Source organism: Pseudophryne corroboree, chromosome 1 (genome assembly GCF_028390025.1).
Source record: "Pseudophryne corroboree isolate aPseCor3 chromosome 1, aPseCor3.hap2, whole genome shotgun sequence".
Taxonomy (NCBI): Eukaryota; Metazoa; Chordata; class Amphibia; order Anura; family Myobatrachidae; genus Pseudophryne; species Pseudophryne corroboree.
In genome coordinates this window covers 526,453,021-526,525,109 of record NC_086444.1, presented here as the reverse complement: position 1 = coordinate 526,525,109, position 72,089 = coordinate 526,453,021, and the positions used below count along the sequence as shown (strand labels likewise).

At 46.7% G+C, this 72,089-nt stretch overlaps 1 protein-coding gene across 1 annotated transcript; it reads right to left on the bottom strand.

Moving 5' to 3' along the window:
* Positions 1 to 26,329: 26,329 nt before the first annotated feature.
* On the bottom strand, positions 26,330 to 32,748 carry MLANA (melan-A). Its single transcript, XM_063913991.1, has 5 exons — positions 32,644 to 32,748; positions 31,935 to 32,042; positions 28,706 to 28,802; positions 28,506 to 28,610; positions 26,330 to 26,471 (listed from the first exon to the last, which is right to left on the bottom strand). Exons 1-5 carry the CDS (start codon positions 32,700 to 32,702, stop codon positions 26,403 to 26,405), a joined length of 438 nt encoding a protein of 145 aa, XP_063770061.1. The 5' UTR covers positions 32,703 to 32,748; the 3' UTR covers positions 26,330 to 26,402.
* Between the last annotated feature and the right edge of the window lie 39,341 nt (positions 32,749 to 72,089).

The following is a 72,089-nucleotide window of genomic DNA, read 5'->3' as shown; positions in this document are numbered from 1 at the left end:
TATATCTGTGCTGAGTGCACTGCTCACACTGCCTAATTGTGGGGACTGGGGAGCAGTTATAGCAGGAGTACAGTGCACAGTTTTGCTGACCGTGACCACCAGTCCAGTATACGTTTGTCTGCCTGAAAAACACTCCTGTGGTGGCTTTTTTTTTTCTTCATACTACTAGTTTAGCAGTCTGCTGACAGTGTCCACCAGGTCCGTTATTATTATACAGTATATTATATATATATATAGCAGTACGGTAGGCCACGGCTGTACCTACCTCTGTGTCGTCAGTGCACTCGTCGTCCATAAGTAATATAATACTATACTATCCATCCATCTACATTGTATACCTGTGGTGGCTTTTTTTTTCTTCATACTAGCTTAGCAGTCTGCTGACAGTGTCCACCAGGTCCGTTATTATTATACAGTATATTATATATATATATATATATATATATAGCAGTACGGTAGGCCACGGCTGTACCTACCTCTGTGTCGTCAGTGCACTCGTCGTCCATAAGTAATATAATACTATACTATCCACCCATCTACATTGTATACCTGTGGTGGCTTTTTTTTCCTTCATACTAGTTTAGCAGTCTGCTGACAGTGTCCACCAGGTCCGTTATTATTATACAGTATATTATATATATATATATATATATATATATATATATATATATATATATATATATATATAGCAGTACGGTAGGCCACGGCTGTACCTACCTCTGTGTCGTCAGTGCACTCGTCGTCCATAAGTAATATAATACTATACTATCCATCCATCTACATTGTATACCTGTGGTGGCTTTTTTTTTCTTCATACTGGTTTAGCAGTCTGCTGACAGTGTCCACCAGGTCCGTTATTATTATACAGTATAATATATATATATATATATATATATATATATATAGCAGTACGGTAGGCCACGGCTGTACCTACCTCTGTGTCGTCAGTGCACTCGTTGTCCATAAGTAATATAATACTATACTATCCATCCATCTACATTGTATACCTGTGGTGGCTTTTAGTTGTGCGCATTAAAATATGGAGAACAAAAATGTGGAGGTTAAAAAAATAGGGAAAGATCAAGATCCACTTCCACCTCGTGCTGAAGCTGCTGCCACTAGTCATGGCCGAGACGATGAAATGCCATCAACGTCGTCTGCCAAGGCCGATGCCCAATGTCATAGTACAGAGCATTTAAAATCCAAAACACAAAAGTTCAGTAAAATGACCCAAAAATCAAAATTAAAAGCGTCTGAGGAGAAGCGTAAACTTGCCAATATGCCATTTACGACACAGAGTGGCAAGGAACGACTGAGGCCCTGGCCTATGTTCATGGCTAGTGGTTCAGCTTCACATGAGGATGGAAGCACTCATCCTCTCGCTAGAAAAAAGAAAAGACTTAAGCTGGCAAAAGCACAGCAAAGAACTGTGCGTTCTTCGAAATCACAAATCCCCAAGGAGAGTCCAATTGTGTCGGTTGCGATGTCTGACCTTCCCAACACTGGACGGGGAGTGCTTGCGCCTTCCACCATTTGCACGCCCCCTGCAAGTGCTGGAAGGAGCACCCGCAGTCCAGTTCCTGATAGTCAAATTGAAGATGTCAGTGTTGAAGTACACCAGGATGAGGATATGGGTGTTGCTGGCGCTGGGGAGGAAATTGACAAGGAGGATTCTGATGGTGATGTGGTTTGTTTAAGTCAGGCACCCGGGGAGACACCTGTTGTCCGTGGGAGGAATATGGCCATTGACATGCCTGGTCAAAATACAAAACAAATCAGCTCTTCAGTGTGGAATTATTTCAACAGAAATGCGGACAACTGGTGTCAAGCCGTGTGTTGCCTTTGTCAAGCTGTAATAAGTAGGGGTAAGGACGTTAACCACCTCGGAACATCCTCCCTTATACGTCACCTGCAGCGCATTCATAATAAGTCAGTGACAAGTTCAAAAACTTTGGGCGACAGCGGAAGCAGTCCACTGACCAGTAAATCCCTTCCTCTTGTAACCAAGCTCCCGCAAACCACACCACCAACTCCCTCAGTGTCAATTTCCTCCTTACCCAGGAAAGCCAATAGTCCTGCAGGCCATGTCACTGGCAAGTCTGACGAGTCCTCTCCTGCCTGGGATTCCTCCGATGCATCCTTGAGTGTAACGCCTACTGCTGCTGGCGCTGCTGTTGTTGCTGCTGGGAGTCGATCGTCATCCCAGAGGGGAAGTCGGAAGACCACTTGTACTACTTCCAGTAAGCAATTGACTGTCCAACAGTCCTTTGCGAGGAAGATGAAATATCACAGCAGTCATCCTGTTGCAAAGCGGATAATTCAGGCCTTGACAACTATGTTGGTGTTAGACGTGCGTCCAGTATCCGCCGTTAGTTCACGGGGAACTAGAGAATTGCTTGAGGTAGTGTGCCCCCGTTACCAAATACCATCTAGGTTCCACTTCTCTAGGCAGGCGATACCGAGAATGTACACGGACGTCAGAAAAAGACTCACCAGTGTCCTAAAAAATGCAGTTGTACCCAATGTCCACTTAACCACGGACATGTGGACAAGTGGAGCAGGGCAGACTCAGGACTATATGACTGTGACAGCCCACTGGGTAGATGTATTGCTTCCCGCTGCAAGAACAGCAGCGGCGGCACCAGTAGCAGCATCTCGCAAACGCCAACTCGTTCCTAGGCAGGCTACGCTTTGTATCGCCGCTTTCCAGAATACGCACACAGCTGAAAACCTCTTACGGCAACTGAGGAAGATCATCGCAGAATGGCTTACCCCAATTGGACTCTCCTGGGGATTTGTGGCATCGGCCAACGCCAGCAATATTGTGCGTGCATTACATCTGGGCAAATTCCAGCACGTCCCATGTTTTGCACATACCTTGAATTTGGTGGTGCAGAATTATTTAAAAAACGACAGGGGCGTGCAAGAGATGCTGTCAGTGGCCAGAAGAATTGCGGGCCACTTTCGGCGTACAGGCACCGCGTACAGAAGACTGGAGCACCACCAAAAACACCTGAACCTGCCCTGCCATCATCTGAAGCAAGAGGTGGTAACAAGGTGGAATTCAACCCTCTATATGCTTCAGAGGATGGAGGAGCAGCAAAAGGCCATTCAAGCCTATACATCTGCCCACGATATAGGCAAAGGAGGTGGAATGCACCTGTCTCAAGCGCAGTGGAGAATGATTTTTTTTTTTTTACAATAGTTTTTATTGAAGTTTATGAATAGCAGTTACAAATTCAATAAAGAACATTTAGATATCAAACAGCGTATTAGCTATCGTTTCTATAAAGAAGTCAGGTAGACATGGATGTAGAGAAAAGACAAAAAAACAAATAGAGCTAAAAGGGAAAAAAAAGGGGGGGGGGGAGGGGAGAAGCCAACATGTCTATCTGTATGGTATACAATATAGTCAAGAATATTATCTTCATTGAGACACATGAACCTATAGGAAATTAGGAGATCTCCTGACCTGAGGTCTATGTGGTCAAATACATTTTTAGCTAAAATTTATGTGCATAAGGGGGGTGATATAAGATTGTCCATGGTAAGGTGTGGGATATCAACCCAGGGGGAGTTACTTCTTCTGATATAGTCATCCCATTTCAGCCAACCAGCAATAACACGGGAGCCAGACTGGGAATATTGTTTACCTGACGTTTCAAAGACATGATGATTATGAATTTTCTTTTTAATGGCTATAATGTCAGGTAATTTTGCTGATTTCCATAATTGGGCTATGGAGGCTTTCGAAGCTATAAGAATGTGTCCCAGTAAGTACGTATCTGAGACAACTACGTGCGGGTGGGGGTAGTGAAATAGGGCAATAAGGGGGTCCAAGGGGACAGTATATCCGAGCACATCTGAGATTAGGACAAAAACTTCATTCCACAAGGGTTGTAACATTGGGCAGGACCAAAACACATGCATAATGTTCCCAATTTGTCCACACCCTCTCCAGCAGTAGGGGGAGACATCCGGCCATATCTTATGCAGCCGATCTGGGGTGAGGTATGCTCTGTGGATTAATTTAAAAAACATTTCCGAATGACCTATACAGCGTGAAATTTTAAAGCATGAGTGATAAATTCTCAACCATATCTCTTCAGTGAATACATTGGGCAGGTCAGCTTCCCATCTACTTTGGGACCCAAACGTATGGGTCTTCATTTCTGAAATTAAGTAATTATACCACCTGGAGACATTGCCTCTACTTTGTTTGGTGCGAGCAAGAAGAGGGAGCATCTTGGGAAGATATTTAATAGCTGAGGGGTTGGGGCGATATCTGGAGAGCCAGTTTCGTATTTGGAGATACTTATAGAAGTCCTGTTTCTGAATGTGGAAATGCGTTTGCAAATGGGTGAATGGGACTAACATACCCTGTGAATGAATATCCTGGAGCGTCAGTAGGCCCCGGTCTGACCAGGAGCGTAGGGACAGGTTGGGGATCATTAGAGTTATTGTTTTTAATGAAAGCTGGGGGAAAGGGAGAGATTGCTTAGCTTCGGGTGAGAGGAGAGTATGCCAGGCAGTTAATGTGCATTGGATCGCTTTATTTTTATGAACTGACGTAGGGATAGCAGGCATTGGGAGCCACAACAGATCTGCCAGGCAGAATGGAGATACTGTTGTCTGTTCGACAAGTACCCATGGTTTCACTGTATCCACGTCGACCCAATCTCCGATTTGGCTCAAAATGCACGCTTTGTGGTAGTTTTCTATGTCAGGGTAGGCTGCTCCTCCCTTGACCTTAGGGGCTGTAAGGGTGGATCTAGCTATTTTAGGTTTTTTCCCCGCCCAGATGTAGTTGGAAAGGATCTTATTAAAATCGTTACAAGTTTTCTTCGGGAGAGGACGAGGGATAGTTCTAAAAAGGTACATTAGCTTCGGTAGGAGCACCATTTTTGCCGCCGCTACGCGCCCAAGCCAGGGGACATCCTGCAACATCCAGTCTTTGGTAAGTGTTCTAAATGCTGCTAGAAGTGGGTCAAAGTTACATGTCAGGAGATCTTCCTCCCTAGAGAGGTGAACTCCCAGGTATCGAAGAGATAGTGATTGCCAGGAATATTTATATTTTGTTTTCAAGGAGAGGACCTCGTCTGTATTTATGTTCAGTGGGAGGGCTTCGGTTTTAGCGGTATTAAGCTTGTAGTACGACATTTTAGCATATCGATCGAGGACAGCATGTAGGTGGGGTAAGGAGGATCTCGGTTGCAAGAGACAGAGCAAAATATCATCTGCAAAGAGACTTATCTTGTGCTGTTTCCCGCCTATATGGGGACTCAAGATTAGATTATCTCTTCTAATACATTCCGCTAATGGTTCAATCGCTAGAGCGAATATTAACGGGGACAGGGGGCATCCCTGTCGGGTACCATTAGTAATTTCAAATCTCGTAGAATGGCACCCATTCGTGAATACTCTAGCTGATGGGCAGGAATATAGGGCTAATATAGAGTTAAGAAAACGACCTCTAATGCCAAACCTGTGGAGCATATGCTGCATATAATTCCAATGGAGCCTGTCGAATGCCTTTTCGGCATCAAGTGAGAGGAGCAAGAGAGGTTGATCAGCCTGTCGGCAGTGTTCAATGATATTGATCACTCTCCTAGTGTTATCAGAAGCCTGTCTACCTACTACAAATCCAACTTGATCTGGGTCGATCAGGGCGGGTAAAAGGGGAGCAAGTCTATTTGCTATTAGTTTCGCAAAAAGTTTGACATCAACATTGAGCAAAGCTATGGGGCGATAGTTTTGGACGGAAGTGGGTGATTTGCCGGGTTTCGGGATTGTTATAATTTGGGATTCTAGCATTTCTTTCGGGAAATAGGAGCTGGTAGAGGCTTCATGAAACACATTTAATAAGGTAGGGGCAAGCAGTGTATTAAATTGCTTATAGAAGTTAGACGGGTACCCGTCTGGGCCAGGGGCCTTATTAAGAGGAAGGGAGGTAATAGCAGTGTGTATTTCCTCCAGAGTCCATGGGGAGTCAATGAGTTCAGTGTCTTGTTTCGACAAAGATGGGAGGGGGAGGGTCTGGAGGAACTCAGAAATTTCCAGAGGCTCAGGTTGAGGAGTATCAGGGTCATTTTTCAAATTATATAATTGGCAATAGTAGTCCGCGAACGCGTTGGCTATATCTGAGGGGTCCATAACTTTGGTGCCCTTGGAATTATATACTGCCTGTATCCGTTCCCGAGCTCTGCGTCCACGAAGTTTACGAGCAAGAAGTCTTCCCGCTCTATTGCCTAAGGAATAATATGTTTGGTTAAGCCGCTGAATGTTGCGGTGGACCTCAGCAAGCGCAAAGGAATTAACTTTGTCCCTGGCTGATAATAGCTTAGAGAAAATGGTTTTGTTTGAGGGGTCTTTTTTATGGGCCTTCTCTAGTGAGGTGACCTCCTGCTCCGCGGAGGCCAGCTGTTGGCGTGAGTCTCGTTTCAATTTAGCCGCGATTTGTATCGCTGAGCCTCGGACCACGGCTTTCAACGCACACCAGTGGGTGAACGTAGAAGTGTCTGAAGGTTGATTAGTACATAAGTACAATTCCAAAGCCGCCTGTACGGCCTGTAGGCCCTCAGGATTATTTAATAGATGGGAGCCTAATCTCCAGGGTCCCGGGGGAGCATTATATGAGAAGACATCCCAGCTCAGAAATAGAGGGGAATGGTCCGACCACGTCATTGGCAAGATGGTAATCTTGCGAATTGAGGCTAACGTTGGTCTATCTGTAATGGCCATGTCAATTCGGGAGTATGATCTATGTACATGTGAATAAAAGGTGTAATCTCGTGTCGTGGGATGTTTAACTCTCCAGGCATCATACCAGTCGTATTCAGCTAATAAAGTTTTAAAGGGCCCGGCTAACTTATGGGGTTTTAACGGATGAGGGAGTATAGGCGGGTTGGATCTATCTATGTTAGAGTCCGGGGCTATATTAAAATCGCCCAGAAGCAAAACAGCTCCCCTGGACTTCTCCTGGAGGGTTTGAAAGAGCTTTCTACAAAAAGGAATCTGCTTGGTGTTAGGCGCGTAGCAGCAGGCAATGGTTACCTCAACTTTTTCCAGATGGCCAACCAGTATTAGGTATCTGCCATCTGGGTCTGAGTATTGGGTCGAAAGCACAAACGGGCAGTTATGGGCTATAAGAATAGCTACCCCAGCCTTCTTAACAGGGCCATTAGCCATATAACATGGGGGGTATTTAGGGTTAGAGAAACGCGGGGGATTAGTACTTGGGAAGTGTGTCTCTTGCACGGCTGCAATATGTGCTTTTTGTTTTGTGAAATAAGTAAGGGCTAGTTTCCTCTTATGGGGGGAGTTCAGCCCCTTAGCATTAATTGAGATAACATTCACCATGGGTCAAGAAAAGGAACTGCGTAGCGTAAGCGACTCAAAGGATGTATATAAAACATACTTGACAATAGAGGTGACGTAGATTGGCTTACAAAACTGGGAGGTGGGAAAAAAAACAAAAATAAAAGGTGGGAAATAAAAAACAACAAAGAACATAACTAGTCTCCCTTGAGACCAGAACCAGACGCCTTGACCAGGCATCTGTGTAAAACTTTTGGGGGTTAGTGGCATGACAACCATCCACCACCCCAGCCCAGGGATATGTGTGAACCCCCGACTCAGCCCCCCCCCCCCCCCGAGCCCCCCCCCCCCCCCCCGCACCGCCCGGGACTTACCCACGGCGCCACGGAGGAGGGAGGGGGGGCCCCGGGGGGGAAGCCAAGCCAGGCGCCCAGTATCGTTAAATCAACATATTGCAATATACCGAAATAGGTAACAGTAACAAGAAGGAGGAGAGAAAAAATAACACTTTGAGTTGGCCGGTCTATCTTAAAGGTAGTTCTTGGCCACACACAACCTCCTCTTAAATTTAAACCTCTCAAAAAACATAAATATAATAGAACGTTGAAACAGCTGGAGAGAACATTAACTCGCTAGGTGAAAGGAGGGAATGCATGTATCAAAGCAATATATACTTTAAATGCGACATATGAAGAGTCAGCCATCACCTAGACTTGACTCCTACTTCACTGTGGACCAGTCCTGTTGAAGTCTACGCTGAGGAGAGGAATCTCCCCGGGTGAACTCGTTATATTCCAGGAGCTCAGGAGCTTCATTCCTTCATCGACATTATCAATCGCGATCGTGGAACCCTCACGTGCAATGAGAAGCTTGACAGGAAATCCCCAACGGTAAGAGATATTGTCTTTCCTTAGTGCCAATGTGATGGGTTGAAAGGAGCGGCGTCTGAGGAGAGTAGTTTGAGACAGGTCTCCAAATAGTTGCAGGTCCACAAGAGCCTTTGCGGTATCTGATGATGGTCTTGATGCTTTAAGAATTGCCTCTTTGATATGAAAATAATGCATTTTCATCAGAACATCTCTTGTAGCGTGGGCGGGGGCTGCTCTGGCTTTAGGTAGTCTGTGGATCCTGTCAATAAGGAGATCAGCCGATGAGGCCTGCGGTAAGAGTTTTCCGAATAGGTTAACAGCGAAATCATGAAGGCTGCTGTTAGATATCTCCTCAGGAACCCCGCGCAGTTTAATATTGCTCTGTCTAGATCTGTCCTCGAGATCTGCGATCATATGTCTAAGTTTGTGCACCTCATCCTCTAGGTTATTGTGGGAGTCCAATAGTTGGTTATGTGACCCCACCACCTCCTCCATTTTTGTTTCCAGATGGTTGGTACGGTCTCCTATCTCGTCGATGGATTGCTGACATGCTTGGAGAGTGGAGCGAAACTCCGCCGCGATTTCTGATTTAAATTGTGACATGAGCAATTTCATTGTACCCACTGTTAACGCATCAGAGTCGTTGACAGCCGCCATAGATGGGGAAGGCTGTCTCGGGGGAGATGTGTCAGAGGGAAGAGGTGAAGGCGGGGGGTCAGCCTTCTTCATCTGCGGTTTATCTCCCATTTTTTTAGGAGGTTGAGGGGAAGATTTAAAGAATGATATTTGTGATACAGATTTGGAGGCTTTCTGACGCTTGGGAGCCATAACAGAGGTCAGGATGATTTGGGGGAACTGTCAGAGTTGCAAGTGTTGAGAGCGAGGGTTCCACACGCTGGGTTACCAATTGGTGCACATCCCGGGCCGGGACGGTGGAGGGAAAAGAAGTAATCAAATCAAATCGCAGCCATCTTGTGTGAATGGAGCTCTCCCATCAGGGGGGGTGTAGTATATCAGAGTGGACACTAGATGGAGCTTCTGGGCCAGCAGCCAGCTATAATGTAGTAGGTAATGTGATATAGTATATTGTATATTGGGGGACAGGGGTACTTCGTAAGGGGGGCTGCGTTGGAAGAGTAAATATGAGAGGGGTCCAGCTTTATGAGCAGCCGTGCAGGAGAGTCAGCCCTAAGGCTGATCGATCAGGCCACTGTATATTCTGTGGGGCCTTACTCTCTTCCACCACTCAGGAGCAGGGGGGAGGGGGGGGGGGGGAACCCAGGGGAGATCCGGCTTCTTTTGGGTATGAGGCTTCTGTCTTACCTCCTCCCTCCGATTGGGCCCCCACCGCCGCTGCCAGGGTCCAGGGATTCAGCTGTGCCTCTGGTCCCGCTCTGGAGCTCCCTGTGTTGGGTGCCGCCGAGAAGCTGCCAGCCGAGCACTCGTTTCCCGCCTCCCGCCGCCGCCTCCGAGTCCCGAGCTCCCCGCTGTAGTCGCCGGGGAGAACACGTCCGTGCTGCCAGCGTCGGTCCACGGGGCCCCAGGGATCAGGTATGCAGCAATTAAGATGTGGAGAAGGGCAGGCGTCCTCTCCGTCGATCGCGGTCCCGCAGCTGGGGAGGTATATAAATCGAGGCCGGGGTCTCAGGAGCTCACGTAGGCCGCAACCCGCAGAGGCCCAGTAACGGGCCTCCCGGCTCCGCAGCTCACTCGTAGGGGTCCCCAGATAGTGCAGGCTGTGAAGGAGGGGGAAAATTTTCAGCCACCCCAAATATTTCTGTCTGGATGGGAGCTTATAAAGCAGGAGCTCCTCAGACACACGTCCTGCTGCAGCTCCAGCTAGGCCACGCCCCCAAATCCGTGGAGAATGATTTTAACGTTGTGCAAGGTTCTGCAACCTTTTGAACTTGCCACACGTGAAGTCCGTTCAGACACTGCCAGCCAGAGTCATTTCATTCCCCTCATCAGGCTTTTGCAGAAGAAGCTGGAGGCATTGAAGGAGGAGCTAAAACAGAGCGATTCCGCTAGGCATGTGGGACTTGTGGATGGAGCCCTTCATTCGCTTAACCAGGATTCACGGGTGGTCAATCTGTTGAAATCAGAGCACTACATTTTGGCCACCGTGCTCGATCCTAGATTTAAAACCTACGTTGGATCTCTCTTTCCAGCAGACACAAGTCTGCAGAGGTTCAAAGACCTGCTGGTGAGAAAATTGTCAAGTCAAGCGGAACGCGACCCGTCAACATCTACTCCTTCACATTCTCCCGCAACTGGGGGTGCGAGGAAAAGGCTACGAATTCCGAGCCCACCCGCTGGCGGTGATGCAGGGCAGTCTGGAGCGACTGCTGATGCTGACATCTGGTCCGGACTGAAGGACCTGCCAACGATTACTGACATGTCGTCTACTGTCACTGCATATGATTCTCTCACCATTGAAAGAATGGTGGAGGATTATATGAGTGACCGCATCCAAGTAGGCACGTCAGACAGTCCGTACGTATACTGGCAGGAAAAAGAGGCAATTTGGAGGCCCTTGCACAAACTGGCTTTATTCTACCTAAGTTGCCCTCCCTCCAGTGTGTACTCCGAAAGAGTGTTTAGTGCCGCCGCTCACCTTGTCAGCAATCAGCGTACGAGGTTACTTCCAGAAAATGTGGAGAAGATGATGTTCATTAAAATGAATTATAATCAATTCCTCCATGGAGACATTCACCAGCAGCAATTGCCTCCAGAAAGTACACGGAGACCTGAGATGGTGGATTCCAGTGGGGACGAATTAATAATCTGTGAGGAGGGGGATGTACACAGTGAAAGGGGTGAGGAATCGGACGATGAGGAGGAGGTGGACATCTTGCCTCTGTAGAGCCAGTTTGTGCAAGGAGAGATTGATTGCTTCTTTTTTGGTGGGGGCCCAAACCAACCAGTCATTTCAGTCACAGTCGTGTGGCAGACCCTGTCGCTGAAATGATGGGTTCGTTAAAGTGTGCATGTCCTGTTTATACAACATAAGGGTGGGTGGGAGGGCCCAAGGACAATTCCATCTTGCACCTCTTTTTTCTTTCATTTTTCTTTGCGTCATGTGCTGTTTGAGGAGTATTTTTTTGAAGGGCCATCCTGCGTGACACTGCAGTGCCACTCCTAGATGGGCCAGGTGTTTGTGTCGGCCACTTGTGTCGCTTAGCTTAGTCACACAGCGACCTTGGTGCGCCTCTTTTTTTCTTTGCGTCATGTGCTGTTTGGGAAATATTTTTTTCAAGTGCCATCCTGTCTGACACTGCAGTGCCACTCCTAGATGGGCCAGGTGTTTGTGTCGGCCACTTGGGTCGCTTAGCTTAGTCACACAGCTACCTCGGTGCAAATTTTAGGACTAAAAATAATATTGTGAGGTGTTCAGAATAGACTGAAAATGAGTGGAAATTATGGTTATTGAGGTTAATAATACTATGGGATCAAAATGACCCCCAAATTCTATGATTTAAGCTGTTTTTTTAGGGTTTTTTAAAAAAAACACCCGAATCCAAAACACACCCGAATCCGACAAAAAAAATTCGGTGAGGTTTTGCCAAAACGCGTTCGAACCCAAAACACGGCCGCGGAACCGAACCCAAAACCAAAACACAAAACCCGAAAAATTTCCGGTGCACATCACTAGAGTAGATATACAATAGTAATACTCATGTAAAGGTATCTGTTTAAATGATATGGGCAGCGTACCCCAACTCACAATCAAATGATCGATAGACGTATGTAAAAGGTATCTTTAACTTTTTAAGAGATGTGTACCCAACTCACAATTTCTTAGGCTGAAAGCCACATATAAAAGGTATCTTTGAGTGATTGAAAATGGCGTACCCAACTCACAATATCATGTGCTGAAATAATCATACAAAGGTTTCTTTATCTTCAATTCATGTGGAAGTGAGGAGACATCGAGTCCAAAATATGATAAGAGGGGTAGCAATTTATTGCAAAAAAACCAAAGCAGGGGTACAGTTAGCAAAACTTGCATAAAAACACATGAAAAATACAAATTAAGACCATACAAAATAATAAAAAACAAGCCGCATTATAAACAGGACAGCGTGGAGGAAAAAGACAAAGGGGGGGACAGTAAGGTCCAGACTCTTGAGATGCACTCCTCTGTAGCCCCCAAAAAGCTCCCTTGCTGTACTGCGAGTAATAAAAAGTAGTGGCTCCTCTCAGCAACTGACATGTTTGGATCCTGCTGGATCTTTGTCAAGGCACACAGAGAGGAGTGACTGAAGGGATATTTGTATGGTAGATGCTAGATCCAAGTGACCTAAAGGACCTATGACATCACAGGGAAGAGTCACATCACCAGAGGGAGGAGCTAGGCCAGCTGGATAGTTCCTCTACTATCCACGCCACCAACTACTACCTTTAGTAACCCGGTGGCGAGCGGAGTGGAGTGAGGGTACATTTTGGGTACCCTGTTCGGCCATGGCTCCTCCCCCTGGTGACGTGGCTCCACCCTTTGGCGACATCAGAGGTCCCTTACCCAACTTGGATTTAGAACCAACCATATTTGTACCCCCTGGAATGACGATTACAGGAAGTGAGGTCGTAATTGGAGTTTACCAAACTATGGTTTTAATGTGGATATAGGAGGCAATATTGCCACCCTATCTGTACCACTAATCTCTGTTTTAGGAGAAACTTGGATCAAAAAGAGTTAAAATGTGTTAGCTTAGCTAGAAATGCACATAATTACACACCCGGAAGTGGATGCCACACTAGAAGTGCGCGTGCGATCCAACTCCCGGGATGCGTTCCACAGCCTGGAAGTGTCTTAACACTGTGCACGGATGTTGGACCTGAGAATGAAACCTTGCACATATTGGCCCTCATTCCGAGTCGTTCGCTCGGTATTTTTCATCGCATCGCAGTGAAATTCCGCTTAGTGCGCATGCGCAATATTCGCACTGCGACTGCGCCAAGTATCTTTGCTATGAAGATAGTATTTTTACTCACGGCTTTTTCATCGCTCCGGCGATCGTAATGTGATTGACAGGAAATGGGTGTTACTGGGCGGAAACAGGCCGTTTTATGGGAGTGTGGCTGAAAACGCTACCGTTTCCGGAAAAAACGCAGGAGTGGCCGGAGAAACGGGGGAGTGGTTGGGCGAACGCTGGGTGTGTTTGTGACGTCAAACCAGGAACGACAAGCACTGAACTGATCGCACAGGCAGAGTAAGTCTGGAGCTACTCAGAAACTGCTAAGTAGTTTGTGAGCGCAATATTGCGAATACATCGGTCGCAATTTTAAGATGCTAAGATGCACTCCCAGTAGGCGGCGGCTTAGCGTGTGTAACTCTGCTAAATTCGCCTTGCGACCGATCAACTCGGAATGAGGGCCATTGTGCATGCATGTCAGTCTTACGGGTGCGTGTCAAGCACCGGAAATGCCAAATAGGAGAACACTAAGGGGGCTGTGAATGATATACCTCCAATATAGAAATAATAATAATGACATAAATCCAATACAGAAATAATATAAGAGGTTTGTAAATAAGGAAACAATATACAATAAAAAGTACATGTAACACAAAAGAAACAATGGTAGTTAGAGTCTTAACATCGTAATCAGTGGATTCGTCAGAAAAAGTCCAGTTCATTGATTCCTTCACAGATCCATATGGAGTCCAGACAGACATACCTTTTCTCTAACGTCCTAAGTGGATGCTGGGGACTCCGTAAGGACCATGGGGATTAGCGGCTCCGCAGGAGACTGGTCACAACTAAAGAAAGCTTTAGGACTACCTGGTGTGCACTGGCTCCTCCCACTAAGACCCTCCTCCAGACCTCAGTTAGATTCTTGTGCCCGGCTGAGCTGGATGCACACTAGGGGCTCTCCTGAGCTCCTAGAAAGAAAGTATATTTAGGTTTTTTATTTTACAGTGAGATCTGCTGGCAACAGACTTACTGCAGCGAGGGACTAAGGGGAGAAGAAGCGAACCTACCTAACAGGTGGTAGTTTGGGCTTCTTAGGCTACTGGACACCATTAGCTCCAGAGGGATCGACCGCAGGACCCGACCTTGGTGTTCGTTCCCGGAGCTGCGCCGCCGTCCCCCTTACAGAGCCAGAAGCAAGAAGAGGTCCGGAAAATCGGCGGCAGAAGACTTCGGTCTTCACCAAGGTAGCGCACAGCACTGCAGCTGTGCGCCATTGCTCCTCATGCACACCTCACACTCCGGTCACTGATGGGTGCAGGGCGCTGGAGGGGGAGGCGCCCTGAGGGCAATATATGACACCTTGGCTGGCAAATCTACATCATATATAGTCCTAGAGGCTATATAGATGTAAAATTACCCCTGCCAGTATTCCAGAAAAAGCGGGAGAAAGTCAGCCGAAAAAGGGGCGGGGCCATCTCCCTCAGCACACTGGCGCCATTTTTTCTTCACAGTGCAGCTGGAAGACAGCTCCCCAGGCTCTCCCCTGTGGTTTTCAGGCTCAAAGGGTTAAAAAGAGAGGGGGGGCACTAAATTTAGGCGCAATATATGTATACAAGCAGCTATTGGGGGAAAAATCACTCAGTTATAGTGTTAATCCCTGCATTTTATAGCGCTCTGGTGTGTGCTGGCATACTCTTTCTCTGTCCCCCCAAAGGACTTTGTGGGGTCCTGTCCTCAGTCAGAGCATTCCCTGTGTGTGTGCGGTGTGTCGGTACGGCTGTGTCGACATGTTGGATGAGGAAGGTTACGTGGAGGCGGAGCAGAGGCCGATAAATGGGATGTCGCCCCCTGTGGGGCCGACACCAGAGTGGATGGATAGGTGGAAGGTATTAACCGACAATGTCAACTCCTTACATAAAAGGCTGGATGACGTAGCAGCTGTGGGACAGCCGGCTTCTCAGCCCGCGCCTGCCCAGGCGTCTCAAAGGCCATCAGGGGCTCAAAAAACGCCCGTTACCTCAGATGGCAGACACAGATGTCGACACGGAGTCTGACTCCAGTGTCGACGAGGTTGAGACATATACACAATCCACTAGGAACATCCGTTACATGATGTCACAACTGAGGGCCTGAGCTGACGGGAGGCAGCCTCAGTTGTAGGGGCTGAGATGTACCGGAACCTGGGAGGTTGTATCAGACCCCTGGACATGTAAGTAACATGAATAATAACTGCCCGAAGGCGTGACCACGACAACTTGGATAAAAGTCAATGATGTTTATTATGACAACTCCGCAACACAGCAGCAGTAAAAGAAAACGTAAAAGTCAGCAAAGAATAAATACAGTTCCTGGGTACTACAGGATGGCAGGAGCCACAGGGCACTGGTAGTGTGAGATAGTTCTTATGATCTTCTAGATGGAAAGTCCTTACCAGGCCCGACTGTAGCAATGGAGATAACCCAGGATTGTGCCAGCTGGTGTTCCAGGAAAAGCTGGGTTGCTGAAGATAAAACAGCTGCTGTGGATACTGGCTGGAACCAGACTGTTGTTAGCACGGAGTGGATACTGGCTGGAACCAGTTAAATAATAAATGAACTTGGGAGCGATGAAATATGAACTGAAATGTAGAACTTGAGAGCGGAGAAATAATAATACCGGTGGAGAGTGGTAAAGTGTAGAAAGGACACCGGCCCTTTAAGGGAAGCTGTACTCTGCTGGAAGCTGAGCTGGAAGCAGGTAATGTTGTAGCTGGAAACAGATGAATCCACAATGGATTGGAGAGTCAGGCTACACCGCAGGTGGAATGCTGGTGCGGGTCTCTATGGTGGAAGTCTTGAGACAGGAGCTGGAACCTGGAAGACAATCACAGGAGAGAGACAAACAGGAACTAGGTTTGACAACCAAAGCACTGACGCCTTCCTTGCTCAGGCACAGTGTATTTATACCTGCAGCAAGGAAGGGATTGGCTAGGCAATTATGCAGATTATCAATACTGAGAACAGATTGGTGGAAATGATCAGCTGACAGAATCCAAGATGGCTGCGCCCATGCAGACACTTGGAGGGAAGTTTGGTTTGTAATCCATGTGGTAATGAAAACAGTAATGGCGGCGCCGGCCACCGGAGACAGGAGGCGCCAGGCTGACAGATGCACATCCAACCACGCGGACACAGCGGAGGCCGCGGCTGACGTAATCGCCACTCAGACACTCTGCATGCAGAAGTTCAGGGACGGCGGCGGAGGCCGCGGGAGACGCCATGCCAGGTGTAATATGGCGTTTACTGTGACAGCGTCCCAGAGTGACAGGAGAGGATACAGGAATGTACACATCAGGATAACAGATGGGATCCGGTCCTGGAGCGCTGAGCCAGCCTTAGGAGGCATCTGATGGGTAAGAAATGGCGTCCAGATACCCGGATCGTGACACATGATCTCGGCAATGAAAAATGTGTTACGCATTTCTGACATGAACCCAAGTACCACATAAAAGGGGTTTTATTTTTGGGGAGAAAAAGCAGCCAGTGTTTTGTTCCCCCATCAGATGAATGAATGAAGTGTGTAAAGAAGCGTGGGTTCCCCCGATAAGAAACTGGTAATTTCTAAACAGTTACTGATGGCGTACCCTTTCCCGCCAGAGGATAGGTCACGCTGGGAGATATCCCCTAGGGTGGATAAGGCGCTCACACGTTTGTCAAAAAAGGTGGCACTGCCGTCTTAGGATACGGCCACCTTGAAGGAGCCTGCTGATAAAAAGCAGGAGGCTATCCTGAAGTCTGTATATACACACACTCAGGTTCTATACTGAGACCTGCAATTGCCTCAGCAAAATAGTGCTGCTGCAGCGTGGTCTGATACCCTGTCAGATGATATTAATACCCTAGACAGGGATAATATTTTGTAGAGCATTTTAAAGACGTCGTCTTATATAGGAAGGATGCACAGAGGGATATTTACCGGCTGGCATCCAGAATTAATGCAATGTCCATTCTGCCAGGAGGGTATTAGAAACCCGGCAGTGGACAGGTGATGCTGCCTTTAAAAGGCACATGGAGATTCTGCCTTATAAGGGTGAGGAATTGTTTGGGGATGGTCTCTGGGACCTCGTATCCACAGCAACAGCTGGGAAGAAATTTTTTCACCTCAGGTTTCCTCACAAAAGCCTAAGAAAGCACCGTATTTTCAGGTACAGTCCTTTCGGCTTCAGAAAAGCAAGCGGGTCAAAGGCGCTTCCTTTCTGCACAGAGACAAGGGAAGAAGGAAAAAGCTGCTCCAGGCAGCCAGTTCCCAGGATCAAAATCTTTCCTCGCTTCCTCTGAGTCCACCGCATGATGCTGGGGCTCCACAGGTGGAGACAGGTGCGGTGGGGGCGCGTCTCGGGAACTTCAGGGACCAGTGGGCTTGCCCACAGGTGGATCCCTAGGTTCTGCAAGTAGTATCACAGGGATACAGGCTGGAGTTCGAGGCGACTCCCCCTCGCCGTTACCTCACATCAGCCTTGCCTGCTGCCCTCGGAGAAAGGTAGTACTGGCGGCAATTCAGAAGCTGTACTTCCAGCAGGTGAAATCAAGGTACCCCTCCTTCAACAAGGCCGGGGTTACTATTCCAAAATTTTGTGGTACCGAAACCAGACGGTTCGGTGAGACCCATTCTAAAATTTAAATCCTTGAACACTTATATACGAAGGTTCAAGTTCAAAATGGAATCGCTCAGGGCGATTATTGCAAGCCTGGAGAATTTCAGGGTATCACTGGACATCAAGGATGCTTACCTGCATGTCCCTATTTACCCTCTTCACCAGGTGTACCTCAAAATTGTAGTGCAGGATTGTCATTACCAATTCCAGACGTTGCCGTTGGTCTGTCCCCGGCACCGAGGGTATTTACCAAGGTAATGGCAGAAGTACTTATCCCGTACTTGGACGATCTCCTTATAAAGGCGAGGTCCAGGGAGCAGTTGTTCGTTGGAGTAGCACTATCTCGGGAAGTGCTACAACAGCACGGCTGGATTCTGAATATTCCAAAGTCGCAGCTGGTTCCTACGACGCGTCTACTGTTCCTGGGTATGGTTCTGGACACAGAACAGGATAAAAAGGGTTTCTCCCGGAGGAGAAGTCCAAGGAGTTGGCGTCTCTAGACGGAGACCTCCTAATACAAATACAGGTGTCGGTGCATCAATGCACGCGAGCCTTGGGAAAGATGGTAGCTTCTTACGAAGAAATTCCATTCGCCAGGTCCCATGCAAGGATCTTCCAGTGGGATCTGTTGGACAAGTGGTCCGGGTCGCATCTTCAGATGCATCGGCGGATAACCCTGTCTCCAAGGGCCAGGGTGTCGCTGTGGTGGTGACTGCAGAGTGCTCATCTTCTAGGGGGCCGCAGATTCGGCATACAGGACTGGGTCCTGGTGACCACGGATGCCAGCCTTCAAGGCTGGAGGGCAGTCACACAGGGAAGAAACTTCCAAGGCCTATGGAAAAGTCAGGAGACTTCCCTACACATAAATGTTCTGGAACTATGGGCCATTTACAATGCCCTAAGTCAGGCTAGACCCCTGCTTCAACACCGGCCGGTGCTGATCCAGTCAGACGTCATGGCGGTGGGTCAGGGAAACCGACAGGGCGGCACAAGAAGCAGGATGGCGATGGCAGAAGCCACAAGGATTCTCCGATGGGCGGAAAATCATGTGTTAGCACTGTCAGCAGTGTTCATTCCCGGAGTGGACAACTGAGAAGCAGACTTTCTCAGCAGACACGACCTCCACCCGGGAGAGTGGGGACTTCATCCAGAAGTCTTCCAAATGATTGTACACCGTTGGGAAAGGCCACAGGTGGACATGATGGCGTCCCGTCTCAACAAAAAGCTAAAAAGATATTGCGCCAGGTCAAGGGACCCTCAGGCGATAGCTGTGGACGCTCTGGTAACACCGTGGGTGTACCAGTCGGTGTATGTGTTCCCTTCTCTGCCTCTCATACCCAGGGTAATGAGAATAATAAGAAGGAGAGGAGTAAGAACTATACTCATTGTTCCGGGTTGGCCGAGAAGAGCTTGGTACCCAGAACTCCAAGAAATGATCTCAGAGGACCCATGGCCTCTGCCGCTCAGACAGGACCTGCTGCAGCAGGGGGCCTGTCTGTTCCAAGTCGTACCGCGGCTGTTTTTGACGGCATGGCGGTTGAACGCCGGATCCTGAAAGAAAAGGGCATTCCGGAGGAAGTTATCCCTACGCTATTTAAAGCTAGGAAAGAAGTGAACGCAAACCATTATCACCGCATATGGCGGAAATATGTTGCGTGCTGTGAGGCCAGTAAGGCCCCAAAAGGAGGAATTTCAGCTAGGTCGATTTCTGCACTTCCTACAAGTCAGAGGTGACTATGGGCCTAAAATTGGGTTCCATTAAGGTCCAGATTTCGGCTCTATCGATTTTCTTCCAAAATAGAACTGGCTTCACTGCCTGAAGTTCAGACTTTTGTTAAGGGAGTGCTGCATAGTCAGCCCCCGTTTGTGCCTCCAGTGGCACCGTGGGATCTCAACGTAGTGTTGGATTTCCTGAAGTTGCATTGAGTTGAGCCACTTAAATCCGTGGAGCTACAATACCTCACGTGGAAAGTGGTCATGCTGTGGGCCTTGGCGTCGGCCAGGCGTGTATCAGAATTGGCGGCTTTGTCATGCAAAAGCCCTTATCTGTATTTTATATGGATAAGGCGGAATTGAGGACTCGTTCCCAATTCCTTCCTAAGGTGGTATCAGTTTTTCATGTGAACCAACCTATTGTGGTGCCTGTGGCTACTTGGGACTTGGAGGATTCCAAGTTTCTGGACGTAGTCAGGGCCCTGAAAAATATGTTTCCAGGACGGCTGGAGTCAGAAAGACTGACTCGCTATTTATCCTGTATGCACCCAACAAGCTGGGTGCTCCTGCTTCTAAGCAGACTATTGCTCGCTGGATCTGTAGCACGATTCAACTTGCACATTCTGCGGCTGGACTGCCGCACCCTAAATCTGTAAAAGCCCATTCCACGAGGAAAGTGGGCTCTTCTTGGGCGGCTGCCCGAGGGGTCTCGGCTTTACAAATTTGCCGAGCTGTTACTTGGTCGGGGTCAAACACTCTTGCAAGAGTCTACAAGTTTGATACCCTGGCTGAGGAGGACCTAGAGTTTGCTCATTCGGTGCTGCAGAGTCATCCGCACTCTCCCGCCCGTTTGGGAGCTTTGGTATAATCCCCATGGTCCTTATGGAGTCCCCAGCATCCACTTAGGACGTTAGAGAAAATAAGATTTTACTCACCGGTAAATCTATTTCTCGTAGTCCGTAGTGGATGCTGGGCGCCCATCCCAAGTGCGGATTGTCTGCAATACTTGTATATAGTTATTGCCTAACTAAAGGGTTATTATTGAGCCATCTGTTGAGAGGCTCAGTTGTTATCATACTGTTAACTGGGTATAGTATCACGAGTTATACGGTGTGATTGGTGTGGCTGGTATGAGTCTTACCCGGGATTCAAAATCCTTCCTTATTGTGTCAGCTCTTCCGGGCACAGTATCCTAACTGAGGTCTGGAGGAGGGTCTTAGTGGGAGGAGCCAGTGCACACCAGGTAGTCCTAAAGCTTTCTTTAGTTGTGCCCAGTCTCCTGCGGAGCCGCTAATCCCCATGGTCCTTACGGAGTCCCCAGCATCCACTACGGACTACGAGAAATAGATTTACCAGTGAGTAAAATCTTATTTTCTCTCATAAGAGCACGAGTCCATATATAAAACGTCCTTGCATAAACATATAAGAGGTTCTGCATATAGGAACAGAAGGAGACATATACATAGAGGTTAATCGCATGTACTGTTACAGGAACCAGTTCATTTCAAAATCATTGTTCAAACCATTTGGTATTAATGTCTTATGAGTATATATCACTGTCATCTCTGCCTTGGCTAATCTGCTGGCCAGGTCTTTGTTTCTTATATCTGGTTTGATAATTTGCAAACCATAAAAAACAATTATATCAGATCCAGAACTTTGATGATTTTCTTTGGAGTGGAGTGAGGATGCATGTGTCTCAAACCCCTTTTTAATATTCCTGATATGTTCTTCTATCCTGATCTTTAACTGCCTCAATGTTCTTCCTATATAGAACTGCATGTGCATTGTATGGTGTACACTATGTTCTTGCTATTACATGTAATGAAATCTTTTCTTTTAACCTCTATCCCATTTAAGAAGATTTTTTAAGTTCTATTAGTGGTACCTTAATTATTATTTTCACAACCCTGGCACGTGCAGCATCTATAGAAACCTGTAGACTTGATGGTAGTTTTTTTTAGGTGCTGGTGGTAGCATGCTAGACCAGTGGTTCTCAACCTCGGTCCTCAAGTACCCCCAACAGTTCATGTTTTCCAGGTCTCCTCACAGGATTGCAAGTGAAACAATTTGCTGCACCTGTTGGTCTTTTATAACGTGTCAGCGAGTAATGATTACAACTGCTTGTGACCTTGAAAACATGAACCATTGGGGGTACTTGAGGACAGAGACTGAGAACCACTGTGCTAGACCACTAGTTTATTTTTAAGATTTGGTGTTTTCCGGTAAATGCACACTTTTTTTTTTTTTCTCGGGGGGGTATACAGTATGCCGGCTTTTGGGATCCCGGCACTCAGTATACCAGCACCTATTCTCCCTCTTGGGGATCCACAACCCCCCTGGAGGGAGAATAAATAGCTACACGTGCCACCGTGCACGCAAGGGGCTCATTTGCACTCGCCCCACTGCCAGCAGTCAGGATCCCGATCACCAGCCACTCATACTACACCCTTTTTTGTGTAGTAGGGAACCTATAACGGAATCTTTCAGTAAAAGTTTTCAGTGTCTTCATAAGATATTTTTTCCCATATTCCGATGCTGGTTATTAAAACCAGAGATGAAGGCCCAAGAGAAACGGTCATCTTTTTCTTTTCACTTTCAGAAGTTCTGATCTTTCTATGGTTCAAAGAGAGAACTACCTTGGTGAAAAACCTCCTAACTTAGGCTTCAAAGTCTTCAGTTTCTCCTATCCATATTCTCTTTTCTTTAAAGTAACTCCATTTCCCCCATCGACAAATTCCATATCTATGCTGGTTTCTTCTTGAAAACAAGTTCAGAGGAGCAATGATTGAAAGTGTAGATTTATGATTTTACCAGTTCATAAATACCCTTCCTGTTCCTGGCAGAAGTTTATGTATGGTGAACATAAATTACTTATTTGAGCAATGTATGAGGGAGACGAGACATAAGCTCACAGAAGATATATAGTGCATCCGGAAAGTATTCACAACGCTTCACTTTTTCCACATTTTGTTATGTTACAGCCTTATTCCAAAATGGAAAAAAAAAAAAATTATATATATATATATATATATATATAAATACACACACACACACACACACACACACACACACACACACACACACACACACACACCTCAAAAAAATAAAGGGAACACTAAAATAACATCCTAGATCTGAATGAATGAAATATTCTTATTAAATACTTTGTTCTTTACATAGTTGAATGTGCTGACAACAAAATCACACAAAAATTATCAATGGAAATCAAATTTATTAACCCATGGAGGTCTGGATTTGGAGTCACCCTCAAAATGAAAGTGGAAAAACACACTACAGGCTGATCCAACTTTGATGTAATGTCCTTAAAACAAGTCAAAATGAGGCTCAGCAGTGTGTGTGGCTTCCATGTGCCTGTATGACCTCCCAACAATGCCTGGGCATGCTCCTGATGAGGTGGCGGATGGTCTCCTGAGGGATCTCCTCCCAGACCTGGACTAAAGCATCCGCCAACTCCTGGACAGTCTGTGGTGCAACGTGGCATTGGTGGATGGAGCGAGACATGATGTCCCAGATGTGCTCAATTGGATTCAGGTCTGGGGAATGGGCGGGCCAGTCCAAAGCATCAATGCCTTCGTCTTGCAGGAACTGCTGACACACTCCAGCCACATGAGGTCTAGCATTGTCTTGCATTAGGAGGAACCCAGGGCCAACTGCACCAGCATATGGTCTCACAAGGGGTCTGAGGAGCTCATCTCGGTACCTAATGGCAGTCAGGCTACCTCTGGCGAGCACATGGAGGGCTGTGCGGCCCCCCAAAGAAATGCCACCCCACACCATTACTGACCCACTGCCAAACCACTCATGCTGGAGGATGTTGCAGACAGCAGAACGTTCTCCTTGGCGTCTCCAGACTCTGTCACGTCTGTCACATGTGCTCAGTGAGAACCTGCTTTCATCTGTGAAGAGCACAGGGCGCCAGTGGCGAATTTGCCAATCTTGGTGTTCTCTGGCAAATGCCAAACGTCCTGCACGGTGTTGGGCTGTAAGCACAACCCCCACCTGTGGGCGTCGGGCCCTCATACCACCCTCATGGAGTCTGTTTCTGATCGTTTGAGTAGACATGCACATTTGTAGCTTGCTGGAGGTCATTTTGCAGGGCTCTGGCAGTGCTCCTCCTGTTCCTCCTTGCACAAAGGCGAAGGTAGCGGTCCTGCTGCTGGGCTGTTGCCCTGGCCTCCTCCACATCTCCTGATGTACTGGCCTGTCTCCTGGTAGCGCCTCCATGCTCTGGACACTACGCTGACAGACACAGCAAACCTTCTTGCCAAAGCTCGCATTGATGTGCCATCCTGGATGAGGTGCACTACCTGAGCCACCTGTGTGGGTTGTAGGGAGGCCATACAGGCACGTGGAAGCCACACACACACTACTGAGCCTCATATTGACTTGTTTTAAGGACATTACATCAAAGTTGAATCAGCCTGTAGTGTGTTTTTCCACTTTAATTTTGAGGGCGACTCCAAATCCAGACCCTTGATTAAGTCCTGATGGACGAAACACGTTGGACATTCCATGACCTTTCTCAGACTGACCTCCTGTACCTAAGATAAGCACTTTATACACATATATCACAATTTGATGTGTACCTTGTACTTATTTTTTTAGTCTCAAATTTTTATGAATTTTAATGCTTTAGCATTTCTCTTTTTTAACAAAAGCGGATTATTATTTCTTATATTTTGCAAAATAAATATGCATCTTTTATAAAAAAAATATTTTATGTTCCTTCACAACCGACACCATTGGTCGCTTGTGCCCATATTCCTGTGTGTGTATATATTATATATACCCCTTAAAATTCTACACACAATATCCCATAATGACAGCGTGAAAAAAGTTTGAGATTTTTCCACATTTATTCAAAATTTAAAAGAATAGAAATCGAAATGTACTTAAGTATTCAGAGCCTTTGCTCAATATTTTATTGATGCACCTTTGGCAGCAATTACAGCCTCAAGTTGTTCTGAATATCATGCCACAAGCTTGGCACATTCATCTTTGGACAGTTTTGGCCATTCCTCTTTGCAGCACCTCTCAAGCTCCATCAGGTTGGATGGGAAGCGTCGACGCACAACCATTTTCAGATCTCTTCAGAAATATTAAAAATCGGATTCAAGTCTGGGCTCTGGCTGGGTCACTCAAGGACATTCACAGAGTTGTCCTGAAGCCATTCCTTTGATATCTTTGCTGTGTGCTTAGGGTCGATGTCCTGCTGAAAGATGAACAGTCGCCCCAGTCAGAGGTCAAGAGCAGGTTTTTATCCAGGATGTCTCTGTACAGTGCTGCATTCACCTTTCCCTCTATTCTGACTAGTCTCCCAGTTCATGCCGCTGAAAAACATCCCCACAGCATGATGCTGTCACCACCATGCTTTACTGTAGGGATGGTATTGGCCTGGCGATGAGCAGTGCCTGGTTTCCTCCAAAGATGACGCCTGGCATTCACGCCAAAGAGTTCAATCTTTGTCTCATCAGACCAGAGAATTTTGTTTCTCATGGTCTGAGAGTCCTTCAAGTGCATTTGGGCAAACTTCTGGTGGGCTGCCATATGCTTTTTACTAAGGCGTGGCTTCCATCTGGCCACTCTACTATACAGACCTGATTGGTGGATTGCTGCAGAGATTGTGGTCCTTCTGGAAGGTTCTCCTCTCTCTCTCTCTCTCCACAGAGGAATGCTGTAGCTCAGACAGAGTGACCATCGGGTTCTTGGTCACCTCCCTGACTAGGGCCCTTCTTCCCCGATCGCTCAGTTTAGACAGCCAACCAGCTCTAGGAAAAGTCCTGGTAGTTCAGAAATTCTTCCATTTATGGAAGACAGAGGCCACTGTGCTCATTGGGACCTTCAAAGCAGCAGATATTTTTCTGTATCCTTCCCCAGATTTGTACCTCAAGATACTCCTGTCTCGGAGGTCTACAGACAATTCCTTTGACTTCATGCTTGGTTTGTGCTCAAACATGCACTTTCAAGTGTGGGACCTTATAGACAGGGGTGTGCCTTTCCAAGCCATGTCCAATCAACTTTATTTACCACAGGTGGACTCTAATTAAGCTGTAGGAACATCAAGGATGAGTGGAAACAGGATGCACCTGAGCTCAATTTTGAGCTTCATGGCAAAGGCTGTGAATACTTCTGTACATGCGACTTCTTACTTTTTTTTTTTTTTAATAAATTGTCAAAAAATCTCAAAAAAATAAATTTCACATTGTCATTATGGGGTATTGGGTGTAGAAGTTTGAGGGAAAATATGAATTTATTCCATTTTGGAATTAGGCTGTAACATGAAATGTGGAAGAAGTGAAGCACTGTGAATACTTTCCAGATGCACTGTAATATTGAGCGTTCGTGACAATGATGGTGAAAGCCACCACAGTGGGTAGGGTACCACAAAGTAAAATGTTACAGTAAAATGTCTTCTGGTCGGAACCAGAGCAACTGCTGTAACTGGATGCAGTACTTACAATATTTTTTAATTAAATAAAGATGAGCCATCTCTATTTACAGGGCCACAAGTAAGGGGGGCACTATGGGTGCGCACTCCCCAGATCTGAGTGTAAGATTTAAAAAAATTTTTTTTTTTTTTAAATGCAGGAAACTTGTGGTGCATCAGTAGCATGCCATGGAGGGGGAAGAAGTACAGTAAACTCAAAAGATAACTCTCGTAATTTGAAATGCCACACTTGTATATCTGTGTAAAAAGTAGCATTTACAGTTTTCACATTAAATCTATATGCCTCAGCTTGACCAGTGTAATACTGCTACAGTGGTCCATTTCAGAAGCGCCCTCTGCAAACACCTGCACAGCATCAGGCAAAAGTACAAAATATCATGCCAGGCAAAAGTACAAAATAAGCAAGACACAATATTGTCAGATATCTTTATTAGTTCAGACCAAGCCAGTACCATTGAGAACAATCTTGATAGCTAGTGTTTAGCTTATGGTGTATAAGGTGGAGGCCGAGTCTCTGCAGAGATCTTCTCATATGCAGGAGGGGCACCAGGTATCTGCAAAAAGAAAGAAAAAAAAATTGAGATAAGCAGTTTTCATTTTTACCTTAGATTTGTTATCCCAATTATCTAATGCCAACTACAGCTGAAATGTTGGCACCAGAACACTGTCCTTGGGAGGTTGGGATATTGCATACAAAAGCTTGTGATAGCTGTCAAGGTATTTAGCCAAAAGAAAGGAAACTGAACACCGAGTTGTCAACTTAGGCTGTGATTAGTTATTGTATTGCAAATCGAACCATACTGCAGTCTTGGACCAGGATTTTCTGAATCCAAATTATTGAATATGTCTAACAGTAAAACCACAAGTAAATCTGGCCATACAAGCTGGATCAAACAGACTTAGGGGGAGATGTACTAAGTAGTTATAGAAGTGGAGAAGTGAGCCAGTGAGGAAGTTGCCCATGGCAACCAATCAGCATTGATGTAACATTCATAATTTGCATACTATAAAAGTATACAGAGCAGCTGTATACTGGCCATAGGACCCATCGGTAAGACTTCTAGTGAGACCAATTGTCAGCCAGGTGATTTACTTTCCCCCCCTCCTTTTACATTACAAAAAAAAAACCACACACCATGTATGGCAAAGGTTCTCAAACTCGGTCCTCGGGAGCCCACACAGTGCATGTTTTGCAGGTAACCCAGCAGGTGCACAGGTGTATTAATTACTCACTGACACATTTTAAAAGGTCCACAGGTGGAGCTAATTATTTCACTTGCGATTCTGTGAGGAGACCTGCAAAACATGCACCGTGTGGGCCCCCGAAGACAGAGTTTGAGAACCTCTGATGTATGGGAAAGCCCACGGTTATTTGGTGGCACCAAGATATTAAGGACAAAACTGAAGCTGCCCTGCCTCTACCCACTGTAGACAAGCAGTGGCTGAAATGGGGTTGCCCCCAGTAATGATGCATTTACTTGACAGGTAGCCCCCTGGCAACTGTCATAGCAAGCAGAGCAGCCGGGCCAGGAGCTCTTTCACTACCACCATTACCCATGACTCCCATGTATGCGAGACGTACTTGAGAGCTCAACGCTGGGCTAAATGGAGAGGCAAGTGTCAATGCTCACTCCTTGTGCTGTAAGTGGATATAAGCCGTCGGTATATGGCAGGTAGTTTGCGTAGTGCGAGAGCTCCTTTGGCATACCACTCACACACTCCTGTCCTCCTTACCAACTTTCAGAGTGATGCAGAGGGGCTTGCTGGGGACCTAAACCTGGTCTGCTTTATGCTACACTTTGTCCCTTTGGGGTTGACCCCCTTGTCTGTTAGTTTTAGATAGTTTGGGTTTTTTTTTTTTGTTTTTTTTTTTTTGTTTTTTAAATGTGGGAGTTGAAAATTGTCCATTAATGGTACTAAAGGATTTTCACCAGCCCGCAGGGGACCATAGGAACGTCTGGATAATATCACACAGGAGCAGCCATAGTTAGAGCAATTGTGCTTGTTTTCTCCTCTTCATCAATATAATCAGTGGGCTCTAGTGGACTTCACCGAGGACGCTCGGTGTCATTAGCCCAAGAGAGGTAATTATACACATCTTCACAATTGCTAATTTATTTGCTACCGGGACTTCCACGATCTGATAGCTTTTAAGTGTATGTTGCCTCTGCACTTATAAGAGAGCCTGCAGACTATTTAGTACTTACACAAAGATTAAAATCCTTGGAGTGATATAATTCTAGTGAGCAGTTACAATAACTATTTTTTTTAACAGTGTTACCAATTTCTATTGCACTGATTCAACAATTTTAGATACTATAATAACAAATTTATCTGTGGACACCGTCTTGTTTACTGAAAATATGCCTAGTTCTTTCAGAGTATATACAAATTTATAACTTTAAAAAAGTGTCATCTTAATAAAAAAATAAAAAAAATTATATCAATTTTGCTCGTCAGCTCTCCACAAATATGTTCCACCAATAACACCATAAGCGCAGCCTTTTTCTTTTCTTTTTATGTATGTATGTATGTATGTATGTATGTATGTATGTATGTATGTATTTATAAAATAAACCGCCATTTACCATATTGGTCAAGGTGCTGTAATCCTGTAATGGCACTTTACACTCCCCTGTCTCTCGTGATGTGCCAAACATCGACTGGATTGCAAATGGATTCAAGTAGCGACTCTAAAATAAAACAATCCAAATTTTTTAAAAAGCAATGTAAATGCAAGTACTTGTCAGAAGTTATGGGCAACATTTTATCGCAAGTCCTTTCTTACCCCAACTACTTTGTAGCCACTTCGCTTCTTAAAGTACCAGCAGCCAATTATTAGAATAAGGGCAGCTAATACAGCAAGAACAACAATGCCAGCAGTCCTAGAAAGAAACACAACTGTAGTAATATAACCAGAAGAAACAACAAAAAATTATATATACACTTACATATACATGCATGTGACTCAATAACAGGCATTATGGCTGTTTTATCTACAGCTCCAGTCACCATACCACTTAAAGATGTCCATGCAATAGTCCCAGCGCAGTAAATGCATGCACTGGGTCTTTGAACATCAGCGGACATAAGTATATCCTACTCACTAGAGCGGCGACTGTGTTTAACATAACATAGAGTACTGCTTGCAAGTAAGCAAAGCCCTTTATGATGTGGCCAAAAGTGAAATGATACTTTACACAGTGCTTGTCTGATGGAGTCCTACAAGCCCTTTTTGATCTCGTTACTTTTTTCACTCATGCCCCCATTTATCAAAAATTTTTAAGCTAATTAACGTTACCGCTCTCCGTGCTTTACTTGTATTCAGCAATGAAGCTGCCGCTGGTGAGTGGTAATATAAAAACACCTGTCAGTGCTGTTTTTCAAGCCCAACAGCGCTGACGAATGCTCTCTGTGGCATCCCTAACTACTGCGCATGCACCATTGTATGCACATTCCCAGCACATGCGCAGTAGTAATTTCCAGGCGCCGTGGTCATGTCAGGACTGCATGCCGAATGGGTGGAGCTGTGTCCATAGAAACCAGTCAGCCAGGGGATCACGCTGGATAAACACTGCCGCAGCAGAAAATTAGTTTGCAGCCGGGAAACTACCAGAGGCGTAACAAGGGTAGGGTGAGTGGGGCGCGTGCCCTGGGCACCTTGGCAGGCCCAGGAGCGGGGGGCGCCGCCGGCAGCCAGGGCATCATGCCCTGCTCGCCCCCGTCACGCCGAAATGCGAGGGGAGGAGAGCGCTGCGTCTCTCCCTCACCGCCGCTGCCAGCACTAGCAGCGCTGCGTGTGTCCGGTCTCCGGCGTTAACCATCAGAGCTTGCAGACTGGCTCCTGATTGGCTGCCGGTCCGCGAGCTCTGATTGGCTAGCGAACCGGCGCCACACAGCCACCGGAGACCTGGAGCGGTGAGGGGAAGGAGAGGCGCTGCGCTCTCCTCCCCTCACATATCAACAAGTCAAGCGGTGAGTGACCGGGGGGGTGGCACAGTGGGGCAATGTATCCGGCACCGAGTAGGGCAATGTATCCGGCACCGAGTGGGTCATTTTCAGTGGCCACACCCCTTCTGGTGTGTGCGACTGCGCCCATTTTTTCGACGCACGCCTTCGGCGCGCGCACATGCTTCTTTTGGTGTTTTTTTTTTGTTTTGTTTTTTTGGGGGGGGGGGGGGGGGGGGAGCCATTTTCCATCTTGCCCTGGATTCCGAAAATCCTAGCTACGCCTCTGGAAACTACGGTAGTTGATAAATGGGGAGCATACATTTTAAACAGTATAAAAGAGAATACTGCATGTGTGTTTAAGGGTGATAGACTTTAAAGCCATACTACACCCCTTAATAGGGAACTTAACCATGTTACACTTCAACGTGGCTGTGAAGCAGCAACGACTAGCAGGAGATTATGGTTATGTGCAAGGGCGTAGCTACCATAGATGCAGGCAGTGCAGCTGCTATAGGGCCCAGATTTGAGAGGGACCCACCTTCCCTGTCAACGTTACATGTGTTGTATACATTTTTCGCCATTGGATGGTACATGGGGGCCCTTTCAAACTTTTACCTTGGTATGCCCCTGGACCTGCTCATTGTTGTGTGGTATAAAATGAACTGGAGGGCATGTTATACAATATGAACCGGAGCACTAATGCCGCCAATATGAACGGGGAGCACTATATATAATAATGTGAATTGGGGGTACTGTGCGGCATAATGTGTACTGGCAGCTGTGAAATGTGACTTAGGGTGAACTTAATCACTACTACGATTCATAAATGAAACTAGGGCACAACATTAAATAAGGCTCTACTATGGTTCAGTAAATGAACTAGGGCACTATTATAGGGCATAACATTAACAACTGCTGCAGAGAAGTGTCTCTCTAGAGCACAGGTTCTCAAACGCTGTCCTCAGGACCCCACACACTGCATGTTTTGCAGGTCTCCTCAAAGAATTGCAAGTGAAATAATTAGCTCCACCTGTGGACCTTTTAAAATGTGTCAGTGGGTAATTAATACACCTGTGCACCTGCTGGGTTACCTGCAAAACATGCACTGTGTGGGGTTCTGAGGACTGAGTTTGAGAACCACTGCTCTAGAAGCATGGGGACAGGGGCCCCTTTCAAAACATTGCTATGGCGCCCACAAAGTTCTGGCTACGCCCCTGATTATGGAGAGACATGGTCAAAAGGTCACCACATGAAAGGCAGACATGAATTTTTAATGGGTTTTTTTTGGTGTGAAAATGTTGCTTGCAGCAGGTGGACCCCAGTTAATTAGTGCACCACTTCAGGCAAGGTGCCTTCCTCTGCTTGGCAAAGGTTACTATTCCCAAATTTAATTCACGTGGATGATAAAGTATGAAAAAGTCCTGAAAATGAAAAAAATATTCTCCCCCAAAAAACACAAATCATCATGTCGACCTTTTGACCATATGGTGTAAACTACCGACTTGTCGGCCCATCATCCAGATACTGAAGATTACTGCATGCATAGCAGTGTTGCAAACCGTATCACATTAAAAACTAGGGTGGTATTCATGTGACCAGCGGTCAGGAGACCGACCATCACATGACCTCCTCCAGCATCCCGACCCCTCACTATCCCAATGGTCGGCATGCCAACCAACAGCGACTATTTACACTCGTGGGTGTCCACGACACCCATAGAGTGGGAATAGAACCCGTGGCAACTGCAGGTCGCCACCGAGCCTGCAGCGTGGCAAACCCGCAAGGGGCTTGCTGCACTCGCCCCTCCCCGCTGGGATCCGGCATCTGTATGTTGACCGGCGGTCTGGTCAGCCATACTACACCCTAAAAACTCTGCATGCAGCAAATGATATCTAGCATACCAATAAAAGGTCTTTGCTGAGAGTTGTTCATGCAGATGGAGGAAATAAAAACTACTAAGTTGCATGCTTGTTGGAATGAGAAGAGATACACGGGCAGCGTTAGTAACATCTTACACCCACAATAAGGTTGCGGAGGACACGGTTTAGAACATGAAGGACACTTACCCCTCGGAGCTGAGCCCGTAGGTTGGCCGGCCTCTGCTGTCTGCCCCTAGGGTATGCGATGAGCCAGATCGGGGCATTTTTTTTCCGAACTCGCACAACCAGCTTTTACTAAAGCGCAAATAGAGAGCGTTATCCGGCAGCATGACACCAGCCCTGAGTGTACACTCCCGAGTGAGCCGGCGCCCGCTGCTATATAGCCAGCTTCCCAATCATTACCCCACCTACACCTGATCACCATTATCACGCTGTAACCACTAGTTCTAGGGAAACTCATCACTTGTATTTGGGAATAAGTAAAAGGAGTATACATAACAAGCTAAACCACGTGTTTATAGGCTTGTATCAGTGGTCGCTTTCAAATCGTGCATGGAAAACCAATAACTCACATTCATTTACATGACACCTGGTGCAGAAAATGGATCTAAGCGATCAAGAAAGTTTACCGAATGAAAAGTTTGTTTGCTAATTGCTATGTATAAAGGCACGTGATCTGTTACAAATCGAATTAACCACGTCACATTGTTGGAACATATTAATAAAACGTTTATTGTTTAAAATTGACTAAGCCTAGATTTTATATTGGTACAGCGACTTCAAAGACAAATTGCATAAGTGTTTATATTTGTGGATAATATGGTGCATACAATAATTGACCAAAATGATCTAAATTAGATTATTAAGAATAACACAACACGCAGTCTGGACTTACCTCGCAATGGAGGGCTCTCTGGTGTGTGAATGCAGTGGTTGCTTTTCTCTCATAACCATTTGTGTCTGGGTCTTATGACTATCACGGGTTCAACACTCAAGAAACCTTTTGATTTGTTTTAATGAGCATGAAGGCTTGAGCAATCCATCCCTACTGTGCAAAATCACATGCACATTCCCTTAAGGGGAGAGTACTTTTAGCAAAGAAAGTAGTGAATGGCACAAATTCATCAACGCAAAAAAAAGTGCTGACGTATTTCTAACAAATTCAACAATTTGCAGAACTACACTGGTAAATGTTCAGAAATACTTCAGTAACATTACATTAAACATGGGTTCATAAAGTTCATAAACCATGGGCGGGATGTAATATAGGAAAAATGCGGTAAAACCCCCATTTCGGGGGTTTTACCGCATTTTCAAATGTACTAAGACCCCACCGCCGGTTTTTCGCCGTCCAGGGTATCGCAATCTCTGGATGGCGATACCCTATAGAAGCCTATGGGCTTCTTATCGCCGACCGCCGCAACACGCAGCCTCCGCCGTCCCCACCGCAGACGCCGATCCCCCTTCCCCCCGGCATTCCTCCAGGCTGCCCTGGTCCCGGAAGGTAGTCTCCTCCTCCCCCTAGCAACGCATCCAGAGGTCCTTCCGGCTGCAGGGGGAAGGAGGAGGCACCGGGGGCAGCCTGCTGCTACTTCCCGGCGTGGGAGAAGTGTGGAGACCCCTGGGAGGTGACGGAGACCCCCCGCAGACCACCTCACAGGTATCGCAGGGGGCCTCTGTCACCGCATTGCGGTATTGATCGCATATGTTAGTACATATGCGATCAACATCGCTGCGATGCGCGGCGAGGGGCGGCGATGTATCTTAATACATCCCGCCCCATGTGTTGGAAAAAGATAGTAGGGTTATTAGATGTTTTGTGTACAAGGTATAGCATACCTCCCAACTGTCCTGATTTTCTGGGACTGTCCCGCTGTCCCACGCACGGGCCCCAGTGTCCCGTGGTGGGGAGCAGCTGGGAGGCTCCTGTCACTGCTGCTCTGCTTAGCAGAGCAGCGGTGAATAGATGCTGTGCGCATGCACACAGCGTCTATTCACGAGTGACAGGGAGAGGGGGCATGCCAGCAGCTCACAGCGCTGGCATGCCCCCTCAGTGACGGAGAAGGGAGGCGTGACTTTCAATCGCAGCATCACAGTGAAGCCACGCCCCTTTTCCGAGGCCACACTCCCTTTTCAGGAGCACTTCAATAGTTAAGAATGTTGGGAGGTATGGTATAGGGGTCTATGTACGAAAGCCTTGGAGGGAGATAAAGTGGATGGAGATCAATGGCAGGGCCAGATTAACAATGGGGTGGATGGAGCTCCAGCTCCAGGTTTCCACATAAAAATAGACCCATCACCATGACAGCATGATGATCACCAGCCACCAGCTGCGTGGCTGGCTACACGGTCGGCCAAAAATCATAAGCATTAAATTATATTTCTATTTTTGACATAAAATGATGATTTTTTTTGTACTTTTACATATTTAGGGAGACATTGGGGCTGTTAGTTTATGAGGGCCTACATGTCTACATGGCACTGGCCATACCTACATAGCATTGGTCATACCCCTCTGCTTCTCATAATAGGCCTTTAAACATTTTCAGCCACAAGCCCATGAGGCCCTTAATCCGGCCCTGATCAAGGGGCTCATTTATCAAACAGTATTTGCGGCTATGTCCACGTAAACATCCATTTTGGGGGGTTAGCCACAAATACTATTTATCCCTGCAATGTAGATCCCTCCATTCCCGCCCGTCAGTGACGTGCGGTAAGGTCAGTGACAGGTGAGGCACTGACTGATTATGGGCAAAATAAAAATATAAAAAACAACATGATAGGAACCCTATCTAGGTTTTTTTTGTGTTTTTTTTAATTTAAGCGAAACCAGCACCAGGCTGAACAAGCCATAGCAGGTGAGACACTCAGTATGGGGTCACCCTGCCATAACATTAAATGCCCCTCAGACCAGTTAGCCCAGGGGTGGAATTCCTCAGAAAGTGGGGACCCCAAAAATTAAAATGGCGTCCCGCCTCCTGGGCAACAACCAGCAGTGCAGTGCCCTACACCCCTGATGGCGGTGGGTGTGGGGTTCATGGTAAAACAATATTGTTCTTTACAGGCAGCCTACAGGTCCCAGCAAGCCTGTCCCAGCATGCCGGCACTTGGAGAACCACAAGTGCCAGCATGCCCGGACACTAAGGGCCCGCTGGCACCCGTAGTCCGCCTGTAAAGAAAATATATACGTTATGGTAAGAACTTACCGTTGATAACGGTATTTCTCCTAAGTCCACAGGTTCCACAGGATAACAATGGGATATGGTGGAGCGTCAGCAGATTGGCACCAATCAATCAAAGCTTTCTGGCCTCCCAGGATGCAAAGGACCCGTCCATATATCCCCGCCTACTGGCTCAGGCAAATCAGTTGTATTCCAAAGCACTAGGCAGGAGCCCCATGTAGAGCCCTAATCAGGCGAGAAGAACATGCATGCACAACCTTCCGTACAAGAAGGAAGAGGTTAGTGAGTAGAAGGATCCTCAAATCAGGTGCGTCAGGGTGGGATCCCTGTGGAACCTGTAGACTTAGGAGAAATACCGTTATCAACGGTAAGTTCTTACCATAACGTATATTTTTCCGGAAGGGTCCACAGGTTATCCTAACCTAGGATAACAATGGGATTTCCCAAAGCAATTTAGTGGTGGGGACGCTCGTGATTGGACAGGAGAACCCTTCGCCCGAATTCAACGTCATGAGAGGCAAAGGTATCCAAGTCATAATGTCTAATGAATGTGTTAATGGAAGACCATGTGGCTGCCTTACAAATCTGTTCTGCTGAAAGCACCACGCTGTGCTGCCCATGAGGGACCTACCTTATGAATAGAGTGAGCAGAGACATTAGCCGGAACAGGGAGATCAGCTTAAGAATATGCTTCTGAAATCGTCATCCGCAGCCATCTTGCCAGCGTCTGCTTACTGTAAGCAGGCAATCCTCTCTAGTGATATCCGTAGAGAATGAAGAGAGAATCTGTCTTTCTGATGGCACTGGTACGATCCACGTAGATCCTTAATGCACAGACCTCATCCAGCGATGCATCTCCCGCAGAAAGTCCCGATACCTGAAAAGCTGGGACTACAATTTCTTCATTAAGGCGGAATTTAGACACCACCTTAGGAAGATACCCAGATCTAGTTCTGAGAACTGCTTTATCTGGATAGAAAATCAGAAAAGGGGAATGACATGACAGCGCTCCTAAATCTGATACTCTTCTAGCTGATGACATAGTCAGTAGAAAGAGTACTTTAGCTGTCAACCATTTAAGATCCACTTTATCAAGTGGTTCAAATGGGGCAACTTGAAGGGCTTTCAGGACTACACACAAGTCCCACGGCACTGTAGCCGGAACAAACGGAGGTTGAATGCGCAGCATTCCTTGGAAAAAAGTACACTCATCCTGTAAATTGGCAAATTTCTTTTGGAACCATACAGTCAATGCCGATACTTGCACTCTCAAGGAAGCCACCTTCAAACCTTCAAACCTTTATTCATTCTTGTCTGAAGGAATGCTAAGACCCTGGAAACGTTGAAAGATTTAGGGTCCACATTTCTTTCACTGCACCAATGAATATAAGTGATAAATACGAGCTGAGGAAGGTTTCCTTGCTCTGAGCATTGTTTGAATTACCTGTTGTGAGTATCCTCTTGACTTCAGGATAGAGGTTTCAAGAGCCACGCCGTCAAAGACAGTTGGTCCAGATGTCTGTGATAACAAGGACCCTGCATCAGTAGATCTGGACGTTGAGGAAGCAGAAGTGGAACCTCCATTGACATTCTCTGCAGATCTGTGTACCAATGTCTTCTGGGCCAAGCCAGAGCTATTAGTATCACGGCACCCTTTCCTTGCTTTATTTTTCTAACAGGGTGATCGGAGGAAACTACATAAGCTAGATGAAAGTCCCATCTCTCCGACAAGGCATCCACAATGATTGTTCTGGGCAAGAATCAGATGCTGCAGAGGCCTCAAGTGGAATTGTGCATACTCCACCATGTTGAATGTTGACACCATCAAACCCATCACTCGCATTGCTGCGTGAATGGATACCGTTTGACTGTGTAACAAGTCTTGAATTCTTGACTGTACCTTGGATATCTTGTTCCGAGGTAAAAATACTCTCTGCAGACCTGAATCCAGTACAGCCTCCAAGTGAGTCATCCGCTGTGATGGAACTAGAGACGATTTTGCCCAATTTATGAGCCACCCATGTGTCTGCAGACAAGTTATTGTCTGTTGGAGATGGCACAGGAGCAACTCCTGTGACTGTGCCAGGATTAAAAGATCGTCGAGATATGGTAAAATTCTTATCCCCTGCTGGCGGAGATATGCTGCCATAACTACCATAATCTTGGTAAATACTCTGGGGGCTGTGGCTAACCCAAAGGGTAGAGCCTGGAACTGAAAATGCTGTTGGAGGATAGCGAACCTGAGATAACACTGATGGGACAGTCAGTGGCAAACGCAGGATTTGCATGGGGGGGGTTCCAGAACTGGGCGGAGCCAATCACGGGGATGGGGACTGAGGTGACCCAGTATATGCTGGGTCCGTAAAACTAGTGTGTCTGTGTGTGTGTGTATATATATATATATATATATATATATCTACACATATATATATATATATATATACATATATCTACACACACACATATATATATATATATATACACACACACATACATATACACGGGTGGTCTTCAGTATGCCGGCGGTCGGGCTCCCGGCGACCAGCATACCGGCGCCGGGAGCCTGACCGCCGGCATACCGACACTTATTCTCCCTCGTGGGGTCCACGACCCCCCTGGAGGGAGAATAGAATAGTGTGGCGCGCGTAGCGCGTCGAGCGCAGCGAGCCCGCAAGGGGCTCATTTGCGCTCGCCACACTGTTGGTAAGCCGGCGGCCGGCCTCCCGGCGCCGGTATGCTGGTCGCCGGGAGGCCGGCCGCCGGGAGATCGTAGTGAACCCATATACACATATACATAGCATATTAAACATGCATACATATATATATATATATATACATACACACACATACAGTACACATATATATACACATGTATATATATATATCATATGTGTGTGTGTGTGTGTGTGTGTGTGTGTGTGTGTTTATATGTATAAATGTATGTATATACATGTGTATATATGTAGGCACATGTATATATATGTACTATAATTAAAATAAAGTAAACTTTTATTGCATTTGCAAGTGCCACCAGGAAGACAGCAGGCTGCAGAGGACGCTAGACAGTCATTAATAATAGTCATGCAGCTAAAAAAAAAAAAAATTTTTTTTTTTTTTTTTTTTTAGTGGAGGGGGGTTTCTGGGTACTCGGAAACCCCCCTGGGTGCGCCACTGACAGTGCTATGGGAACATGCAGGTAAGCATCCTGTATATCCAGGGATACCATATAATCTCCTGGTTCCATGGCCAAGATTATGGAACGTAACGTCTCCATGTGAAACCGAGGTACCCAAATGTATTTGTTCAGCATTTTGAGATTGAGAATGGGCCGAAATTATCCATTTGGCTTCTGAACCAAAAATAGGTTGGAGTAAAAACCCTGTCCTCGCTGTGTAAGGGGAACTGGGATAATTATTCCTGACTGAAGCAATTTCTGAACTGTTTCTTGCAAAGCCCTGGCCTTTGCCTCGACTCGAGACGGGCTGGTACAGAAAAACCTTTGAGGAGGATGCTTCTTGAAGGGAAAAGCATAACCTAGAAACACCAATTCCTGCACCCAGGCATCTGTTGTAGACTGTTGCAAACTGAAGAAGTTGGCCACCTACCCTGGGGTCCCCCAGGTGGAGGCTCGCACCATCAGGATGATGGCTTATCCTCTGATTTGGAAGCCGTGCACCTGGTAGCCTAATGTTTTTTAGTCTTACAAGACTTGTTGTATTGGGGCTTGCAATCACTTTTTCCCCTACCCTTTCTTTGAGACCGAAAGGGTTTGTATTTGAATGTGGAATTAAACTTTACCTTTTTGGAGTCTGCTTCTGACTCCAAAATATCTGTCAATTCTTTACTAAAAAGAATATTTCCAGAAAAAGGCAAAGATTCCAAAACCTTCTTGGACTCTGAATCAGCTTTCCATGGGGGTAATTCTGAGTTGATCGCAGCAGCAAATTTGTTAGCAGTTGTGCACCGCAGGTGTGGAAGATATAACATTTGCAGACAGAGTTAGATTTGGGTGGGTTATTTTGTTTCTGTGCAGGGTAAATACTGGCTGCTTTATTCTTACACGGCAATTTAGATTTCAGTTTGAACACACTGCACCCAAATTTAACTCTCTCTGCACATGTTAAATCTGCCCCCCCTGCCGTGCACATGGTTTTGCCCAACTGCTAACAAAGGGGGTCATTCCGAGTTGTTCGCTCGTTATTTTTTTCTCGCAACGGAGCGAATAGTCGCTAATGCGCATGCGCAATGTCTGCAGTGCGACTGCGCCAAGTAAATTTGCTCTGCAGTTAGGAATTTTACTCACGGTTTTTTCTTCGTTCTAGTGATCGTAATGTGATTGACAGGAAGTGGGTGTTTCTGGGCGGAAACTGTCCGTTTTATGGGTGTGTGCGAAAAAACGCTACCGTTTCTGGGAAAAACGCGGGAGTGGCTGGAGAAACGGAGGAGTGTCTGGGCGAACAATGGGTGTGTTTGTGACGTCAAACCAGGAACGACAAGCACTAAACTGATCGCAGATGCCGAGTAAGTCTGGAGCTACTCAGAAACTGCTAAGAGGTGTGTAATCGCAATTTTGAGAATCTTTCGTTCGCAATTTTACTATGCTAAGATTCACTCCCAGTAGGCGGCGGCTTAGCGTGTGCAAAGCTGCTAAAAACAGCTTGCGTGCGAACAACTCGGAATGACCCCCAAAATTCCTGCTGCGATCAACTTGGAATTACCCCCATGTACGTAACCAAACTGCTCTGCGAGCAGCTATTGTTGAAACTAGTGATGTGCACCGGACATTTTTCGGGTTTTGTGTTTTGGTTTTGGATTCGGTTCCGCGGCCGTGTTTTGGATTCGGACGCGTTTTGGCAAAACCTCACCGAAATTTTTTTGTCGGATTCGGGTGTGTTTTGGATTCCGGTGTTTTTTTTCAAAAAACCCTAAAAAACAGCTAAATCATAGAATTTGGGGGTCATTTTGATCCCATAGTATTATTAACCTCAATTACCATAATTTCCACTCATTTCCAGTCTATTCTGAACACCTCACACCTCACAATATTATTTTTAGTCCTACAATTTGCACCGAGGTCGCTGGATGGCTAAGCTAAGCGACACAAGTGGCCGACATAAACACCTGGCCCATCTAGGAGTGGCACTGCAGTGTCAGGCAGGATGGCACTTCCAAAAAATTGTCCCCAAACAGCACATGATGCAAAGAAAAAAAGAGGCGCACCAAGGTCGCTGTGTGACTAAGCTAAGCGACACAAGTGGCCGACACAAACACCTGGCCCATCTAGGAGTGGCACTGCAGTGTCAATCAAGACAGGATGGCACTTCCAAAAAATTGTCCCCAAACAGCACATGATGCAAAGAAAAAAAGAGGCGCACCAAGGTCGCTGTGTGACTAAGCTAAGCGACACAAGTGGCCGACACAAACACCTAGCCCATCTAGGAGTGGCACTGCAGTGTCAGGCAGGATGGCACTTCCAAAAAATTGTCCCCAAACAGCACATGATGTAAAGAAAAAAAGAGGCGCACCAAGGTGGCTGTGTGACTAAGCTAAGCGACACAAGTGGCCGACACAAACACCTGGCCCATCTAGGAGTGGCACTACAGTGTCAGGCAGGATGGCACTTCGAAAAAATTGTCCCCAAACAGCACATGATGCAAAGAAAAAAAGAGGCGCACCAAGGTCGCTGTGTGACTAAGCTAAGCGACACAAGTGGCCGACACAAACACCTGGCCCATCTAGGAGTGGCACTGCAGTGTCAGGCAGGATGGCACTTCCAAAAAATTGTCCCCAAACAGCACATGATGCAAAGAAAAAAAGAGGCGCACCAAGGTCGCTGTGTGACTAAGCTAAGCGACACAAGTGGCCGACACAAACACCTGGCCCATCTAGGAGTGGCTCTGCAGTGTCAATCAAGACAGGATGGCACTTCCAAAAAATTGTCCCCAAACAGCACATGATGCAAAGAAAAAAAGAGGCGCACCAAGGTCGCTGTGTGACTAAGCTAAGCGACACAAGTGGCCGACACAAACACCTGGCCCATCTAGGAGTGGCACTGCAGTGTCAGGCAGGATGGCACTTCCAAAAAATTGTCCCCAAACAGCACATGATGCAAAGAAAAAAAGAGGCGGACCAAGGTCGCTGTGTGACTAAGCTAAGCGACACAAGTGGCCGACACAAACACCTGGCCCATCTAGGAGTGGCACTGCAGTGTCAATCAAGACAGGATGGCACTTCCAAAAAATTGTCCCCAAACAGCACATGATGCAAAGAAAAAAAGAGGCGCACCAAGGTCGCTGTGTGACTAAGCTAAGCGACACAAGTGGCCGACACAAACACCTGGCCCATCTAGGAGTGGCACTGCAGTGTCAATCAAGTCAGGATGGCACTTCCAAAAAATTGTCCCCAAACAGCACATGATGCAAAGAAAAAAAGAGGCGCACCAAGGTGGCTGGATGGCTAAGCTAAGCGACACAAGTGGCCGACACAAACACCTGGCCCATCTAGGAGTGGCACTGCAGTGTCAACCAAGACAGGATGGCACTTCCAAAAAATTGTCCCCAAACAGCACATGATGCAAAGAAAAATGAAAGAAAAAAGAGGTGCAAGATGGAATTGTCCTTGGGCCCTCCCACCCACCCTTATGTTGTATAAACAGGACATGCACACTTTAACGAACCCATCATTTCAGCGACAGGGTCTGCCACACGACTGTGGCTGAAATGACTGGTTGGTTTGTGCCCCCACCAAAAAAGAAGCAATCAATCTCTCCTTGCACAAACTGGCTCTACAGAGGCAAGATGTCCACCTCCTCATCATCCTCCGATTCCTCACCCCTTTCACTGTGGTGTACATCCCCCTCCTCACAGATTATTAATTCGTCCCCACTGGAATCCACCATCTCAGGTCCCCGTGTACTTTCTGGAGGCAATTGCTGCTGGTGAATGCCTCCACGGAGGAATTGATTATAATTCATTTTGATGAACATCATCTTCTCCACATTTTCTGGAAGTAACCTCGTACGCCGATTGCTGACAAGGTGAGCGGCTGCACTAAACACTCTTTCGGAGTACACACTGGAGGGAGGGCAACTTAGGTAGAATAAAGCCAGTTTGTGCAAGTGCCTCCAAATTGCCTCTTTTTCCTGCCAGTATACATACGGACTGTCTGACGTGCCTACTTGGATGCGGTCACTCATATAATCCTCCACCATTCTTTCCATGGTGAGAGAATCATATGCAGTGACAGTAGACGACATGTCAGTAATCATCGGCAGGTCCTTCAGTCCGGACCAGATGTCAGCACTCGCTCCAGACTGCCCCGCATCACCGCCAGCGGGTGGGCTCGGAATTCTTAGCCTTTTCCTCGCACCCCCAGTTGCGGGAGAATGTGAAGGAGGAGATGTTGACGGGTCACGTTCCGCTTGACTTGACAATTTTCTCACCAGCAGGTCTTTGAACCTCTGCAGACTTGTGTCTGCCGGAAAGAGAGATACAACGTAGGTTTTAAATCTAGGATCGAGCACGGTGGCCAAAATGTAGTGCTCTGATTTCAACAGATTGACCACCCGTGAATCCTGGTTAAGCGAATTAAGGGCTCCATCCACAAGTCCCACATGCCTAGCGGAATCGCTCTGTTTTAGCTCCTCCTTCAATGTCTCCAGCTTCTTCTGCAAAAGCCTGATGAGGGGAATGACCTGACTCAGGCTGGCAGTGTCTGAACTGACTTCACGTGTGGCAAGTTCAAAGGGTTGCAGAACCTTGCACAACGTTGAAATCATTCTCCACTGCGCTTGAGTCAGGTGCATTCCCCCTCCTTTGCCTATATCATGGCAGATGTATAGGCTTGAATGGCCTTTTGCTGCTCCTCCATCCTCTGAAGCATATAGAGGGTTGAATTCCACCTCGTTACCACCTCTTGCTTCAGATGATGGCAGGGCAGGTTCAGGAATGTTTGGTGGTGCTCCAGTCTTCTGTACGCGGTGTCTGAATGCCGAAAGTGGCTTTCAATTCTTTGGGCCACCGACAGCATCTCTTGCACGCCCCTGTCGTTTTTTAAATAATTCTGCACCACCAAATTCAATGTATGTGCAAAACATGGGACGTGCTGGAATTTGCCCAGATGTAATGCACGAACAATATTGCTGGCGTTGTCCGATGTCACAAATCCCCAGGAGAGTCCAATTGGGGTAAGCCATTCTGCGATGATCTTCCTCAGTTCCCGTAAGAGGTTGTCAGCTGTGTGCCTCTTATGGAAAGCGGTGATACAAAGCGTAGCCTGCCTAGGAACGACTTGGCGTTTGCGAGATGCTGCTACTGGTGCCGCCGCTGCTGTTCTTGCTGCGGGAGGCAATACATCTACCCAGTGGGCTGTCACAGTCATATAGTCCTGAGTCTGCCCTGCTCCACTTGTCCACATGTCCGTGGTTAAGTGGACATTGGGTACAACTGTATTTTTTAGGACACTGGTGAGTCTTTTTCTGAGGTCTGTGTACATTTTCGGTATCGCCTGCCTAGAGAAATGGAACCTAGATGGTATTTGGTACCGGGGACACAGTACCTCAATCAAGTCTATAGTTGCCTCTGAATTAACGATGGATACCGGAACCACGTTTCTCACCGCCCAGGCTGCCAAGGCCTGAGTTATCTGCTTTGCAGCAGGATGACTGCTGTGATATTTCATCTTCCTCGCAAAGGACTGTTGGACAGTCAATTGCTTACTGGAAGTAGTACAAGTGGTCTTCCGACTTCCCCTCTTGAATGACGATCGACTCCCAGCAGCAACAACAGCAGCGCCAGCAGCAGTAGGCGTTACACTCAAGGATGCATCGGAGGAATCCCTGGCAGGAGAGGACTCGTCAGACTTGACAGTGACATGGCCTGCAGGACTATTGGCTTTCCTGGGTAAGGAGGAACTTGACACTGAGGAAGTTGTTGGTGTGGTTTGCAGGAGCTTGGTTACAAGAGGAAGGGATTTAGTGGTCAGTGGACTGCTTCCGCTGTCACCCAAAGTTTTTGAACTTGTCACTGGCTTATGATGAATGCGCTGCAGGTGACGTATAAGGGAGGATGTTCCGAGGTGGTTAACGTCCTTACCCCTACTTATTACAGCTTGACAAAGGCAACACACGGCTTGACACCTGTTGTCCGCATTTGTGTTGAAATAATTCCACACCGAAGAGCTGATTTTTTTTGTATTTTGACCAGGCATGTCAATGGCCATATTCGTCCCACGGACAACAGGTGTCTCCCCGGGTGCCTGACTTAAACAAACCACCTCACCATCAGAATCCTCCTTGTCAATTTCCTCCCCGGCGCCAGCAACACCCATATCCTCATCCTGGTGTACTTCAACAGTGACATCTTCAATTTGACTATCAGGAACTGGACTGCGGGTGCTCCTTCCAGCACTTGCTGGGGGCGTGCAAATGGTGGAAGGCGCAAGCTCTTCCCGTCCAGTGTTGGGAAGGTCAGGCATCGCAACCGACACAATTGGACTCTCCTTGGGGATTTGTGATTTAGAAGAACGCACAGTTCTTTGCTGTGCTTTTGCCAGCTTAAGTCTTTTCTTTTTTTCTAGCGAGAGGATGAGTGCTTCCATCCTCATGTGAAGCTGAACCACTAGCCATGAACATAGGCCAGGGCCTCAGCCGTTCCTTGCCACTCCATGTCGTAAATGGCATATTGGCAAGTTTACGCTTCTCCTCAGACGCTTTTAATTTAGATTTTTGGGTCATTTTACTGAACTTTTGTGTTTTGGATTTTACATGCTCTCTACTATGACATTGGGCATCGGCCTTGGCAGACGACGTTGATGGCATTTCATCGTCTCGGCCATGACTAGTGGCAGCAGCTTCAGCACGAGGTGGAAGTGGATCTTGATCTTTCCCTATTTTAACCTCCACATTTTTGTTCTCCATTTTTTAATGTGTGGAATTATATGCCAGTATCAATAGCAATGGCCTACTACTATATTTACTGCGCACAACTGAAATGCACCACAGGTATGGATGGATAGTATACTTGACGACACAGAGGTAGGTACAGCAGTGGCCTACCGTACTGCTATATATAGTATACTGGTGGTCACTGTGTCAGCAAACTGCAAAACTAAAATGCACCACAGGTATAGAATGTAGATGGATAGTATACTTAATGGATGACGACACAGAGGTAGGTACAGCAGTGGCCTACCGTACTGCTATATATAGTATACTGGTGGTCACTGTGTCAGCAAACTGCAAAACTAAAATGCACCACAGGTATAGAATGTAGATGGATAGTATACTTAATGGATGACGACACAGAGGTAGGTACAGCAGTGGCCTACCGTACTGCTATATATAGTATACTGGTGGTCACTGTGTCAGCAAACTGCAAAACTAAAATGCACCACAGGTATAGAATGTAGATGGATAGTATACTTAATGGATGACGACACAGAGGTAGGTACAGCAGTGCACTCTGCACTGTACTCCTCCTATATAATATTAATTATACTGGTGGTCCCCAGTCCCCACAATAAAGCAGCACACTGAGCACAGATATGGAGTGTTTTTCAGGCAATAAACGTATACTGGTGGTCACTGTCAGCAAAACTCTGCACTGTACTCCTGCTATATAATACAGCTGCTCCCCAGTCCCCACAATTAAGCAGTGTGAGCACTCAGCACAGATATATTATGCAGCACACTGAGCACAGATATGGTATGGAGCATTTTTTTCAGGCAGAGAACAGATAAAAACTGGTGGTCACTTATCAGCAAAACACTGTACTCCTCCTAACAGCTGCTCCCCAGTCCTCCCCACAATTAAGCAATAAACCAATCAACTTCAACAATAAACGGAGAGGACGCCAGCCACGTCCTCTCCCTATCATCTCCAATGCACGAGTGAAAATGGCGGCGATGCGCGGCTGCTTATATAGAATCCGAATCTCGCGAGAATCCGACAGCGGGATGATGACGTTTGGGCGCGCTCGGGTTAGCCGAGCAAGGCGGGAAGGTTCGAACCTGCCTCGGACCCGTGTAAAAAGTAGAGATGAGCGCCGGAAATTTTTCGGGTTTTGTGTTTTGGTTTTGGGTTCGGTTCCGCGGCCGTGTTTTGGGTTCGACCGCGTTTTGGCAAAACCTCACCGAATTTTTTTTGTCGGATTCGGGTGTGTTTTGGATTTGGGTGTTTTTTTTTAAAAACACTAAAAAACAGCTTAAATCATAGAATTTGGGGGTCATTTTGATCCCAAAGTATTATTAACCTCAAAAACCATAATTTACACTCATTATCAGTCTATTCTGAATACCTCACACCTCACAATATTATTTTTAGTCCTAAAATTTGCACCTAGGTCGCTGGATGACTAAGCTAAGCGACCCTAGTGGCCGACACAAACACCGGGCCCATCTAGGAGTGGCACTGCAGTGTCACGCAGGATGTCCCTTCCAAAAAACCCTCCCCAAACAGCACATGACGCAAAGAAAAAAAGAGGCGCAATGAGGTAGCTGTGTGAGTAAGATAAGCGACCCTAGTGGCCGACACAAACACCGGGCCCATCTAGGAGTGTCACTGCAGTGTCACGCAGGATGTCCCTTACAAAAAAACCCTCCCCAAACAGCACATGACGCAAAGAAAAAAAGAGGCGCAATGAGGTAGCTGTGTGAGTAAGATAAGCGACCCTAGTGGCCGACACAAACACCGGGCCCATCTAGGAGTGGCACTGCAGTGTCACGCAGGATGTCCCTTCCAAAAAACCCTCCCCAAACAGCACATGACGCAAAGAAAAAAAGAGGCGCAATGAGGTAGCTGTGTGAGTAAGATAAGCGACCCTAGTGGTATACAATTATGGATGGACTGCCGAGTGCCGACACAGAGGTAGCTACAGCCGTGGACTACCGTACTGTACTGTGTCTGCTGCTAATATAGACTGGATGATAATGAGATGTAGTATGTATAAAGAAGAAAGAAAAAAAAAACCACGGGTAGGTGGTATACAATTATGGATGGACTGCCGAGTGCCGACACAGAGGTAGCTACAGCCGTGGACTACCGTACTGTACTGTGTCTGCTGCTAATATAGACTGGTTGATAATGAGATGTAGTATGTATAAAGAAGAAAGAAAAAAAAACCACGGGTAGGTGGTATACAATTATGGATGGACTGCCGAGTGCCGAGTGCCGACACAGAGGTAGCTACAGCCGTGGACTACCGTACTGTACTGTGTCTGCTGCTAATATAGGCTGGATGATAATGAGATGTAGTATGTATAAAGAAGAAAGAAAAAAAAAACACGGGTAGGTGGTATACAATTATGGATGGACTGCCGAGTGCCGACACAGAGGTAGCTACAGCCGTGGACTACCGTACTGTACTGTGTCTGCTGCTAATATAGACTGGATGATAATGAGATGTAGTATGTATGTATAAAGAAGAAAGAAAAAAAAAACCACGGGTAGGTGGTATACAATTATGGATGGACTGCCGAGTGCCGACACAGAGGTAGCTACAGCCGTGAACTACCGTACTGTGTCTGCTGCTAATATAGACTGGTTGATAATGAGATGTAGTATGTATAAAGAAGAAAGAAAAAAAAAACACGGGTAGGTGGTATACAATTATGGATGGACTGCCGAGTGCCGACACAGAGGTAGCTACAGCCGTGGACTACCGTACTGTACTGTGTCTGCTGCTAATATAGACTGGATGATAATGAGATGTAGTATGTATAAAGAAGAAAGAAAAAAAAAACCACGGGTAGGTGGTATACAATTATGGATGGACTGCCGAGTGCCGACACAGAGGTAGCTACAGCCGTGAACTACCGTACTGTGTCTGCTGCTAGTAGACTGGATGATAAATAATGATATAAAAAATATATATATATATCACTACTGCAGCCGGACAGGTATATATTATATAATGACGGACCTGCTGGAGTGGACACTGTCTGTCAGCAGAATGAGTTTTTTTATTTTTATAGAATAAAAAAACACCACACAAGTCACACGACGAGTGTACTTTTTCAGGCAGACATTCAATCACAATATACTATACTGGTGGTCAGTGTGGTCAGGTCACTGGTCACAGTGGTCAGTGGTCAGTCACACTGGCAGTGGCACTCTGGCAGCAAAAGTGTGCACTGTTTAATATGTACTCCTGGCTCCTGCTATAACCTATAACTGCTCCCCAGTCTCCCCCACAATTAATAGGACTATTCTGAGGACAAGGGAAAGTGGGGAAGCTACTGCACTAGTATAATGTTGTATATTATTTGTGTATTTTTACTATTATGAACCCCATATTATTTTCTATTTCATTAATTTGAATTAGTTATGGGGGTGCTGCCACACACCTAAGTGTTACCAACTTTGCAGAACTTGTATACCAAAAAGAAGAAAGGATTGGTCTCAAGTGGCGCACAAAAACAATTCAATAATTACCTAAAATATAACTTTTATTTCAGTTCATCTAAAAAGACCTGTAACTGTGAAATATTAAAACCAACATATAATGACAAGACATAGTGTGATAATTAAAAACACACGCTGCACTCTGAGTGTCATGCACTGCTATTTTATTTACCTTTTGGGTACAATGACCTCTATGTATTTTATGTGTATTTTCTGATATTGTGTGAATAAAGATATATCAATATCCGTAATGCAATCTGTCTCTATTTTGTATCAATTACCAAATTCTCCAGTCTATTGTGAGATATTATGTCACGTTTGTGATTTTCAATGTGTCTGTGTCAGTACACCTGCTCCAGGATTTTACTGGCTGCTGGCTGGTGAACCCCTATCTCATATATCAACAGATTTTACTCTGCAAAGTGCATATTTAGGATTACAGTTTTCAGCAGTTTATTATTTGTTTCTTATTCCTTAATATCACCTTATGTAATCAATTAGGATTCCATATTATCAACTGGTGCTCTCAATCTATGTAGTCAGCACTGTTGGTATAGAGAAGAAATGCTATATCTTACTGTTGGTACATTCCACCTTTTATCACAGTAATCATAGCTTATATTTTCAACTCAGGTGGTATCCACTTGGTGAAAGTATGTTGTTCTCTAAGGTATTGATTGTATCACTGCATATTGCACCTTTCTATTGCAGAGAAATAATACTTTATTATGAGAAATTCATTCAGGGAGATCCACTGCTCTATATATGCAGCTTTACCCTGGAGTGAGTGAACTGACATATAAATTTGTTTCCACAATAATCCACTCGTTTGTTTCTCTCTGGAGATTCGGTTATTTTAGTAACAGATTTGTTGCATTTTATCTATTTGGAGTCTGCGGGTTATTAGGTACACTTGATGCTTAATGTGTATCAACCTCCTGCCCTTCCACCACTGATTAATACATAATTGTTTGCAATGTATACAGAGCAGCTGCCTGCCACTGAGTTTTGTGTGAGGGCAGTAATGGTTTCCTATTAAGCTGTGTGAGCACAGTCAGATATTATACATAGATGATGCAGCACACTGGGCTGAGCACAGATATGGTATGTGAGTGTGACTGAGTCACTGTGTATCGTTTTTTTCAGGCAGAGAACAAGAACAGAACGGATTATTAAATAATAATAAATTATAAAACTGCACTGGTGGTCAGGTCACTGGTCATCAGTCACTAGTATAACTCCTCCTAAGCTCCAGTAAGTAAATGAAGTGTCTCACTCTCACTCTCCTATCTATTTTAATTTCTAAACGGAGAGGACGCCAGCCACGTCCTCTCCCTATCAATCTCAATGCACGTGTGAAAATGGCCGCGACGCGCGGCTCCTTATATAGAATCCGAGTCTCGCGATAGAATCCGAGCCTCGCGAGAATCCGACAGCGTGATGATGACGTTCGGGCGCGCTCGGGTTAACCGAGCAAGGCGGGAAGATCCGAGTCGCTCGGACCTGTGTAAAAAAACATGAAGTTCGGGCGGGTTCGGATTCAGAGAAACCGAACCCGCTCATCTCTAGTAAAAAGGGTGAAGTTCGGGGGGGTTCGGTTTCCGAGAAACCGAACCCGCTCATCTCTAGTTGAAACAGAAGCCCTGGAGGCAATAGTACCCATATCTAATGCTGCTTCTTCCAAGAATATTGCAGCCTGTTTTATATGTGCTACATTGGATTTTTGCTCTCTAGAGGATACTTTAAAATCCCCTTCCAATGTGTCAGCCCAGGCAGCCACTGCCTGTGCCATCCAAGCTGAAGCCATGGCTGGCCTTATGACTGCCCCAGACTTGGAAAAAATGGTTTTAAGAATCCCATCCACTCTCCTATCCATGACATAATTTAATGATGTTGAAGGCAAAGGTAAAATAGATTTCCGCACTAATCGAATCACATGCGTATCTACTTTAGGAGCCACCTCCCTTTTTAAACAATCCCCAGCTGGAAGAGGATAATTGGAATCCCATTTCTTTGGAATTCTAAACCTCTTATTGGGCATTGCTCAAGCCTCTTCCATGATTTCCATCAGTTGATCTGACCCTGGAAACTCAGTCTTAACTGTTTTAGGACTGAGCTGAGACCTTCCTCCTCTTCTTCATATGCCGAAGTAGCATTATCTGAGCTTTCATCTTCGGATGAATCTTCCTCTGCCACATGTGTAGCCTGTGAAGGTGAAGATTTACTTACCCTCGGTTTATCCACCTGTTTCTTTTAAGAAGGTACTGGTGGAAATGATATACCGTAGGTAGGGAGCTGCATGTAAGGGTTAATAGTGTAACCTATACCTGGTACAGATGGGGTAGGAATTATCCGTTCAGCTATATTGGATAAGGTCTGTGCAAACATAGCCCAAGGTAGATCCAGTTGTACCGGGATCTGCCTTATATTTTGCTGAAAACTAAAGCAATTTGTACACAAACCATCCTGAGCCATCCTGAACCAGATCCTGAAAGGATAATACATTTTTGCAAGACAAACATGAAATGAGTTTTGGTGTTGCTGTGAGTGTACCTTCCTCACCTTTGCCGCTCTTAGACATGATAAATAATCAGCACTTTCACAGTGTACTACACAATTTGTGACTGTAATCACTTTAAAGTATTTAAAGTGACATACAATCTGACCCTACCCATGCACCGGCATTGAGGATCAGAAAGGACAATTAACAGACATATAGTAAAGTCAGCAATCACACTAGCAGTCAGTCACATGTTATACATTAGTATAATAAGCAATATGAGCACATCATCAACTACAAACATATCTTTTAAGTATGTAGGAGAACAAATTACTGATCATGTTTAAACTGATCTAGTGTATTCAGACGCAATGTGAGAGAAACAACAGTAAATGTATACAGACTCATATGCAATAGGCACTTATCTAACTATTTGTACTCAAAAAAAGGGTAGATAGAGTTTTTAGTGCTGTATAACCCATACCCAGTAGAGTGGGATGCAGGGAGACTCACCTCACTTCCAGGATCGATCAATACATTAGCGAACGCTGAGTGGATTCAGACGCTACTAGTGTATACTGCCGCTCCATGAACCTATAGTGAACACAGACGCTCACTGAACACAGACGCATCGGTCACACAGCCACCTATGCTGGGACCGGGTCCCCTTGTGGTAGCAAACAGTGAACACAGACGCACCGGTTACACAGCCGCCTATGCTGCGACCAGGTATCCGCGCAGTAGCGTCTGGGACGGAATCGAGGAAACAGTTCATGGCGGGAGACTCGGCGAAACTGGTCATGAACTGGGGGGAGGGGCGACCAGGAGAGCGTCTGACTCCCCCTGCTGACATCAACCCTAGGGATCGCGGCCTCATACTATTCCTGGAGCGTATGATTCCTAAGGCCTAGCGCTGGTGCACCCGCGGTGGCAGCCGCGTCAGCTACTGTTTGGTAGTCTCCTCCCAACACAGTGCGGCTGTGTCCGTATTCCATCTAGCTAAGCGGAACATATGCCTTACCTACTCCCCGTGCTCTGGCCAGAGCCTGGTAACGTCTGATGTACCTGCTAGTATATCCGACAAAGACGCCCGCCGAAACAGCACTGTACTCATTGGGTAAGCGTTGTCGCTTACCCAACTATTGTACGTATAAGACGCTGTTTAGAAAGATCACTCAAAAAAAATAGTAATACTATATAAATAATATAAGAAAGCTTAGGGCTGCTAAAAAACCGCAGCCCTCTGACCATGGTCCGGCTCCTGCCGCACCAAACAAAAAACTGATTTGCCTGAGCCAGTAGGCGGGGATATATGGACGGGCCTGTTGCATCCTGGGATGCCAGAAAGCTTTGATCGATTGGTGCCAATCCGCTGACGCTCCATCATATCCCATTGTTATCCTGTGGATAACCTGTGGACCCTGCCGGAGAAATTAAAATAATATGGTTTAATAGTTTATTATACTGCATCTTCACCTGGGGGCAGCAGCCTTTAAGCTCTTTTCAGGGACGTGCGGTGAGCTAAATGGCTCACGAGCCACTGGCTAGCACCAGAGCCAGATTTACACACAATATATGAGTCAAAGGGTACATCTGGGCATTATACACTGGTGTAGCAGTATAATCTTCTGGAAATTTGGTTACTTTTAATCAGAGATGAGCGTAAAAGTTAGGCAGGTGAGGCACTGCCTTATCTGCCATAGACTTTTTACTCCCGAGTTTTAGCTATAAAAATTATTAGAATAATGCAAATAACATTTTTCAAACATATTCTTTGTATTTTTCATATACTTTATACAGTCAAAGCTCTGGTACAAACGTTAGTATGACAGGAAAGGCTCTGCCTCACCTGCCTCACCCCACCGCACGTCACTGGCTCTTTTTCATGGCCACCACCTCTCCAGGGCTTCTGGCGCCTTCACCTGGGGGCGACAGCGTTTAAGCTCTTTTTCATGGCTGTTGCCTCCCAGGGCCGGTGACAGGGGGGGTTAAAGGGGACACCTGTACTAGGCCCAAGGAAAAGAGGGGCCCAAGGATACGCAGCTTAGTGCCCAGAAGGGATGTAAGTAGGCTGACCATATTATCCCTTTAAACTGGGACATTCATAAATAACACAGGTTCTCTGGCTGCTTAAAACTTGGTGAAATGCAGGCTTCTAGTCAGCCAGCCACAGAACCTGTGTAATACATGAGTGTACCAGGTTAAAGGGATAATATGGTCAGCCTAATGTAAGCCATCTTGTCCAAGTAAGGCAGCGAGCTGTGGGCGGTGTGCGTGCGGTCTCAGAGTGACAGGAGCCTCTCACACACATTGATTGTGAGGTACAAGTGTGCATCCACTCTTCCGAGTCCAGCTCTGTTGCAGACATTTATGGGACATGGTAGAAGCTCCGCTGCCAGGACTTCTGTGCCCTGCGCCGGCCTCTTCTGGTGGGGTGTAAGCGCCGTATAGTACCCGCTATGCGGTGTGAAAGATCTGAATACTGGGGAGTGCAGTGCAGGTGTCGCTTGGTGAGGGGATACAGGGCTTTGGGATGGGTTGGGGAAGTTGTGACTGCAGCATGGAGTAATTGAGAGAGACAGACTTTGGGGTGTGTGGGAAGAAGGAGAGAGGGAGACAGTGTGATGTGTGTGGGGGAGGAAGCAGAGATATACATATTGATATACGTGTATAAATAAATATATAGTGCAGCAAATATATAGCGCAGCAAATTTAGAATTCAGTATATATATATATATATATATATATATATATATATATAATCTCTATAAAGCAGCGGCACTCGGCAGACTGTTTTGCAGAAAAAAGCCGTTTATTCCGGACCGGAATAAACGGCTTTTTTCTGCAAAACAGTCTGCCGAGTGCCGCTGCTTTATAGAGATTACATTTGGATGGCAACATTCGCGGAAGGCACCACAGCAAGTAAATAGTGCCCAACAGTGAGTGCCGAGCCTGCCAGCTTTGCTTTTATATATATATATATATATATATATATAATAAAACAATTTACCAAGTGCGCTAAATAAAAGTGTATCTACAAAGATTCTTCCAGTGTTGTTTCCGTAGGTGAGAATTGAGTACTGGAGAAGATTTGTGTCTAGGAACCTGTAACGGACACCCCTCACCAAGATAGTCACCCAAACAAGAGGCCCAAGGCCAATTAATAAAAAAATTGTTTAAATAACAAACATTTAAACAGATGCAGTTTTTACATAAAATCCATCATGTAATGTTTACAGAGATACAATTACATGATGGATTTTATGTAAAAACTGCATCTGTTTAAATGTTTGTTATTTAAAAAAAATTTATTAATTGGCCTTGGGCCTCTTGTTTGGGTGACTATCTTGGTGAGGGGTGTCCGTTACAGGTTCCTAGACACAAATCTTCTCCAGTACTCAATTCTCACCTACGGAAACAACACTGGAAGAATCTTTGCAGATACACTTTTATTTAGCGCACTTGGGAAATTATTTTTATTTTGTATGCTATTGAGGTCTTTCAACAGGGACCTCTCCCGTTGTGCTGCTTTGAGTCAGGCGCAAGATAAAGATACTGTTGTGTTTTTATATATATATATATATATATATATATATATATATATATATATATGCCCTGACGAAAATGCTGCTGCATTGAAAGGTTGGCTGAAAGCGGCTGGTTGTTGTGTGTTTTATTCCTGAGTGCTGCTGTTGAAACTTGTTTATTTATACTGTGTATACAGTATATAAAATCTAAGGGGGCTCCAGAGATATCACTGTACCAGCCCCAAGATTTCTGTTGCCGGCACTGGTTGCAATTACCTATCTGTCCCTACATCCCTTCTGCCTCTCTATCTGTCCCTATGTCCCTGCTGCCTCTCTATCTGTCCCTACGTCCCTGCTGCCTCTCTATCTGTCCCTATGTCCCTGCTGCCTCTCTCTCTCTCTGTTTCTATGCCCCTGCTTCCTTTCTGTCCCTAAGTCCCTGCTGCCTATCTTTGTCCCTATGTCTTTGCCAGCACTCTCTCTCTCTGTGTCCCTGCTGCCACTCATTCTATCTCTGTGTTCCTGCTGCCACTCTCCCTGTTTCTATGTTCCTGTTGCCCCTATTTGTTCCTAAATCCCTGCTGCCTCTCATTTTGTCCCAACTGTTTCTTACCAAAACTCTGCCGACCCTCTATCTGTCTCTATGTCCCTGCTGCCTCTCTATCTGTCCCTACGTTCCTGCTGCCTCTCTGTTTCTATGCCCCTGCTGCCTTTTCCTGTCCCTACGTCCCTTCTGCCTCTCTGTGTGTTTCTATGCCCCTGCTGCCTCTTTCTGCTGCTAAGTCCCTGCTGTCTATCTATGTCCCTATGTCTTTGCAGGCACTCTCTCTCTCTCTGTGTCCGTGCCGTCACTCTCTCTGTCTCTATGTCCCTGCTGCCATTCTCTCTCTGGAGATCTAAGTTGGGAGCCCCTTAAAAATGTTGCTATGGGACCCACAAAGTTCTAATCACCTTCCTCTATATAAATATGATGCTGATTCAGAGGTGGATGCTAATGGCACCTCTGCAGAATTATGCAAAAGCTACATGAGGTGTATTAAGTAAAAAAAGTAACCCAGGATTCTGTGATGCGCTGCTGCATCTGAAGGGGCAGCGAGGAATCATCTGCGTGCACATAGGACATCTAGTAACCCTGAGGTTACTCAGGATGTTGCGAGACCAGATCTGCACATGTGCAGTGCGGTGCCTGCTCATGTGCAGATCATTAAACATCAGAGATTTATGTAAATCTCAGAATCAGGCTCTATATGTGTAACCAATATCTCCCCCTATTAGCTAATAACACTGTTCTGTAACATTACTTTTTTCTTTTATCTTTGGCATAGGCGTGCACAGAACATTTTATTAGGGGGTGCACCATCGGAGGGGGGTGTTTAGCACCACCTACGGGGCATGTGTCTAGCACCACCTATTGGGCGTGTCTATCACCACCTATTGGCACTAAAAAGCAATATAAATCACATACCACATGGGGCGTGGCCACTGCACATGTGAGCGTGTCAACATGACACACCACCTGTTTCTCATTACTCTGGGAGCATTCCTTTCCATTCCATATGCACCTTACTTACAGTATATGGTAGTTTCTCACAATGGGGAACATCTGAAGAGATGTCCTCCCTGGGCAGAGAGCATCTTCTATTATTAATCACTATTCATGTAGGAAATTACATGGTCCAGAAGATGCTTTTTTGTGTAGGAATATAACCAAGATCATCATACTGTCACAGAGGTTCAACCAGACTCATGTCACCTCATACCCCCTGCATCTCTAAGCCACACCATCATCTCTTCCCTGTGTCTCTCAGCCACATCCTCACCTTCCAGCCACACCATCTACTCCCCTCCCTGCGTTGTCTTTGACCCCCACCATCATCCCCTCCCAGCGTTGTCTCTCATCCACATTCATCTCCCACCTGCGTCTCCCTGTCACGCATCTCTTCCAATCTGCCTCACTTTGTATCTCTCAGTCTCCCCCTTCACTCTGTGCCTCTCAGCCTCCCACCCTGCACTCTGCCTCTCAGCCTGCCCCCTGCACTCTGTGTCTATTAGCCTTCGCCTCCCTTCATTCTGTGTCTAGTGCCCCTTACACATATGCCCCCAGTAATGCCAGATAAACACATATGCCCCCTAGTGGTGACCCTTACTCAATGTCCCCAGTGGTGCCAGATACATATATGCCCCCAGTGGTGCCAGATACATAAATGCCCCCAGTGGTGTCAGATACACATATGCCCCCAGCAGTGCCAGATACACATACTGTATGCCCCCAGCGGTGCCAGATACATATATGCCCCCAGCGGTGCCAGATACATATATGCCCAAGCAGTGCCAGATACATATATGCCCCCAGCGGTGCCTGATACATAAATGCCCCCAGCGGTGCCAGATATATATGCCCCCAGTGCTGCCAGATACATATATGCCCCCAGCAGTGCCAGATACATATGCACCCAGTGGTGCCAGGTACATATATGCCCCCAAGCTGCCAGATACATATATGCCCCCAGCGGTGCCAGATACATATATGCCCAAGCAGTGCCAGATACATATATGCCCCCAGCGGTGGCAGATACATAAATGCCCCCAAGCTGCCAGATACATATATGCCCCCAGTGTTGTCAGATACATAAATGCCCCCAAGCTGCCAGATACATAAATGTCCCCAGCGGTGCCAGATACATATGCCTCCAGTGCTGCCAGATACATATATGCCCCCAAGCTGCCAGATACATAAATGCCCCCAGCGGTGCCAGATACATAAATGACTCCAGCAGTGCCAGATACATATGCCCCCAGTACTGCCAGATACATATGCCCCCAGTGCTGCCAGATACATATATGCCACCAAGCTGCCAGATACATATATGCCCCCAAGCTGCCAGATACATAAATGCCCCCCAGCAGTGCCAGATACATATGCCCCAGTGCTGCCAGATACATATATGCCCCCAAGCTGCCAAATCCATAAATGCCCCCAGCGGTGCCAGATACATATGCTCCCAGTGCTGCTAGATACACAAATGCCCCCTGCGATGCTCACCCTCCTCTGCTGCCACCAATTCCCATTCTGACACTGAGGGGAAGAGAGCACAGCGCGTATCTCTCCTGTGCCTCACCTCACTCACTATGTCCCTGGCAGTCAGCCAATCAAAGCTCACAAGCCGGCAGCCAATCAAGAGACATTTTAAATGACTGCCAGAGACGGGGACACAGTGAGGGGCAGGAGAGACGCGCGCTGCGCTCTCCTCCCTTCAGCGTCAGAGACGGGAATTGGTGGCGGCAACAGCAGCAGAAGGCGTGTGTGTGGGGGTGCTGGTTATTAGGGGGTTCCTGTGCACACCAGGCACTCCCCATGCGCACGCCTATGATCTTTGGCCTAATCTGAGCCATGCTAGTTAAGGAACTTCAACGGCACATCATGTCCTACTGGCATTACAACATGGAAGTGTGAGAGAAAACTTGAGATTTGGGCACTACCATAAGTGCCCAATATGTGCTCACCTAGGCATGGGAGAGATGTAGCAAACCTTCTAAAGAGTTTGTTGTCCATAGCAACCAATGAGCTTCTAGCTATAATTTATCAAATATATTTTATAAAATGATAGCTAGAACCTGGTTGGTTGCTATGTGCATTGTATGGGGGTCACTGGGATGCTCCTTGTATTGAATATCTCTCACTGGAAAGGTAGACAGAGGCATTGTGATTTATTTTTTCTTTTACACTGCAAGGAAAAATGTGAGACCAGAGGGTGTTTAACAATGGATGAGACCCCAGCAGTGGCGGAACAAGCAAGCGGTGGGCCCAGGTGCGACAAAATGCTTTGGGGCCCCCCCCCCCCCATCCAAGTCCACCCCAGGGGCAGTGCGCGCCGTAGGCGCGCGCAAAAATACATAGTGGCGTGGCTTCGTGGGGAAGGGGTGTGGCCACAAAATAATACCAACACAGTAGTCTCCATTATTCAAATTACGCCGCACAGTAGCACCACTACACCAGGTAGAGACCCTTTTACACCTTACAGCGAACAGATTCCTCTTTTTACACATTACAGCAGACAGCGTGCCCTTTTTACACATAACGGCAGACCGCGTGCCCTTGTTACACATTACGGCAGACAGCGTGCCCTTTTTACACATTACAGCAGACAGCGTGCCCTTGTTACACATAGCGGCAGACAGCGTGCCCTTTTTACACATTACGGCAGACAGCGTGCCCTTGTTACACATTACGGCAGACCGCGTGCCCTTGTTACACATTACGGCAGACAGCGTGCCCTTGTTACACATTACGGCAGACAGCGTGCCCTTGTTACACATTACGGCAGACAGCGTCCCCATTTTTACACATTACGGCAGACAGCGTGCCCTTGTTACACATTACGGCAGACAGCGTCCCCATTTTTACACATTACGGCAGGCAGATTCCCCATTTTTACACATAGCAGCAGGCAGATTCCCCATTTTTACACATAGCGTCAGGCAGTCCCCGTTTTACACATAGCGTCAGGCAGTCCCCCTGTTTTACACATTACGGCAGGCAGATTCCCCTTTTTACACATTGCGTCGGGCAGATTACCCCTTTTTACACATAGCGGCAGGCAGTCCCCCATTTTTACACATTGCGGCAGGCTGATTCCCCCTTTTTACACATTGCGGCAGGCAGTCCCCCCTTTTTACACATTGCGGCAGGTAGTCCCCCCTTTTTACACATTGCGGCAGGCAGTCCCCCCTTTTTACACATTGCTGCAGGCAGTCCCCCCTTTTTACACATTGCTGCAGGCAGTCCCCCCTTTTTACACATTGCTGCAGGCAGTCCCCCCTTTTTACACATTGCTGCAGGCAGTCCCCCCTTTTTACACATTGCGGCAGGTATACCCCCCTTTTTACACATTGCGGCAGGTAGTCCCCCATTTTTACACAGTGCGGCAGGTAGTCCCCCATTTTTACACAGTGCGGCAGGTAGTCCCCCATTTTTACACAGTGCGGCAGGTAGTCCCCCATTTTTACACATTGTGGCAGGCAGGCACAAGAAAGAAGGAAAGAAGGAAAGAAGGAAAGAAAGAAAGAAAGAAAGAAAGAAAGAAAGAATTATACTTACCCTCTCCGCTGGCTCAGGCTCCTCGGTGCAGCGTCAGAGACGATTCCCGGGCTGGAGAGAAGGAGGAGGAGGGAGGCTGAGAAGGGAGCCGCAGCAGCGCTGTGTTACTGGTGGAGGCGCTGCTGCTGCTGCCCCTCTGCTTCCCTATAGGCTGTTCTCGGAAGACAGCCTATAGGGAAGCAGAGGGGCAGCAGCAGCAGCGCCTCCACCAGTAACAAAGCGCTGCTGCGGCTCCCTTCTCAGCCTCCCTCCTCCTCCTTCCCCCGTCTGTAGTACCGCTGCTCCTCTCCTCTCCTCTCTTCGCCGGGCGGCTGTGCGCTGCGGGCAGCGGTTGCCCGCAGCGCACAGCGGCATGTAATGAGTCAGTTTGACTCATTACATGCTTGGGCCCCTGGACAGAGGCGGGCCCCAGTGCAGTGCACTGCCTGCACTGCCGGTAGTTCCGCCTCTGGACCCCAGTCAGAATGATCTATTTTATAGTGATCTTTTACCAAATCAGTGCTAATCTTTGGAACTCCCTGCTGTTGGATTAAGTAGTAATAATCATTTAATGTGTGTACTTGTCACCCTGGTGTGCTGACTCTGCCTACCAGTACAATGCCTCACCTACTGGTGTGATCACCTACTGTGACACAATCTTTCTGCTGAGGCCACTACATGAGGTCACTTTTCATATTTTACCAGGACCACTTTAAGTTCCCAATACGCCCTTGTCTGGCATAGAAGAAACGTGAATGATAAATCAAAGTAAATGTACCAGGAGGGTATTGACAAGCCATTAGAAAGCTATCGGAAGATGGAAACCCTTTTTAACATTATCTTACACTGTGAATTTCTTACCCTGTTTCCAAGACAAAGACATTGTCAGTTATTAAGTTAACTTGTTAAGTAAGTGAAAGGGAGACATGATAGTTTCCAGGAGATGTATCAAGCCATGGAGAGAGATAGTGGGGCAGATTTATTAAGCCTGGAGAAGTGATAAAGTGGAAGGTGATAAATGTCCAGCCAGTCAGCTCCTAACTGGCACTTTTCAAACCCAGCCTGTAACATAGAAGTTAGGAGCTAATTGGCTGGTGTGTTATCACCTTCCACTTTATCATTTCACCAGGCTTAATAAATCTGCCCCACAGTTGGGTATTTTCCCAAAGCAAATGATGCTTCTAACTACAGATATAGGCCCTCATTCCGAGTTGTTCTCTCGCAAGCTGCTTTTAGCAGCATTGCACACGCTAAGCCGCCGCCTACTGGGAGTGAATCTTAGCTTATCAAAATTGCGAACGAAAGATTCGCAATATTGCGAAAAAACTTCTCTGTGCAGTTTCTGAGTAGCTCGAGACTTACTCTTCCAGTGCGATCAGTTCAGTGCTTGTCGTTCCTGGTTTGACGTCACAAACACACCCAGCGTTCGCTCAGACACTCCTCCGTTTCTCCAGCCACTCCCGTGTTTTTCCCAGAAACGGTAGCGTTTTTTCAAACACTCCCATAAAACGGCCTGTTTCCGCCCAGAAACACCCACTTCCTGTCAATCACATTACGATCACCAGAACGAAGAAAAAACCTCGTAATGCCGTGAGTAAAATACCTAACTGCATAGCAAATTTACTTGGCGCAGTCGCACTGCGGACATTGCGCATGCGCATTAGCGACTAATCGCTCCGTTGCGAAAAAAAAATAACGAGCGAACAACTCAGAATGACCCCCATAATGTCATGCACTGTGCTGCATAAGTGACAGAAGATGATTAGGTGCTTTGGACATTTCTACTTTCTCTCTCTCCAAGTCTTGATACATCTCCCCAAGAGTGCTGTATATAAAATATATGTCTAGCTGCTATACAGCAGGTCAGGAACACCAGCAGGACAGTAGAGTAACAGTCATATCAGTAATAATTTGCGAACCCTGTAAAATTAGCATTCAATAAAGAACGGAGACTCAGTCAATGAATACATAAAACATTTTTAGTTTGTGTTGAAAGATAAAAAATTTATTATGAAGAATATTTTACAAATAATATTTGCGAGACATCTCAGAAAACAGTCGGTTTTGGAGGCTGCCCACCAGAGGCGTAACTAGGGTTTTTGGAGCCCAGGGCAAGATCAATAATGGCGCCCCCCCCCAAAAAAAAAAAAATTTTTTCTTAATAAAAATAATAAATTAATAAAATGATAATAAAAAAAAAAATACAAAAGGAAAGTATGTGCAGACGCCACCGGTGTCACTGCATATAAAGATGTCAGGGTGTGTGTGTATGTATGTGTATGTAGGTGCGGTGGTCGAAGTTGAATTTTTGAAGGTGGAATGAAAGAGTGCAGATAGCAATTATGGAAAAGGGGTGTGGTCACTCAAAAGGGGCGTGTCCTTCAGTGTAGTAGGACCCCTTATACTATCTAGTACTGGTGCCCCTTTCACATTATAGCACACGGTATGAGCCGAAATTCACATTATAGCACACAGTATGAGCCGAAATTCACATTGCCCCACACGGCATGAGCCGAAATTCACATTATAGCACACAGTATGAGCCGAAATTCACATTACCCCACATGGTATGAGCCAAAATTCACATTATAGCACACGGTATGAGCCGAAATTCACATTATAGCACACGGTATGAGCCAAAATTCACATTACTCCACATGGTATGAGCCAAAATTCACATTTCCCCACATGGTATGAGCAGAAATTCACATTACAGCACACGGTATGAGCCAAAATTCACATTACAGCACACGGAATGAGCCAAAATTCACATTACCCCACATAGTATGAGCCGAAATTCACATTATAGCACACGGTATTAGCCAAAATTCACGTTACAGCACATGATATGAGCCAAAATTCCCATTATAGAGTTAGGGGATCCTACCCCCAGAATTAACATGGCCTGTGGGGCACTATGATGAGGGGAGCCCACCCCCTTAATAGACTAATTGCAGAGTTTAGCAGCGGAAGGGCTGCAGCGGTTTCTCACCCCAAGCTGCGGCGCTTCTGCCACCTCCGACACTCCACATCTTCGGCACCACCCGGGATGCAGAGCACCGCACCGGGTATGCACCCTTTTCAGTGTGGCCTGCTGCGCTCCGAAGGGGTTCTTGTTTCATGCTGCAGGATCCCGATGTGCGCCTTCCTCCCCGCTGTTACTGTCACGGTAAGCATTAGTATCGTTTACCGCAGAGGCCATTTTCTGAGGCATATGTGTTAAACCTCAGGAACTGAGATGCCCTTCTCACCATACAGCTGTGTGGCCGAGCCGGGCGGGGGGACAGCCAGCAGCAGCATGCCGGATATCAGCAGCAGAGGGTGCGGGCTGTACATACTTGAGGCAGCTGGATATTCAACAGTGCTGAAAGCCTCCGGAGCCCGCACCCCCGGAGCTGCAGTACACCGGCAGAGGACACCCATCCCCCGAACCCTGCGTAGCCCAAAGCCGGAGATCAGCAGCATGTTGAACGCGGAAGCAGAAGCTGCTTATTGCCGGTCAGCATGCTGCTGATCTCCGGCTTTGGGCTCCGCATGTGCATTACAGCCCCCACCCTCGGCTGCTGATATCCGGCATGCTGCCCCTGCTGCTGGCTTTCCACCCGCCCGGCTCGCCCACCCAGCTGGATGGTGAGTGAGAAGGGCATCTCAGTGCCCGTGGTTTAATACATATCTCTCTTCGGTAAATGGCCATTAGTACATCCCACACACACTGATTACACACACACAGACTGGCCACCCCCAAATCCTACACACACCCACTCAGACTACACACACACACACATTCTCATACTTTCCTCTCCCCCACACACACACTGGACTGCAAAAATTTACACACACTGACACTGTTCCACACACACACAATTAACACACACTCACACTGTCCCACACACACAATTAACACACACGCACACTGTCCCACACACCAGTGGCGTGCGGTGAGGTCAGTGGCGTGCGGTGAGGCACTACAGCCATAATGTCCGCCGAATCCTGTCGATGAACCCTACCGCCACCGAGCCAATGCCCACCACTGCCTCTGAGCCGATGCCCGCTGCCACCACCAATGGCTTACAAACTCGCCCACCATCAACTGACCCAGCCCTCCGCCACTAATTTGCAACTCAGTCCAAAGTCGCCAATGCCCGCTGCATGCCTGCTCATCATACTTATGATATATTGTACATTTTTATAGAAAAAAATAATAATCAGTGTTTGGGACTGGGAAGGGAGCGGGAGGAGGACATGAATGCAATTTTGTTGTCCAGGGTTTCCATTAACTTAATGGAGAAGGGTCTGAATGGGTTAAAAATGTAAAAAAAAACTGCGTGAGGTCCCCCTCCTAAGTATAACCAGCCTCGGGCTCTTTGAGCCGGTCCTGGTTGTTTAAATACTGGAAAAAATTGGACAGGGGTTCCCCGTATTTAGACAACCAGCATCGGGCTCTTAGTCCAGTCCTGGTTCCAAAAATACGGGGGACAAAAGATGTAGGGGTCCCCCCGTATTTTTAAAACCAGCACCGGGCTCCACTAGCCAGGGACATAATGCCACAGCCAGGGGACACATTTATGTAGGTCCCTGCGGCCGTGGCATTACCCCCCCAACTAGTCACCACTGGCCGGGGTTCCCTGGAGGAGTGGGGACCCCTTAAATAAAGGGGTCACCCCCCCTCCAGGCACCCAAGGGCCAGGGGTGAAGCCCGAGGCTGTCCCCCCCATCCGTGGGCTGTGGATGGGAGGCTGATAGTCATGTAAGTAAAAAAAGAATATTGTTTTTTGTTGTGGAACTACAAGGCTCAGAAAGCCTCCCCGCTTGCTGGTACTTGGAGAACCTCAAGTACCAACATGCAGGGAAATAACGGGCCCGCCGGTACCTGTAGTTCTACAACAGAAAAAATACCCAAATAAAAACACAACTCACACACCGTGACAGTAAAAATTTATTAAAGCACACTGACACACTCACACATACTTACCTATATCCCACGCCGGTCACGTCCACTTGTCCAGTAGAATCCAATAGGGGTACCTGTAAAAATGAGAGACAGATTACTTACCTACATCCCACGCCGGTCACGTCCACTTGTCCAGTAGAATCCAATAGCGTTACCTGTAAAAATGAGAGACAGATTACTTACCTACATCCCACGCCGGTCACGTCCACTTGTCCAGTAGAATCCAGTAGGGGTACCTGTAAAAATGAGAGACAGATTACTTACCTACATCCCACGCTGGTCACGTCCACTTGTCCAGTAGAATTTAATAGGGGTACCTGTAAAAATGAGAGACAGATTACTTACCTACATCCCACGCCGGTCACGTCCACTTGTCCAGTAGAATCCAATAGGGGTACCTGTGAAAATGAGAGAGAGATTACTTACCTACATCCCACGCCGATCACGTCCACTTGTCCAGTAGAATCCAATAGGGGTACCTGTAAAAATGAGAGACAGATTACTTACCTATATCCCACGCTGGTCATGTCCACTTGTCCAGTAGAATCCAGTAAGGGAATCTGTAAAAATGAGAGACAGATTACTTACCTACATCCCACGCCGGTCACGTCCACTTGTCCAGTAGAATCCAATAGGGGTACCTGTGAAAATGAGAGAGAGATTACTTACCTACATCCCACGCAGATCACGTCCACTTGTCCAGTAGAATCCAATAGGGGTACCTGTAAAAATGAGAGACAGATTACTTACCTACATCCCACGCCGGTCACGTCCACTTGTCCAGTAGAATCCAATAGCGTTACCTGTAAAAATGAGAGACAGATTACTTACCTACATCCCACGCCGGTCACGTCCACTTGTCCAGTAGAATCCAGTAGGGGTACCTGTAAAAATGAGAGACAGATTACTTACCTACATCCCACGCTGGTCACGTCCACTTGTCCAGTAGAATTTAATAGGGGTACCTGTAAAAATGAGAGACAGATTACTTACCTACATCCCACGCCGGTCACGTCCACTTGTCCAGTAGAATCCAGTAGGGGTACCTGTAAAAATGAGAGACAGATTACTTACCTACATCCCACGCTGGTCACGTCCACTTGTCCAGTAGAATTTAATAGGGGTACCTGTAAAAATGAGAGACAGATTACTTACCTACATCCCACGCCGGTCACGTCCACTTGTCCAGTAGAATCCAGTAGGGGAATCTGTAAAAATGAGAGACAGATTACTTACCTATATCCCACGCTGGTCATGTCCACTTGTCCAGTAGAATCCAGTAGGGGAATCTGTAAAAATGAGAGACAGATTACTTACCTACATCCCACGCCGGTCACGTCCACTTGTCCAGTAGAATCCAATAGGGGTACCTGTGAAAATGAGAGAGATATTACTTACCTACATCCCACGCAGATCACGTCCACTTGTCCAGTAGAATCCAATAGGGGTACCTGTAAAAATGAGAGACAGATTACTTACCTACATCCCACGCCGGTCACGTCCACTTGTCCAGTAGAATCCAATAGCGTTACCTGTAAAAATGAGAGACAGATTACTTACCTACATCCCACGCCGGTCACGTCCACTTGTCCAGTAGAATCCAGTAGGGGTACCTGTAAAAATGAGAGACAGATTACTTACCTACATCCCACGCTGGTCACGTCCACTTGTCCAGTAGAATTTAATAGGGGTACCTGTAAAAATGAGAGACAGATTACTTACCTACATCCCACGCCGGTCACGTCCACTTGTCCAGTAGAATCCAATAGGGGTACCTGTGAAAATGAGAGAGAGATTACTTACCTACATCCCACGCCGATCACGTCCACTTGTCCAGTAGAATCCAATAGGGGTACCTGTAAAAATGAGAGACAGATTACTTACCTACATCCCACGCTGGTCACGTCCACTTGTCCAGTAGAATTTAATAGGGGTACCTGTAAAAATGAGAGACAGATTACTTACCTACATCCCACGCCGGTCACGTCCACTTGTCCAGTAGAATCCAATAGGGGTACCTGTGAAAATGAGAGAGAGATTACTTACCTACATCCCACGCCGATCACGTCCACTTGTCCAGTAGAATCCAATAGGGGTACCTGTAAAAATGAGAGACAGATTACTTACCTATATCCCACGCTGGTCATGTCCACTTGTCCAGTAGAATCCAGTAGGGGAATCTGTAAAAATGAGAGACAGATTACTTACCTACATCCCACGCCGGTCACGTCCACTTGTCCAGTAGAATCCAATAGGGGTACCTGTGAAAATGAGAGAGAGATTACTTACCTACATCCCACGCAGATCACGTCCACTTGTCCAGTAGAATCCAATAGGGGTACCTGTAAAAATGAGAGACAGATTACTTACCTACATCCCACGCCGGTCACGTCCACTTGTCCAGTAGAATCCAATAGCGTTACCTGTAAAAATGAGAGACAGATTACTTACCTACATCCCACGCCGGTCACGTCCACTTGTCCAGTAGAATCCAGTAGGGGTACCTGTAAAAATGAGAGACAGATTACTTACCTACATCCCACGCTGGTCACGTCCACTTGTCCAGTAGAATTTAATAGGGGTACCTGTAAAAATGAGAGACAGATTACTTACCTACATCCCACGCCGGTCACGTCCACTTGTCCAGTAGAATCCAATAGGGGTACCTGTGAAAATGAGAGAGAGATTACTTACCTACATCCCACGCCGATCACGTCCACTTGTCCAGTAGAATCCAATAGGGGTACCTGTAAAAATGAGAGACAGATTACTTACCTATATCCCACGCTGGTCACGTCCACTTGTCCAGTAGAATCCAGTAGGGGAATCTGTAAAAATGAGAGACAGATTACTTACCTACATCCCACGCTGGTCACGTCCACTTGTCCAGTAGAATCCAATAGGGGTACCTGTGAAAATGAGAGAGAGATTACTTACCTACATCCCACGCCGATCACGTCCACTTGTCCAGTAGAATCCAATAGGGGTACCTGTAAAAATAAGAGACAGATTACTTACCTACATCCCACGCCGATCACGTCCACTTGTCCAGTAGAATTCAATAGGGGTACCTGTAAAAATTAAAATGATACTTACAAACTGCAATCCACAGGAGGAGAGAGAGAGAGAGAGAGAGAGGGGGGGGGGGGGGGGGAGAGACTAACCTGCTGCTGCTGCTGGGGAGACCGGCACACACTGCAGGGCCACGACGGGAGGACGGAGCCGGCGGAGGAGGGGGAGAGCCGCACACCGCCGCTCCTGTCAGCGACAGCGGAGGAGGATGGGGCGCACACTACAGACGCCAATAACCGCCGGGACAATTAACACACACACACACAATTAACACACGCACACTGTCCCACACACAATTAACACGCACGCACGCACACTGTCCCACACACACAAATAACACACACGCACACTGTCCCACAGACAACTAACAAACACGCACTTTCCCACACGCACACAATTAACACACTCACACTGTCCCACACACACACACAATTAACACACACACACACACAATTAACAAACACGCACTGTCCCACACACACAATTAACACACGCACACTGTCCCACACACACACACACACGCAGTCACACACACACAATTTACACACACTCAAACTGTCCCACACACACAATTAACACTCACACTGTCCCACACACACACAATGTCCCACACACAACACACACGCACACTGTCCGACACACACACACTTAACACACACACACACACAAAAAATGTCCCGCACCCCCTTCCCGCTCACCTGCACGCCACTCACTGCTGTCAGGGCTGAGGGCTGGGGCCGCACGCACGCACGCACGCACGCCCACCCCCCCCCCCCTCCCCGAGGTCGCGCACGCGCATGCGCGCACCTCCGCGGTCGCGATCGCGCACGCGATCGCGTACACACACAGTCACTTTGCAGGGGGGAGTAGGGGGAGGCTCCTGGCTGCCGCTGCCTGTCTATTGTGACAGGCACAGCAGCCGGGGAGACAGGGAAAGCGCCGCGGGTAGCACCGGCGGAATCCCTGAAGCATGGGGCGAGTGGGCCGTGCAGGTGCCGGTGGCGCCCCCCTCTGTTGGGGCTGCCATGGCGCCCAGGGCACGTGCCCTGCTCGCCCCGTGCTAGATACGCCTCTGCTGCCCACAAATATTAAACAGCCCCTGAATGTATGTATTGGCGGCTGCAATAGATATTGAAGATACTGCATTCCTTCTATTGTGATTGCAAAGCAGCCACCAAAAGTTTCTACGGCAGTTGGTAAACTGCAAAACTCACCAAGCTCCAGAATGCGAAGCATTTCTGAGCTTGGCCCGGCAGCTAATGCCATTTCTAAATCCCTTGGGCTACATTATGCTATTGTTCCCAGGAGAAGGATCCTTGGGATCCCTCTGCATTACTGTCTGCTCTCACATACGCAGTCTGATGAATGCACATGTGAAGTAGCGCAGTCAGGGTCTAAACCCAGAAGTAAAGTGATCGCATTAGAGATTATTTTACTTCTTATACATTGCAGGGACAGGCATAAGATTAATACTCATTATAGCATAAAAGCTACACCTCTGGACTCACAAAGAGTTATCCTTCAGCACTCAGGAGAGGAAAAACCCCCTTGGGGGGAAACCTCTGGGGAATCATGGCCTCAGGATCACCCTTCCCTCTGGGCATTAAGAGGTGTACTAATAGGGGGATCAGTATGATATCCTGGCACAATGGATCCTATTGGTCATAATACAGATGCTGGGATCCCTGTACAAAAAAGGCCGACAGGGGTGAGTAAGGGGTGTTTTCCCCTCCCCAACCCCCTTAACCCTCCCTCCCCCCACCCCAACACTGATCTCCCCCTTTGTGCCTAACTGTAACCCTCCCGTGGAGGTGCCTAATCCTAACCTCTATCCCCACTGCCTAACCCTAACCCATCCTACCCGCATCCTAACCTTGGGGGTAATTCTGAGTTAATCGCAGCAGGAACTTTGTTAGCAGTTGGGCAAAACCATGTGCACTGCAGGGGAGGCAGATATAACATGTGCAGAGAGAGATAGATTTGGGTGTGGTGAGTTCAATCTGCAATCTAATTTACAGTGTAAAAATAAAGCAGCCAGTATTTACCCTGCACAGAAACAAAATAACACACCCAAATCTAACTCTCTCTGCACATGTTATATCTGCCACACCTGCAGTGCACATGGTTTTGCCCAACTGCTAAAAATGTTCCTGCTGCGATCAACTTGGAATTACCCCCCATAACCTCTCCCCACCCACAGCCTAAATTTACCCCACTGGGAGCTATGGCTAATGGGAGGGTTAAGGGGGGTACTCACGGAGCGATTGCTGCTTAAAAATCTAAGCAATCTGGCTAGATTGCTTAGATTTTAAGCCTGATCGTTCCGTGTGTACCCCCTACAGCGATAGCGATGCGCAGCCCCGTGCATCGCTATTGCTGGTGCTAGATTGGCCTGCCATGCAGGCCAATCTAGCGGGTCGCCCATTTCACCCGCTGGGTGAAATGAGTGGCCCCCCCGTCTCCCCCGCATGCTCAGCACACATCTCTCCCGCATCGGCCAGTGAGTACTGGCCTTTAGAATACTTACCTATACCTGCCTATACTTGCCAAAGGTCAACTGTTGTGTAGACTAAGAGGAAAAGATGAAAAAACATTATTAGTTGATGAACAAGCAGGGCGACAAACTGCAAAAATTGGTGTGGTTGTATAGAGAGACAAATCTCTATATCTAAATATGTTACTGTAACTATTGAGGACATGGAAAATGCCTAAAATAAGAACAATTAATCCAAAGGGCCAGTTGTTTCTTATATAGTACACACATTGGGGGGATAAGTTCTTTCTTATAGTAATAAGTGGGCACCTTCAGAATAGAAATTTGACCAGTAAATAATAAAAGCTATAAATTGCTAACATTTAGGGGTCAATCCAGTTAGGTACAAGTTGCCTTTGCTGCAATGTTTTAACATCGACAACAACACCCAAACTCGCACTCCTTGTGGCCAGATAGGGCTTCAGGCACTTTTGAGCGAGTTTAGGCTGCCAGAAAGTGCGGCTGTTGTAAGACAAACTCGCACCTAATTAAATTGACCCCTTAGTTGTTAAATGTGAAAAAATGAATAATATATAATGGTGTAATTGTGAGCCTGATTCAGATGTGGTTGTTAAAGCATTTGTTGCTGCAATCTTTTGGCATTCGCAATTGCATCGCAGTCCACCCTGAGTGAGTCTGAGCAGTTGTAGGCTGAGCAAGTACCCTAGACACAGGGCTCTCCAACATCAACACAGGTCGCAATGGGGCATTTATACATGTGCACGGAAAGGTGTTTGAACAGAAATAACACGCCTGTGTACAGTTAGCCACCCCCAATGCCGACTTCCTGTCAGTCACTTTGCAATGGGATCCTCTGTGTGAGTTAATATATCTGCTCCCAGTTCACTGATGAAAAGGTCACCCAGTTCACTATGTACAGAGGAGTGTCTCTTCCAGTTTTGACATTAAGGGAAATGAACAAAGAAAAATAGGCTCCCCACTTCTACTGTGGGCATTATGTGTATAAGTGGCACTACTACTGTGGGCATTATGTGTATAAGTGGCACTACTACTGAGGGCATTATGTGTATAAGTGGCACTACTACTGAGGGCATTATGTGTATAAGTGGCACTACTACTAAGTGCATCATGTGTATAATGTGCATTACTACTGTCTACATTATGCATATAAGAGGCACTACTGTGGGCATAATGTGTATAAGCAGTACTACTACTGTGCGCATTATTTGTAAGGGACATTACTACTGTGGGCATTATATGTATAATGTGTACTACTGTGTCGCATAACATGACTAGGGGGGCGGTATTCTGAGACGTAATGTGAATAAAGGATAGTACTATGTGGCGTACTGTGAACCAGGGGCACTATGTGTGGTGTAATGTGAATAGGATTGTGCTTTTGTGTGGCGTAATTTTAATTGGGAGTACTATTGTGTGGACATGCCCCTTCTTTGTGAGACTACACCCCTTTTTAGGCAGCTTGCTGTCACTTTACAAAGTATGGGAGGGCTCAAATTTATAGTTGGCAAGGGGGTGCCAACCACCCTAGCACCGCCACTGCCCCCACACCATCTGTGTGTCCTTACTGAGCTGCCCCCTTCTGCATGTTTTGTATTGTCCACTCTCCCCCACCATGGTCTCTGTTTTGTACTGTGCTCTCAATACCCCCAACCACACACACAATTACACAAGTATGGTAAGCGGCACAATACTACTGTGTCATCATCTGTATAAGGAGCATTACTATGCATATAAGGGGCACTACTGTAGGCATAATGTGTATAAGCAGCACTACTACTGTGGGTATGTTTTGTAAGGGTCATTACAGCTGTGGGCTTTATGTGTATAATGGGCACTACTGTGTAGCATAATCTGACTAGGGGCACTACTGTGTGATGTACTGTGATTAAGGGATACTACTATGTGACGTACTATATAGCAGGGGCACTACATGCGGTGTAATGTGAATAAGATTGTGCTTTTGTGTGGTGTCATTTTAATTGGGAGTACTATTGTGTGGCCATGCCCCTTCTTTGTGAGACCACACCCCCTTTTCAGGCAGCTTGCTGTCACTTCACAAAGTATGGAAGGGTTCAAAATGATAGTTTGCAAGGGGGCGGCGAACACCGTAGCACTGC

Excerpts from the sequence above, each read along its gene's own strand:
- MLANA (XM_063913991.1), bottom strand. The coding sequence starts at position 32,702 with ATGGTTATGAGAGAAAAGCAACCACTGCATTCACACACCAGAGAGCCC. Across the intron at positions 32,043-32,643 it reads AGAGAGCCCTCCATTGCGAG|TAAAAGCTGGTTGTGCGAGT; the intron begins GTAAGTCCAGAC and ends TTTGCGCTTTAG. Across the intron at positions 28,803-31,934 it reads TACGGGCTCAGCTCCGAGGG|GACTGCTGGCATTGTTGTTC; the intron begins GTAAGTGTCCTT and ends GTTTCTTTCTAG.